The sequence below is a fragment of the Martes martes genome (assembly GCF_963455335.1).
Source record: "Martes martes genome assembly, chromosome: 14".
In the NCBI taxonomy this organism is placed as follows: domain Eukaryota; kingdom Metazoa; phylum Chordata; class Mammalia; order Carnivora; family Mustelidae; genus Martes; species Martes martes.
The window spans coordinates 19,055,487-19,124,924 of record NC_137902.1 but is presented as its reverse complement, the minus strand read 5'-3'; the positions used below and the strand labels follow the sequence as shown (position 1 = coordinate 19,124,924).

General features: G+C 44.4%; 1 protein-coding gene across 3 annotated transcripts; it reads right to left on the bottom strand.

The window, feature by feature from the left end:
- Positions 1-8,962: 8,962 nt before the first annotated feature.
- Positions 8,963-24,361, bottom strand: LOC308355107 (uncharacterized protein). Of its 3 annotated transcripts, none has more exons than XR_013967928.1 (6): positions 24,100-24,360; positions 22,085-22,129; positions 19,026-19,113; positions 18,697-18,835; positions 14,111-14,145; positions 8,963-9,550 (listed from the first exon to the last, which is right to left on the bottom strand). XR_013967928.1 is itself a non-coding variant. In XM_080823065.1 (6 exons), exons 1-5 carry the CDS (start codon positions 24,212-24,214, stop codon positions 9,694-9,696), a joined length of 318 nt encoding a protein of 105 aa, XP_080679191.1. In that variant the 5' UTR covers positions 24,215-24,361; the 3' UTR covers positions 8,969-9,550; positions 9,656-9,693. The 3 variants fall into 3 exon arrangements, 2 of the variants coding, with proteins under 2 accessions (XP_080679190.1, XP_080679191.1); XM_080823065.1 differs by lacking the exon at positions 18,697-18,835 and adding an exon at positions 9,656-9,728 and having other exon boundaries at positions 8,969-9,550; positions 24,100-24,361; XM_080823064.1 differs by lacking the exon at positions 18,697-18,835 and having other exon boundaries at positions 24,100-24,296.
- Positions 24,362-69,438: the final 45,077 nt, after the last annotated feature.

Genomic DNA, 69,438 nt, shown 5'->3' with positions numbered 1-69,438 from the left:
CACAGCCCTGGTGTTACAGTGTGTGCAGCTGGAGGACCTTATAGTCCCCTGCCATCCTCCTACCTCCCATGTACACCAGAGGTTCTGGGGGGGCGGGACCCAGGATGAGCGGGACCAGTGTAGTGGTGGTCCCTTGCTCAGCCAGTGTGAGTCTGGCCACCAAGAAAACCCCCCATGGCTCGTGTCCGGCAGCCAGAACCCAGCTCTGAGCCTGCCTGACCTCTGAATCCATGGGTAGGAGGCCCTCAGGACCTCATTCTGACAGCTTCCTGTCCAGAGGGCTGGCCATCTCCTGCTGCCCTCATTCAAGCACCCATCATCCATACTTGCCCCACCTCCTCCAAAAACCTCTTTTCTCACTAAGCCCTCCAGAAACTTCAGCCTCAGTTGCAGCACCTGAAACTTCCTTTTACCCGCTGATGATTTCCTCTGAGATGTCTCATCCTTGAAACCCTTTTGATGGAGACCACATCTTCTCACCTATTTCTTCCCTCAGGTTTAGAAAGAGGGACCACTGAACCCCTGTCCTCAGCACTGTTGAGCAGCAATCACACCTCCTACTCAGGACACAAGTGCACTCTGCCTTTCGCTCAGCCTTCCTCTCTGTTCTGTGGCCTGTCGCCATCCACAATGGCTTTGACCTTCTTCCCAGTGTCCATCCTCAGCGGTCCTCCCACCCCAACTCTGGCCTCATCCCAACACATGAGATCTGTGTTGAAGCATGAATTTTGAAAAGTTGGAAACACGATGCTCATACACAGTACAGAAGCATGTGTTAGAGATTTATTTGTCTCAGTGAGGGAAACAACAGGACGACCAGACTTCTATAGGTCAATCAAATCATAACCTTTGGCGTATCTTTCTAGCCCATGGAGTCATTCCCAACCTCCCAATCCTCTACTTCTTTGTAAGCTAACATCTAATTTTACGAAGTCTGGGCTCTAATCAGTAGAAAATAGCGGGTGGCCTTCCCTTAGAGATCAGATGACCCTCGGGGGAGACTGTGGGCCAGCGCTCTACTATGGCTTTGAAAGAGCATCCAGCGGGTTTGTTGCCTTATTTCCAAGTATCAGACACGTTTTCTAAACCCCCGAAGCTTCTCTGCATACCCACTCCTGTCCTCAGAAGCATGACCTCAAGGACGGTAGCTCACGGACTCTCGGGAACCAGGGGGAAGAGTAGCACGAAGGAGCTGTGGTCAAGCCTGGCTGCGTCTGTGTTGGGGAGGTGGGAAGGGAGAGGAGAGTGGGAGTCAGGACTCGCACAGAGGGAATGAATGAAAAGATTTGGGGGATAACGGGCTTTACTCAACAAGCATATGGTAAGGACCTGGTATACAATAACATAAGCTAGGTGCTATGAAGAGCTGTTTCAAACTGAAGCTTAGGTTAGAACAAGCCCCGAGTCTCCAGGTTAGTAACTGGTGAAGCCGAGTTAATCCATGCGGGGGTCTCCTGAACTGCAGATGTGTGGGAGGTAGAGGTGACTTCCTCCGGGCATGTGCGTGTGCTCATGTATGTGTCCTGGGTGGGCAGTAGAGGTGACTTCCTTTAGCAGCAGGTGCAGAGCCCAGGACTGGTGCGGACTTCCACGTCTAAACAAAGCCAACTGCAGGATTCCACACGGCCCTCTGCAGGGCCCTCACCCTCTTCAACACTAGCCGCCTAAGACCTCTGGGAATGATTTCAGAGGGTGGGGGCCACGGGGATGACTGCAGCTGGCACTGCCTTTGACAGATTTGTCCTCCGACTTCAGCGCTGTTCCCAGGCAGGATGGGTGTCTGCCATCGTGTGCACGCAGTGACAGGAGAAGGAGGAGGCAGCCGGGGGCTCTGGGGTCTGTAATTGGATCGGAGGCTGTGATGGTGACAGCTGTGGCGGCAGAGGCCTGAGGAGGGGGCTCAGGCAGATGGAGAAAGGCTGGGCCCGGGGTTTGCGCTCATTCATCATCCTGGAGGCAGCTCTCTTGGGGTGCTGGGACCCTCACTCCAGCATTGAGTCCCCAGCCCTTGGTGCTACCAACACTGCATGTCCAGGCACGTGGTCGCATATGGGGAGGGTCCCAGGGGAGCTCTGTCCATCCAGGGAGGCAGTACTGGTAGACTCTAGGAAAAAGGAGGGTTTGTGAATCCCAGTCCCGCCATTCGTTGGTTGTGTGGTCACGGGCAAGTTGGCTAACTTCTGTCTCTGCTTCCTCTCTGATAGAATGAAAATACCTCACGACACTCTTAGAAAGGGGAGTGTGTACTCACGTTAGAAAGGACTCAGTAGCCAGCTGCCCTACCCTCTGGTGTGTTCGAAACGGCATCTATTACCGTGTAACAAATGACACCCAAACTCAGTAAACTGAAATCACCACCATTTTATTCTGTCTCCTGATTTGTTGGGTCAGGAATCCAGGCAGCACTCGGCTAGGTGACTTTGCTCCACAGAGTAGCAATGGCAGCCACCTAAATGAGAAGACATGGGCTGACCTAGAGGGTACAAGGTGGCATCACTCCTGTGTCTGGAGTCATGTTAGGGGAAACCGGGCCATGAATGGACATCACTTCCACATTATTCAGTCAAGCAAGTCAGAAAAGCCCAGCCCAGTTCCAAGGTGAGGGGCAGTGGCCCGCACCTCTGTATGGGAGGAATGGTCACAGTTTTGCTGATCTTTAATCTACCACAGACACCCTCAAATAGGATCTTATGAAGTATTTCTTTGTTTAGAACTTTCCTAGTGACATTCTTGGGGGAATGGAATGGGTCCAGGGCTGGCCACCAAAAACCTGGGTTTGAGTCTAACCCACCACTGTCCTTTGAGCCCCTGTTACTCTCAAGGCCTTAGGTCTGACGTCAGGAACCCAGAGACAGAAGAGAGTTTTCCTAGGTTTTTAGACTTCGGCCTGACCTGTTCCTCATGCAGGTGACGTCAGGCTGGTCTCCTCCCTTCCCAGAATCCCACTTTCCTGGTCAGTGGAGTGAGAAGGAGGTTGCACTGGGTGCAACCTTGCCCAGGGATCAGCCTGCTGAGGGGCTAACTGACACTGCCAGGAAAACTGAGACCTGCCTGGCTTCATGCTGGTTTCCAGAGGTGTCTGTGTGCCTCTCACCTCTAGCAAAGCCACAGAAAAATAGTTACAGAGCTCAACAGGGAGGAGGTGGCGGGTGTGTTTAGAAATGGATTCATAAAAGTGGATTCCCAAAGTGTAAGAACCCACCTCTCTGTGAGCCTCCATGTGGGGTGGGGGGACTTGAGATTTGCTCCTGGCTGAGCCAGACTGTGCAGCTCACTGATTCTAGATCAGTCTCCTTACCTAGAGAGGTCCCCAGAGTGAGCAAGCAGCCCAGAGGGAGGCCAGCAGAAACCAGGAGCCCAGCCTCTGCCCCGGACCCTTCAGGACTCTCCTGGAGCCCTTGATGCTCTGTGGCTACCCAGGGCCTAGGCATCCATGGGCCGAGCCATCCTTGGGAAAGAGTCAGGCAGCAGGGCTCTGGCCATCAGTGGAGGCAGTCAGGGAGGGTGGGCAAGGAGGGTTCTGGCCCAGGGCCAGGGCTGTAGGATTTACAATCATCCTGGGGCCCTGGAGCAGCTTTTTTATTTTGAGGCCATGAGTAATTGAGCCAACTGTGCAGTATCTCACAGCTGGCCCTGCCTCTTCCCATTCACACACACATATATTTACACCTGTCACACACACATATACACACACACACCTGTACACACATCATCTGGAGAGACAGAAGGACCTTGTATGGAAGGCTTATGCTGAGCATGCACCAGGTGCTTTTTCTACACCATCTCATGGAATTCTGACAACTCTTTAATCCGGGCCTCGTTATCCCCAGTTCTCAGCTGAGGGAACTGACTGAGCCAGGCGAGGTAAGACAACTTGCCCAGAATCCAGAGCAGATAAGCAGCAAAGAAAGGGGTTGAACCCTTTCTCCTCGCCACCAGCTCAGGCCCTTCCCACGCTCAGTCCAACATAGCTAGACCTTGTCTGAAATCATCTTTTTCTGGCATCTAGTGGGAAATTGGCTTAAAAATGACTCTACGTCATAAAAGAAAAGATCGATAGGGACACCTGGGTGGCTCAGTCGTTAAGCGTCTATCTTCAGCTTGGGTCATGATCTTGGGGTCCTGGGATTGAGCCCCTCATCGGGCTCCCAGTTCTGTGGGGGAGCCTGCTTCTTCCTCTCCCACTCCCCCTGCTTGTGTTCCCTCTCTTGCTGTGTCTCTGTCTGTCAAATAAATAAATAAAATCTTAAAAAAAAAAAGATTGATAGATTCAATTGCATTAAAAATAATAAAAACCTGCATGGCCAAAAAATACACCAGAGACAAAGCCAAAGAAAATGACAAGCTAGGGGAAATGTTGCTATTGATATTAATATATCTAATATATTCATATCTAATATGTGATATTAGATATCCATAATGTCTAAAATTTCCTAGTCATTTATATGAAAAACACCAAAATTAATTTTGTTTTAGTTTTTATTGTTTTTTTAAAGATCTATTTATTTGAGAGAGAGGGCATGAGCAGGAGGGGCAGAGGGAGAGGGAGAGCAGACGCCCCACTGAGCATGGAGCCCGATGTGGGGCTTGATCTCACAATCCTGAGTGAGATCATGACCTGAGCGGAAATCAAGAGTTGGATGCTTAACCCACTGAGCCAGCCGGGTGCCCCATGTGGTTGTACTATTTTATATTCACACCAACAGTGTATGAGAGCTGACAACATTAGATATAATCAGTCTTTTAAGTTTCAGCCATTCTTGTGAGTGTGTAATGTTATCTCATTGTGGCTCTGCTATGTATGTCCCTTGTAACACATGATGTTGAATATATTTTCCTTACTTATTGGCTATCAGCATATCTTCTTTCACGTTCAGATCCTTTGTCCAGGGCACCTGGGTGGCTCAGTGGGTTAAGCCTCTGCCTTCGGCTTGGGTCATGATCTCAGGGTCTTGGGATCAAGCCCCGCATCGGGCTCTCTGCTCAGCAGGGAGTCTGCTTCCTCCTCTCTCTCTTCCTGTCTCTCTGCCTACTTTCGATCTCTCCTTCTCTGTCAAATAAATAAATAAAATCTTTTAAAAATAAAAACAAACAACCCAAATCTTTTGTCCATTAAAAAAATTGAGTAATTTTCTTTCTTATTGGTGAGTTGTCAGAGTTCTCAATACATTCTGGATGTGGGTCTTATGTTAGATTTCTATATTGTGAACATTTTCTTCCATTCTGTGTCTTGCTTTTTCATTTTCTTAATGGTGTATTTTATTTATGTATTTATGTATTTCTATTTTAAGTAGGCTCCACACTCAATATGGGGCTTGAATTCACACCTCCAAGATCAAGAGTCACATGCTTCGTTGACTGGGCCAGCTAGGTGCCCCTCATAATGGTTTCTTTTGAAGCAAAGCTAAAGTTTTAATGTTAATGAAGTCTTAATTTACCAATTTTTAAAATTTGTACAGATTTTTCCAGTGTTTTCCTTTTTTTTTTTAAATGGGGGAGGAGCAGAGAGAAAGGGAGAGAGAATCTTAAGCATGCTCCACACCCAGCATGGACCCCCTCAATCTCACAACCCTGAGGTCATGACCTGAGCTGAAATCAAGAGATGGACCCTTAGCTGCCTGAGGTACCCAGGGGCCCCTCTGTGTTTTCCATCTGAAGTTTTGCAGTCAGCAGTTACATTTAGGTATGTGACTCATTTTGAGTTAATTTTTGTGTAGGGTATGAAGTGAAAGTCAAGGTTTATTTTTTTCATACAGCTGTCCTATTGATCCAACACAATTCGTTAAAAATACTGTTTTTTTTTCCCTGCTTTGAATTATCCTGGCACCACTGAAATCAATCGACTGTAGACGTACAGGCCTATTTCTCACCATATTCTCATCCACCGATCTATGTATCTACCCTTATACTGATGCCCCATTCTCATGATTATCATCACTAAACAGTAGCTCTTGAAATCTATACTGTTGGTCTTCCAAATTTGTTCCTTTGTCAAAATTGTTTTTGTCTATTCTGAGTCTTTTTAATTTCCACATACAATCTACAATCAGAATATCAATTTCTACAAAAAAAGATCTGAATGTTTATCAAGATGAGTTTCTCCCGCTCTCTCATTCCTCATATCCAACCAAGTACCAGGACTTGGATACGGCTTTTCTTTCCTGAATTTTATGAAATACGCCCCCTCCTCTGCCATTGTGCCATTTTCCCAGTGGAAGCCGCCATTGACTCTCATTTGCACAAGTGCAGTAGGCACCACAATGGTTTCCCTAAAAAATTCTTTTTCGTTACCAGGGGAAGAGAGTGATAACACCATAGGGAAGACTGGCAGGTGGCATCTTCAAGTGATCAAAATGAAGATCACTGTGAAGGGGACAAATGGGACCCATGCACCCCACAATAAGACACAATGAGAAGAATGCCACCTGAGCATGTCATTTAGAAATCAATGTCAAACAATCCTACTATTTTAATTTACTCTGTACTAAATTTTCCTCCGTATGCATTGATTTCATTAACGCTCTCTTAGGGTTATTTTTTTTTTCACGTGCTTAAAAATATTGGTTTTCAGACTCATTTTGAGTAGTCCATAGAGATGTCCATTGTGCTTTTGTGCAAACATGAAATTTTAAACTATTTTATCTAATATTCTTAGGTGCTTGGAGGAGCAGTAGTGCCTTAGAAGTGTTGAATTTACAGAGCAGTCATTTAAAATCCAATATTCCGGGGGCAGCTGGCTGACTCAGTCAGTGGAGCATGTGACTCCAGGTCTCGGGGTTGTGAGTTCAAGCCCCAGGTTGGGGGTAGAGGTTACTTAAAAAAAAAAAAAAGGAAAGAGGGAAGGAGGGAAGGAAGGAAGGAAGGAAGGAAAGAATGGAAAAAGGAAGGAAGGAAGGAAGGAAGGAAGGAAGGAAGGAAGGAAGGAAACCCAACATTCTGTGTCTAAATTCTGGTGTAGTAGAAAGAGCCAGGCTCTTAGGAGGCCAGAGCCCCAGTTTTGAATCCTGGCTCTGCTGTATAATCTTGTTCAGTTTTCTGAATTTTTCTGAGACCCAGTTCTCTTGTTTAAAAAAAAACGAGCGTAATAACACCTTCCTTGCAGAGTTTTTGTGAGGATTAAATAAAATGCCCGTCAGGGCTTCCCAAATGTTGTTGGCTTTGTAACTGAACCTGTGATTGACTCTCCCATGCAGTGTGAATGAAGCGGAGAAAGCTGATACTCTGCCAACAGGTGTGAAGGAGGCTGCCGGACTTTTCAAACAAAAGGACTCCAGATACATGTGACTGTTCACATTAAGTAGGAGTGGTCCCTTAATCCACTTTCTGCCTGTGTGTTCATGGAGGGGGCGAGTGGAGTACCCAGAGGCCAGAGCATGTGTGTTGTTCTGGAGCCAGAACGTGACACAGCCGGGGGCAGGAATCAACTGCCCAGCTGACCCATTGCTGGGGCTCTGGTAACGTGCAGAAAGTGACCTCTGTCCTTCTCAGGCTGGGGCAATGGGGGCCGAGAGAGTCAAGGACTCCGTGGTTGGGATCCAAGCAGCCGGTAGTAGTAATGGAGGAGGGGGCATCAGAGGCTTAGGTCAGAGAGGTAGGAAGCTTGAGTTCCTTTTAAGCAAAGAATGCCCCTGGTTCGTCAATGCCACAGGTGGGTCCCAAGGGGGGTGGGATGCCATCCCCCTCCAGCATTTCTTTTGAACATTTCTGAGCCTTGATGGCATTTTCTGAAGCCCTTCCGAACCCAGGGCCCCGCACTGTGGTTTTCATCTCCATTTGGCAGTCATTCCAGGCCGCTGTCTGCAGGCCCCTTTGCCCTGGAGTTGCTCACCGGTTCCCCTCCAGCTCTGGCCACCGTGACCCCCAAGTCCTGGCCAGCCCCACGCGTATTTTCACTTGAATTACTGACTCTCCCTTTTTGTTCAGGGTCTCCCTCGTGGCCAGTCACTCTTCCCAAGGACACCAGAGGGGGATGTGAAGGGAAGAGAGAAAGAACTGGAAAAGGTAGGTGACTAGACTCAAGGCACTCGAACATTTGGAAATTCATTTAATTCCCTGAAACCTTATAAAGCAAATAGGGCATAATACTTTTTTTTTAAAGATTTTATTTATTTATTTTACAGACAGCACAAGTAGGCAGAGAGGCAGGCAGAGAGACAGGAGGAAGCAGGCTCCCCTCTGAGCAGAGAGCCCGACGCGGGGCTCAATCCCAGGACCCCGAGACCATGACCTGAGCCGAAGGCAGAGGCTTTAACCCACTGAGCCACCCAGGCGCCCCCATAATACTTATTTTTACTTCATTTTTAATTTATTTATGAGGCTGGGGGCTGCTGATAAACCCAGGTCACTGTTACTTTAATCACAAAATTTTTGAAATTATAGAAAAAATATTATTTAGTTACATTAAAAGAAATGGTTGAAATCTGTTAACCTATTAGTTATTTTTAATTTAATTTAATTTTTTAGGTGGGGGAGAGGGAGAAGGAGAAAGAGAATCCTAAGCAGGCTCCGCACCCAGCAGGAGCCCAACACGGGCCTCCATCTCACAACCCTGAACGGGCCCTGAGAAATCAAGAGTTGGATGCTTAACCCTCTGAGCCACCCAGGCTCCCCTGTTGCTTTATTAGTTAAAATCAGCCTAAATATTTTCATTCTGGGTTTTTTTTTCTTTCACTTACTATTATCGTAAATGATAACAAAAACACTACCGTTTATCAAATACATGCTTGTGGAGGGCACTGTGCTAAGCATTTTACCTATTCTGTCTCACTTGAGTGAGAACAGAACAAAACCAATACAAGAGATGTTAATTGCTCCATTTTCCAGGTGAGACCAAAAGGAATTTAACTTATCACTTAATGTTGTCACATAATTATTTTCCTAAGTTCCCACATACTGCTTACGCTTGTTGTTTCTAATTGCTACATGCAATAATAATAATAATAATAATAATAATAATAATAATAAAGGCATTACTCATTCATTTATTGAACAAATATTTAATGGGCAACCTCTTATGTTGTCAGGTGTTGTGCTAGATCCAGTGGTGAGTAAGACTGCCTCCACAGAGCAACTCACAGCCTTCTAAGGGTTGTCATCAGCAAAAGGCAACCACAAGGCAGGGTGGAGATGGGGGAGGTCCCGGATGTGGGAGCACAGAGCAGGGAGCCTCGCCCACCCCTCCCCCAATGCTGGCACTGTCAGAAGAACAGCTGCCAAGTAAGGCCGAGGACCACCACAGGAAGACTAGGATAAGCTGAATGGCCACCATTTTATCATCTGCAAAACCAGTGATGGTCACCAAACATGAACCACTCATGGCCCCTTGATGGAACTTGAGAATTCAGGGGCTCCAGGGGTTCAGATACTTTGGGATTTAGAACCCCAAACCATGTTCATCCCACGGTAACTTTTTCAAAAGCCTGTTTGCCACTCCCTAGGCCAAAGGGGCCTGAAACAGCAAATGCTCCATTCAGTGTTCATGTCTCTGTTGTCCTTGTGGTAATGATGTAGGTGGTGACGAGGATGATGGTGCTGATAAGACCAGATAAGCCTAATGTTAGAGCATAGAAAAAGAAAGAAAATTCCATAACTCTTTTTATGAAGTAAGTATAAGATTGATACCTAAATACAATAAATTAAAAAAACCCAGAGTTACCTGGCTGGCTCAGTCAGTAGAGTATATGATTCTTGATCTCAGAGTTCAAGCCCCATGTTGGGGGTAGAGATTACTTAAACAAAACAAAACAAAAAACAAAAAAAGAAAATGTATAGATCATTCTATTTTTCTTCCTTTTAGGGTTGGGGTTCTTTTTTTTTTTTTTTTTTTTTTTAGTTTATTTAAGTAATTTCTACACCAAATGTGGGGCTCAAACTCACGACCCTGAGATCAAGAGTTGCATACTCTGGGGCACCTGGGTGGCTCAGTGGGTTAAAGCCTCTGCCTTCGGCTCAGGTCTTGATCTCGGGGTCCTGGGATCGAGCCCCGCATCGGGATGCCTGCATAGCGGGGAGCCTGCTTCCTCCTCTCTCTCTGCCTGCCTCTCTGCCTACTTGTGATCTCTTTCTCTGTGTCTAATGAATAAATAAAATCTTTAAAAAAAAAAAAAAAGAGTTGCATACTCTGATTAAGCCAGCCAGGTGCCCCAGGTCATTCTTACTTACAAATATTTATGCAAAAAAATCCAAGTATTAGCAAATAAACTCTAGGAGGACATTAAAAGCAATATACCATAATCAAGTGGGATTTATTCCAGGAACACAGGAATGATCTGATATTATTTATTAATGTAATTCACCATAATAATAAATTTATTGGGGCGCCTGGGTTGCTCAGTCAGTTAAGCGGCTATTTTCCCTCAGGTCATGATCTCAGGGTCCTGGGAACAAGCCCCACATAGGGTTCCCTGCTCAGCAGGGAGCCTGCTTCTCCCTCTGCTGCTCCCCCTGCTTGTGCTCTCTTATTCTCTGTCAAATAAATGGAATATTAAAATAATAATAAATTTATGAAAAAATTATATATATATATATCTATAGATATTACAAACTTTTGGGCTAAAGAAATATCCATTCATGTTCAAAACGTTAAATTAAAACAGGAATTAATGAATTCAGTTTAATATAATAAATGTATATATTTAGAATATATACTTCACTCCTTATGTAAAGGATAAGCACATGAGGTCAGGAACAAGGCAAGGATGCCCAGCATGTCCACTGCTATTTAACATAATATTGGAGCTATTAACCAATGCAACCGGACAAGAGAAAACTATTAGAGGCATAAAATTTAAAATTAAGAGGCGTCTGGTTGTCTCAATGGGTTAAGCCTCTGCCTTCGGCTCAGGTCATGATCTCAGGGTCCTGGATCGGGTCCGCATCCCAATCTCTGCTCAGTGAAAAGCCTGCTTACCACCCCCGCCCCCGCCTGCCTCTCTGCCTAGTTGTGATCTCTCTCTGTCAGATAAATAAATAAAATCTTTTTAAAAAATATAAAATTAAGAAATAAAACTATACTGGGGCACCTGGGTGGCACAATCGGTTAAGCGTGCGACTCTTGATTCCAGCTCAGGTCATGATCTCAGGGTTGTGAGATCGAGCCTGCAATGGGCCCTGTGTTGGGTTTGGAGCCTGCTTGAGATTCTTCATCTCCTCTCCCTCCTTTGCCCCTCTGCAACCACCACCCCCAACAGGTGCTCTCTCTCCCTCCACAAAAAAAAACAAAAACAAAAAAAACTGTGCATTTTCCAACTATACTATTGTATCTACAAATAGAGATAGTTTGATGGATGGATTGATTGATTTAGAGGGGGAGGGGCAGAGGGAGAGCTAGAAAGAGAATCTTTTTTTTAATTAACATATAATGTATTATTAGCCCCAGGGGTACGGGTCTGTGAGTCATCAGGCTTACACACTTCCCAGCACTCACCATAGCACATACCCTCCCCAATGTCCATAACCCCACCACCCTCTCCCTACCCCCTACCCCGCACCCCTTAGTTTGTTTTGTGAGATTGAGTCTTTTATAGTTTGTCTCCCTCCCAATCCCATCTTAGAAAGAGAATCTTAAGTAGACTCCACACTCAGCACAGAGCCGGATGTGGGTCTCCATCTCATGACCCTGAGATCATGACCAGAGCCGAAATCAGGAATTGGATCCTTAACCCACTGAGCCAGCCAGGTGCCCCAAGAAAACACAGAAATTTTAATGATAAAGCTAACACAAACCAAATAATTCTGTAGGATACACATACACATGTACGTTTTTATAGAGATGAAGAAAATATGAATATGCAAATATGTTTATATTTCTATGAACAATAACCAGTTAGAGGAAATAATGAAAGCAACACCTCTGTTTAGTGAAGAAACAAAAAAGCAGAAAATATTTAGGAATAAACAAATAACTATATGAATGATGTGGATATTCTAGCATAATCTGTGAGGGAGTTATTTAGTTGATACTGTGGCGCTAGGCATCTAGAAGAGGAGTTATTTAGTCATAGAGAAGGAAACATAGTATATAATAGGCAGGCTTGGTCCTGGAAGTAGACACCTACGTAAGTCATTTGGAATCCCTCGGGCATCACAAGCCCAGGTACCAGGAGGGTGGTAACTGGTCCCAGGAGAGGAGCTCTGGGTGCCATCTTCTGCCCTGGCTGATTCTCCATCTGGCTCCGGGTCCCTCGTCCCTCTGGGCTGGGAAACTGGCAGCTGGTGTCAACGTGGTGATTTGCTTGGCTCTGTTCTCTCTTCTAGTATCAGTTTTTCCGTAATAAAACTTTTGCTTTGATCTACTAGAGTGTCAAGTGTTTTATTTGCTACTGCTAAAATCGTCAAAACCTCTCTGAGGAAAACTTTAAAACACTCCCAAAAGGCATAAAAGGAGACTGGAGTAAAGCAAAAGATATCCCTTGTTCTTTGCCGAGAAAACTCAACATCATAATGATGTAATTCGCATTGAGTTCATGTATAATTTTAACATGATCCTAATAAAAATACCACATTTTTCCCCAAGAGGAGTTGATTCCAGAACTTATATAGCAAAATAAACATAAATAGCTATAAAACCCCCCAAAAAGAAGAGCTGTGAGAAAATAAGTTTGTCAAGTAATAAGTGATATTAAAAAGAATCTATAATTAAAACTGGGAGATGAATAAAAAAACAGGTAAATGAATAGACTATTAGAATAAAAGAGAAAATTCAGAAATATACCTAAGTGCATATGGAAATTTAGCAGATGAAAAGATAATATCTCAAATCACAGAGGAAAAGCTGCTTTTAAAAAATGGTGTTGGGGGGACGCCTGGGTGGCTTAGTTGGTTAAGCAGCTGCCTTCGGCTCAGGTCATGATCCCAGCGTCCTGGGATCGAGTCCCACATCAGGCTCCTTGCTCGGCGAGGAGCCTGCTTCTCCCTCTGCCTCTGCCTACCACTCTGTCTGCCTGTGCTCACTCGCTCTCTCTCTCTAACAAATAAATAAATTTAAAAAAAAAATGGTGTTGGGGCAACTGGTGTTGGCCATGTGGAAAAAGATAAAATTGGATCCATGCTTCACCCTGTACACCAGAATAAACTCCAAATGAATTAGAGGCCTCAGTGTAAAAAAAGAAAGTCCTACTGGTAGTGGAAGAAAACAGGAGAATTTACAAAATAATCTCAGGGCAGGGGGACTTTTTAAACTCTGACTCAAAATCCAAATGGAACAAAAGAAAAGATTGATGAATTTCTCTGCATAAAAATAAAGCAACATGAGCATGGCAAAAAAAAATGTATTAAGCAAAATCAAAAGAGAAGGGGCGCCTGGGTGGCTCAGTTGGTTGGGAGACTGCCTTCCGCTCAGGTTATGATCCCAGAATCCCAGGATTGAGTCCCACATCAGGCTCCCAGCTCCATGGGGAGCCTGCTTCTCTCTCTGACCTTCTCCCTCTCATTCTCTCTCAAATAAATAAATAAAATGTTAAAAAAATTGAGAGAAATATGAACTAGGTGGAAACATTCACCGCCTATATCAGAGATAAAGATCTAACTTCCCTAGTACATGAAGAGGACTTGAGGGAGAAGAAAGCTCTCCAAGTATAAAAATACAAAAGAGGGCAATACAAAAATGGACAAAAGAGATAATTTTTTTAAAAAGGCATACAACAGGGGCGCCTGGGTGGCTCAGGTCATGGTCTCAGCGTCCTGGAATTGAGCGCCGCATGGGGCTCTCTGCTCAGCGGGGAGCCTGTTTCCACCTCTCTCTCTCTCTCTGCCTGCCTCTCAACCTACTTGTGATCTCTGTCTGTCAAATAAATAAATAAAATCTTAAAAAAAAAAAAGGCATACAACAGCCCTGAAATACCTTTTGTGAAAGGGAAAATAAGCTATGTAGGTATTTACACACAGAGGTGAGAAAAGGAGGGGGGTGGGGAGGGACAGAGGGAAAGACAGAAGAAAGACAAGACAGAGGGGAGCACAGAGTATGCTCTTTTCTTTACAAAAGGAATCATCTAGTAAACGTAGAAGGGTTGATTCAATGAGAAAACCCTCATTTCTGGCTGGTTGTAGCAAGGCCCATCAGTGGATGCTGAAACCGCCAGGTGAATGAGCCACTAGGGAATGCGACACTTACCTAGTCTCAAAGTCCGTGCCAAAGATGCCGTGTAGCTACAAAGGGAAAGGGAGAGATCTGCTTTAATCAAGAGAGGCAACTTTGGGGAGTCTGGGTGGCTCAGTGGGTTAAAACCTCTGCCTTCGGCTCCCCATCAGGCTCTCTGCTCAGCAGGGAGCCTGCTTCCTCCCCCCCTCCCCCCACCCCCTCCTGCCTCTCTGTCTGCTTGTGATCTCTGTGAAATAAAAAAATAAAATCTTAAAAAAAAAAAAAAGAGAAGCAACTTTGCTTCACCAAGTAATGGAATAAACCGTCACAACAGGCCACCTCGAGTGAGAAATGGAAAATACACACTACCATCTATGTGGTCTTCTTGATAAACTATTTTTAACCTGAACCTAGCAATGAGAAAATGATACAGATACAAACACAGAATATAGAATTCTGCAAAGCCTTGAGTCTTCAAAAATATCAATGTCACAAATGACCAAAAAAAAAAAAAAAGGAAAGAAAAGATGTGGAAACTTTCCTAGGATAAAGCAGACTAAGAAGAATAACAAATGCAATGCATATAATGTGTATCTTAGATTTAAACAAAAAAAGCAAATATAAAAGACATTATTTAGACAACTGGGAAAATTTACATATGAAGGGAAAATAATACTATATTATGATATCAGTGGTAAATTTCTTGTATGTCAATAATATTGTGGTTGGGGGCTCCTGGGTAGCTCAGTCGTTAAGCATCTGTCTTTGGCTCAGGTCATGATCCCACATTGGGCTCCCTTCTCAGTGGGGAGCCTGCTTCTCCCTCTCCAGCTCCCCCTGCTTGCGTTCCCTCTTCGCTTTGTCTCTCTCTGTCAACTAAATGGATAAAATCTTAAAGAAAGAAAGAAAGAAAGAAAGAAAGAAAGAAAGAAAGAAAGAAAGAAAAGAAAGAAAGAAAAGAAAGAAAGAAAAGAAAAAAAAGAAAAGAAGAAAAGGAAGGAAGGAAGAATATCGTGGTTATAGAGAAAAACATTCTTGTTATTTGGGAATACTTGGTATTTAGGGATGAGCTGTTATGGTGCCTCCCACTTATTTTCAACTAGTTCACCAAAAACAAATGAACAGAAAAATATTTATCTGAATCTTGGAAGCTTAACTTGAGACACACATTTAAAAAAACTGGTGCTTCATGGCACACCCTTAAAAACCAAAATCTGAATGGTTGAGAGTAAGGAGGGTGTAGGGAACACGATTGTTATGAAAATAATCCTTGATGAGGTGGTTCTTTTTTTTTTTTTTTTTAAGACTTTATTTGAGAGGGAGTGAGAAAGAGAGAGAGAGATCATGAGCAGGGGAGAAGGGTAGAGGGAGAAACAGACTTCCAGCTGAGCAGGGAGCCCGATGCGGGCAGGCTCCATCTCATAACCCTGAGATCATGACTTGAGCAGAAATCAAGCACTGGCCGCTGAACTGACTGACCCACCCAGGTGCCCCAATTTATTTTACTTTTTTAAGAATGTGGTCTTATCATCTGTGCCGTAGACTCGGGGAGATTTCTTTTCTCTCTTTCTTTTTTTTTTAAAGATGTATTTATTATTTTAGAGAAACAGAGAGTAAGCCAGGGGAGAGGCAGAGGGAGAGGGAGAGGGAGAGAGAATCCTCAAGCTGACTCGCTGTTGAGAGAGGAGCCCACTATGGGGCCTTGAGACCATGACCTGAGCTGAAGCCAAGAGCCCTTTGCTTAACCAACTGAGCCACCCAGCTGCCCTACCACTTATTTTATTTTATTTAAAAAAATTTTTTAAAAAAGATTTTATTTATTTATTTGACAGACAGAGATCACAAGTAGGCAGAGAGGCAGACAGAGAGAGGGAAGCAGGCTCACTGCTGAGCAGAGAGCCTGCCCCAGGCTCTATCCCAGGACCTTGGGATCATGACCTGAGCTGAAGGCAGAGGCTTTAACCCACTGAGCCACCCAGGGCCCCCCTCCTCTTTTTTTTTTTTTTTACTTTTTAAAGAAACTTTTAAAGGTATAAGAGATGCAGAAAGAGACACAAATCACAAATGCATAGCTTGAATGTCTACCATTACATCCATGAAACCACCATCTAGATGAGAAACAAAACAATCCAACAGCTCAGAAACCTCTCTAGAGCTAAGATTTAAAACAGCTTGAGCATCACCCAGTGGGTGTTTTTCCTCCCTGTTGAGTGGGCGTGTTTTTTTTTTCTTTTTTTCCAGCAAACGTGTTTTTTTTTAAAGATTTTATTTATTTATTTGACAGATAGAGATCACAAGTAGGCAGAGAGGCAGGCAGAGAGAGAGAGAGAGAGAAGCAGGCTCCCCGCTGAGCAGAGAGCCAGATGCGGGGCTCGATCCCAGAACCCTGGGATCATGACCTGAGCTGAAGGCAGAGGCTTTAACCCACTGAGCCACCCAGACGTCCCTCAGCAAACGTGTTTTGAATACTGTCCTCTGTGTCAAACACCCTGAAACGCAGGTTGCATACCATACCATGGTGTTCATTCTTGGTAGGCACTTGCCCGAACTGAAGCTGTTTGCACATTAACATCCTTTTCAATTAAAGAATCGATGTTCGTCAGGTTTTTGCTGTCCAGCTTTCACTCATTCTTGGCACCCTTAGATTTTCCACCAAGGGAATCACAGACTCTGGCCAACCTTCCTTCCTTCCTTTCTTCCCTGTCTCTCTTCCTTCCTTTCACTTCTACACCCAATGTGTGGCTTGAACTCACCACCCTGAGATCAAGAGTGGCGTGTTCTTCTGACAGAGCCAACCAGGCACCCCCAGACTCCCTAATTTCCAACATACCTGCTTCAGGTGGTGTCGATGTTACGTCTGATACCAGAAGTGAGACTGTGCCTCGGGCTTAGCCAACGAGCCTATCACATATCTGGCCATATGGGTTCACGAATAGGAACGTGACTCAGTCAGAGCCAAAGAGATGTAAGAAGGATTTCATTAGGATTATTGGGTGAGGCACACCCACTTTTCTATTAGGCTTGGATGGGTTGGGAGGGGGAGGCATGGGGATGCCGATGTGGAAATGCCGAGAACTGTTTTGTCACTTCTGAAGGGTCACCCCAGCTTCAGAATTTCCACAGGGTTGCCTGAGGTCTCTACCAAGACTTGATCACAGCCCGTTTCTCTTTCTGCCCAACCGTGCCTCCTCTTCACTTCCACAAGTATCAATCCCCAGAGCAGCACAACCTGCCGTGCCCCACCTTTGTCTCAGCGTCTGTTTCCCTGGACACCTCACTTTGGCAGACATGGTGCTAAACACTTACATAAATTATCCATTCTACAGGTGAGTCCTGAAGGCGTACTACGTGTCATACAGCGTTGTGACTCTCATGACAGCCTATGACCCTATGAACCTCACTGTGGGGAAACTGAAGCACACGGTAGCTGGGTAACACATCCAAGGCCACACGGCTAGCAACACACAGAGTCAGGATTTGAACTTGGGTCTGTGTGATTCTAAAGCCAATGTCCCTAACACTACCACCACAGACAAACCAATAGTGGAACTAAAAATCACCCCAGAATTCTAGGTCTTCAGAGGCAACATCTTTATGCAGAATCCTCCCCTGCCTCCTATCACTTGGTCCAATGTCTTGCCTTCCTTGGTGGCCCTGGAATTGGAATTGAACTCAGCTCTCAGAGGCTCCTCCAGCTGTGCATTCCTGCTTCTGGTTTTCTGGGCTCTCAGATCAAGGGAACAAGATCCCTCAGCTCTCCCCTTTCCCCCAGATCCTGTCCTCCCTGTATGACTTTTCTCCGGTTGCTCTAAGAAAGCACCACCAACTAGCATGCTTAAAACAACAGAAATGGATTCCCACAGTTCTGGAGGCCAGAAGTTAGAAATCCAGGTGTGGGCAGGGCTGTCTGAGACGCGGGGTGGAACCCTTGTTAGCTTCTGGGGCTGACTGCCAATGCTCACTGCTCCTAGACTTGCAGCTGCTGTCACGTCGTCATGTGGGCTCCTCCCTGTGTCATCTATGTCTAAATGGCCCTCTTCTCGTAAGACTCCAGTCACATAGGATTAGGCCCACCTAATGACCGTGTCATTTCTTTTTTTTAGATTTTACATGTTTATTTGACAGAGAGAGATCACAAGTAGGCAGAGAGGCAGGCAGAGGGGGAGGGGGAAGCAGGTTCCCTGCTGAGCAGAGAGCCTGATGCAGGGCTCGATCCCAGGACCCTGAGATCATGACCTGAGCTGAAGGCAGAGGCTTAACCCACTGAGCCACCCAGGCAACCTAATGACCGTATCTTTGTTCTTTTTTTTTTTTATGATTTTATTTATTTATTTGACAGAGAGAGATCACAAGTAGGCAGAGAGGCAGGCGGGGGGGGGGGGGGTGGAAGCAGGCTCCCTGCTGAGCAGAGAGCCCGATGTGGGGCTCGATCCCAGGACCCTGGGATCATGACCTGAGCCCAAGGCAGAGGCTTTAACCCACTGAGCCACCCAGGTGCCCCAGAAGTCATTCTTTAAATCATGAGATGATCCTTTAAATCATCTCACTCAGTGAGATGTTCCAAGGAGAAGGCAATGCCCCAGGACTCCCCCACCTCCAAAGACCAAACCCAACCATACCTCTCACCCTTTGCACACTCAGGTGCCCTCTTCTTACTGCGTTCGAATTTTCTGAGCTGCCTGGAGTAGTGTGACCAAGCAAGTCATCATCACAGACGCTTGTACTGAGAGGTGACTCTGGGCCAGCCTTGTGCTCAGCCTCACAGTGAAAAGAAGGAAACATTTGTTATCCCCATGTCATGGCTGAGGACAAATGAGGATGGAGAACTTTCGAAGCAAGCCCAGGGTCCTGAAACTGGCAAAGGGGCAGAACCAGGACCCAAGCTGAGGCCTGGGAGTCTCTTACCCACAGTGTGTCCTTCTGACAATGCTCCCTTTCCCCTGCTTACCTTCCAGATGGTTCCTGCGGGTCTCTCCTTTCACCCTGGGGTTTTACATGCAGACGGTGACTGACATCCTGGCTCAGATCATCTCCCCCTTTCAAGAGAAGGCTGTGTGTTATGATCACTGATTCCCCAATGTAATCATTACATTAAAAACTGCCAACCACAGCGGCACCTGGGTGGTTCAGTGTGTTAAGCGTCTGACTCTTGGTTTCGGCTTAGGTTGTGATCTCAGGATCAGGAGATCTAGCTCTACCCCCACAGTCCACGTCCACCATGTTTTACATTAGATTCCGAGACCTGTTCATCTTTTTTTTTTTTTTTTTTTTTTTTTTTTATTGTAAACTCTATGCCCATTTTGGGGCTGGAACTCACGACCATAATATCAAGAGTTGCATTCTGTACCCACTGAGCCTGCCAGGCACCCCAAGGCCTAGTCACCTTATAGCTGAAAGTGTAAACTCTTTTGTCAACCTCCTAAGTCTTTTTTTTTTTTTTTAAGATGGCTTACCTTTGCGGGGGGGAAGGGGGACGGGAGAGGGTGGTGGGGAAATGGACATTGGGGAGGGTATGGGCTATGATGAGTGCTGTGAAATGTGTAAACCAGATGATTCACAGACCTGTACCCCTGGGGATAAAAATACATTATATGTTTATTAAAATTAAAAAAAAAAAAAAAAAAAAAAAAAAAAAAAAAAAAAGATGGCTTACCTTTGGGCACCTGGGCGGCTCGGTCAGTTAAGCGCCTGCCTTCGGCTCCAGCCATGATTCTAGAATCCTGGGATCGAGCTCTGCCCTGAGCTCCTTGCTTGGTGGGGCGCCTGCCTCTCTTTCCCCTCTGCCTACAGTTCCCCCTGTTTGTGCTCTCTCTCTGTCAAATAAATAAATACAATCTTAAAGTAAACCTTTTTTTTTTCTTTAAAGATTTTATTCATTTGAGGGGCACCTGGGTGGCTCAGTGGGTTAAAGCCTCTGCTTTCAGCTCAGGTCATGATCCCAGGGTCCTGGGATCGAGCCCCGCATCAGGCTCTTCGCTCAGAGGGGAACCTGCTTCCCTCTCTCTCTGTCTGCCTCTCTGCCTACTTGTGATCTCTGCCTGTCAAATAAATAAATAAAATCTTTTATTTTTTTTTTTTTTTTTTTTTAAAGATTTTATTTATTTGACAGACAGAGATCACAAGTAGGCAGAGAAGCAGGCAGAGAGAGAGGAGGAAGCAGGCTCCCCGCTGAGCAGAGAGCCCGATGCGGGGCTCGATCCCAGGACCCTGAGATCATGACCTGAGCCGAAGGCAGAGGCTTTAACCCACTGAGCCACCCAGGCGCCCCAAATAAAATCTTTTAAAAAAAGATTTTATTCATTTGAGAGAGTGAGTGAGAGAGCGAGCGAGCATGAGAGGAGGGAAGGTCAGAGGGAGAAGCAGACCCTGATGCGGGGCTCAATCCTGGGACTGTGGGGTCATGACCCGAGCTGAAAGGAGACGCTTAACTGACTGTGCCACCCAGGAACCCCCTAAGTGCTTTATATGTAATCCACACAATAAGTTTACCCTGTGGGCACTATTATTCCCATTTTTCAGATGGAAACACCGAGGTTCTGAGAGGTAAAGCAACTTGCCTAAAGCCATGCAGCAAACAGATCCTAGGTCCGGGTTTCTAATCCAGCTCTTCCGGCTCTGGAGTCTCTGCAGAGAGGGGCTAGGCAAGGTCTACTGCCTGGGGTAGCCCTGGGATGACCAAAGGTGCCACATCAGGGAGTGGCACCAGTCCACCAGCTCCAGGCCAGCTGCATGGGTGCCCGCTCAGTGAGGTCAGCACATCACAGGCTCTCACTGTTCCTGGCGTCACACTGGCATGCAAGGGCCTCCAGTATTGCCTTCCATAATGGTCACCTGATCCCTGAGCTGGTGGGCAAACAGCCTGAGATGTTTATTCCCTGACAACCGACTGTCTCACAGACAGACAGCCCGGGTGATAAGAGAAGACAGAGGAGATGGTTGGGGGGAGGGACTCGATAAAGGAATCCCCTGACTCTGAGAAGTGCTGTTTTACTTGGCTGGGGCCCGGAGTCACACTACCAGCCTCTGAATGACAGTGACATTCCCCAGGGATTAAGCATGCCGTGTAGAAGCTGGGTCTCCACGGGGGGTGCCGAGCCCCATGGAACTTAAATCATGCAATTAGCCACCAGCTAACATTTCTCCCACATTCATTTCATACCGCCATCATTTCCCATCCCTCCTCCAAAAAAATTCAGCTGCAACTTGTTTTATAACACCCCTTATCCTACGCTGCCGCTTGGCTTTCTCTGGGAAATAGCAAAGGAGATCAAGCCATTTTCCGGATCCCTCAAAGCGTAGCTCAAAATTGTCTCCCAGGAAGCCATGCCCAGGTAACCCTGCCTCCCCTGCTCTGGGCCCCCTGGGATTCTGAACTCCCTCTACAGTGTTGGTTCGAGGCCAGGTACCGAACCAGTGGTGGGAGGACAGAGCTGAAGGCACCTGGGCTTGGGGCAGTGATGCTTTTAGGGGAGGCAAAGATGCTGCTGACAATCCTGGTTTGGGATAACTGCGTTTCTGCTTAGGGATGATCGATAGACCTCCTGGTACAGAAGCTGGATTTCCCGACCCCCAGTCACCTGCTACACGGATTATACTACAACACCTGTGCAGCTCATTAGAGGAGGAGGGGCGGAGATGACAAATCCGCCACCAGCGAGATGGAAGCTAAGCCTTTCCTCACAGCCAATGAGGGACATTCTCTGTGAGTTGTTAGGCAGAAAAGAACCTCCTGGGTCATGTCCTCACTTTTCCTCAGCTGAAGTTCCCTGACTGTCTCCTTCAAATTCAGATGTGAATCCAGTTCCATGAGTAACCATATTATTTTTAAACAGCATCCTTCAGCCACTGCCTCTCCTGGGTTCTCGGAGAGGTAATCCTTCGTGAAGCCAGCACACACAGGATTTTATTTTATGATTGTTTGAAAATATTTACAGGGATTCGAAGGAATTCAAGTAAAAGATTATGCTATAGCTCTGAGAGGGGTGCCAGCATATAGATAAAGCTCACCTGGGTGGGGGTGGGGGACTGTTGATGGAAAAGAGAAGTCAGGTTCTGTGGAGAGACAAGAGACCAAAAAGAGAGATATTAGAGACAGGTATTGGAGATATCCAGCCAGGATTTAACAGAGGAGCATCTGGTCTCAAAGGCCCGTTATAACAAGAAGCACCCATGTCATCGCATGGAGTAGTTAAAAGCTCGATCCCAGGAGGAATGAAGACCAGGGTTCGATCTGCAGCCCCTCCACTTAATAGCTGGCCAGGTGGCTGAACTTCTTTGAGCCTTAGTTTTCTTATCTGTAAAATGGGCATAAAAGCAACCACCTGGTAAGGAAGGTGATTGTAAGGATTAAATGAGAAATAGGGTGTGCTTAGGACTGCCTGGCATAGAGTAATACTCAAAAACAAAACCAAAAACAACCAAAAAGCTGGTAACTGTGATCATTAACCCCTGGATAACAGTTAATATGTTGTGACTAAGTTCGATAGGTTGATTAATACTTACCCATAATTGTCAAACTGGTAAATTCTAACTAGCAACACGACTGCTGGCAACTTAATAAGTTAATTATTCAACTAGCTCTACTGGGTTGTTAGGATATCAAAAAACAACTCTGGATGATACACTGTCCAGAGTGTTTCTTCTTTATTCTTCCAGATGAATTTTTGCTTTAAAAATAAATATCTTATTAATGTGCTAATTGTTGTTAAGAATTACTAGTTGAAGAAATAAGTAATCAGATTTTGTTGTTAGTTGGTAAAAAATAGCATGTGTTCCTGATTTAAAAAAAATTCAAACCATACATATACTACAATAAAATTTAATTTCAAATAGTCAAACAATATAAAAAAAATCACAAAAGGATAAAGTTCCTGCCCCATCCCAATTCCCAGAGGTTGTTTCTGTTAATAATAAATTTCCTATGTCACATTTAATGATCTTTGATTTTTCATACATTGAATCATACTGTTGCGGAACTTAAATTTTCTCCATAGTAACACATCTTGGAAATTTCCCCCTAGAAGCCCACATAGATTTGCCCCTTGTTTTTTAAGGCCTACATTGTATTCCCTTGTGTATAAGGACCACCCTTGATGCAGCCAGTCCCCCACTGCTTGGCACTATGGTTGTTTCCAGCCTTGTATGTGAGGCTTTGGTTGTTGCTACACATAAGCGCACAGGACCCTGAGCCGAAATCCAGAGTCGGATGCTTAGTTGACTGAGCCACCCAGTCCCCCTATGCAATTTTCATGGATGGTACCAGCTCACTTCCAAAGGGGTTGTAGCAACCGACATTTTCGCCCATAGCGTATGAGAGAATGTCTGTGTTCTGCAGATTCACCAGCTTTGGGTGAAAATTATCACACTTTACAAACTAGTAAGTACAACTGTTATTTAAAAAGCACAAAATGATAGCCAAATGGAAGAGCAGTACACGTTCAGTGATCTTATCTGCAGAGACGAATGTTTACAATCCCCATGGAGAAGTAGGCTAGTTCCTCTTTTAACAGAAGACAGGGAGGTTGCAGGGAGTTGGACCAGGGTCTGAAGATGGACGCTATCGTTTATTATCCCAGTGACCTTGGCCACAGGTTCAAGCTTCTCTGTCTATAAAATGGTGATATTGAATGGGATAAAGCATGAAAAACCTCCCAGAACTAGCGTCTGGAGCCCAGTAAACACTGATTAATATTAGGAAGCAAGCCAGGGAGCTAGAGTCCCTGGCAAGTTAGAGAATGACCGAGTCATAACAGAGACCAGGGTTCTATTTCCCTTACCCTCCTACCACCTTGCCAAGATGCTTAATTTCTTCACGTTTTCTTGCTTGTAAGATGTCAGTTTGGATCCCCCCACATTCATTTGCTGATCTGGAGAAACGTGCCGAGTTGAGTCACCAGGCTGGTGGCAATTTACATTGACCGGAAGACACAGGCAGCATCACTGCAGAGGCAAGCAGGTGGGATGTGGGCTCCATGGCTGTCACTGAGGCCTCAGAGAGAGGCTTGGGCGTCAGATCCACCTACCTGCTGTCCTGCTTCTGCCCCTTCGAAGCCAGGGCACCTGCGCAAGTTCTTGCAGCTGCCGGAGCCTCCGTTTTCTCGATTCTAAAACATGGATAACAGGAACTACCTCATGCATTATTGTGGGTATGAAGTAAGAATCTAAGAAAGCACTTAGCAGCTGACCCCTGTTACATGTTCAATATATTCATAGACAGCAGAAAGTCTCACTGTCTGATCCTAGCTTACTGGTGGATCAGGAGGGACAGGATGCTTCCACAGAGTGGAACAAAGAGAAATGTTAGCAGCCCTCACCTCCCAGTCACGCTCCCCATTTGTCAAGGTGACTCACACAGCCCTTTTCTCGCTCTGGTAACTGTGAACGCCCTGGCATGGTGGTGGTGGGGGCGGGGGGTGGAGGGGTGAGGGCACAGGGCAGACAAAAGCAAGACTGCTCTGGTTTCTTAAATGACTGTAACTCCAGCTGGGGATCTCTTTCATTCTTCCTGGAAAGAAGTGAGAAAACATAAATTAAAAAGCATTTTTCACTGGAACTGTTTAATACAATGAATGTTTGATTTGCAAAGTGGAAATGCTTATTTGAGGTGATCTCGGACAACATGGTGTGGGGATTAGAGGTAGAACATGAACGAGCTTTGGGTTTTTGCTACAGTGTTTCCCTCTCGGTTTGCATCTGCTTCAATTTAAATTTTAGGTATGACATAACATGTAAATTGCAAATAGGCAGCTCTAGATGGGATTGCTGAAAAAAACCTTGTGAATTATTAATTAAATTTTTTTTATTTTGAAAATTTCAAATTTACAGAGAGGATGCAAAGAAATGCCCAAGGAATACTCAGATGTACCCACCATTATTATTTCATCACATACGCTAACACATTATTTTTGAGCTGTAGAAAGCTGCGTTCATATAATGTGGCCTCTCTCTCTCCCTCTCTCTCTCTTTTTTGCCAGTAAAAGAGTTATAGGAATGGATATAGTTATATCAATAGTGTGGCTCCTAGACACTCAGCTTCCTAAAGTTTGAGATCTGTTGTTCTATTTGGCTATAAGATTGGAATGTAAGGGATCATGTTTATAATAACTTCTGGATTGATACTTCCCGCACCAAACATGCAAGATATATGGCCCCCAAGCCTGTTAGCGACTGTGCAAGTCAGGTCTCATCGCTCCCAATTTACATGTTTGGTAACTGACACTCAGATGTTGAATCACTCCATTAATAAATGCAGGTTTGTCTTTTTGACTATACATCCCTTTTGGGGGCTTCTCAGAGGGGCAGTTTAATGGCAGCATACGGAAAGTTTTAACTTTGGTTTCTGGTAGAGCTGCAATGTTAATTTCAGGTAATTCCTTCCACCAAGGTGGGAGTGGGGAGAGAGGCAATGGAATGTGGAGTTTTATGGAAACCATAGTCAGGACTTTAGTGATAGAAACCAGTGATGATGGGGGTGCCTGGGTGGCTCAGTTGGTTAACCAAGGTTGAGGTCCTGATCCCAAGGTCCTGGGATGGAGCCTGATGGCTGGCTCAGTGGGGAGTCTGCCTCTCCCTCTCCATCTGCCTCTCCTCCACCCCTCATGTTCTCTCTTTTTCTATCTCTCAAATAAATAAAATCCTAGAGAGGAAGGAAGGAAAGGGAAGGAAGAAAGAAGGAAAGAGAGAGAAAGGAAGGAAGGAAGGAAGGAAGGAAGGAAGGAAGGAAGGAAGGAAAAGACACCAGAGATAATGAACTAACAGCTCAGCCTCAGAAGACTCTTCTGGATGGCCTCTTACTAACCATGTACGGTGGGACAAATCGCCCTGACATCTCCTCGTTTGTGGAATGGAGACAAGAATCAATACCTTGTTACCTGGGTTTTTTTGTGAGACTCGAGTTTATGAATTGTGATGATCTTAATTAATACAAGCAATTGGCGTATCATTTTATTTGCAGGAGAAGGAGAGAGAGAAAGGAAGGAAGGAAAAGAAAGTGGATAGGACATTTTTATCTGTAGGAGAGAGAGGGAGGGAGGGGTAAAGATCTAGGTAGCATGGCAGAAATCAAGGGAGGCTTAGTTCCCTGAGCCTGGAGGGGAAGTTGACAGAAACTCACAGTCTGGGAGGGAAGAAAGCATCTTTCAGGGAATCCCATCAGTTGCCATGTTCCAGAGAACCCATCCCCAGAATGTTCCTTCACGTGGCTGCGGGAGGAAGAGGCGTGGGTTTTTGAGACCCCCGGCAAACTTCTTTCCAGACCATGGGGCACCCTGGCCTGCGCTCTGGCTTCCAAGGTACCCAAAGGATGCTTTTTCCTTGCTTCCCCGGGACGGCCAATGTCAGGATTTAGAAAGCTAGTGCGCCAATTCACGGCAAGGATCTTCGGAATAAACCGCTCTCCGTGAGCTCTGCCCAGCTCCTAGATGTTTCTGCGGCCCCAGGTGCCTCCCCAGACCTCCGCCCTCGGCCAGAACATCAAGCAGTTCCTTGAGGGGTAGCTCCTCCACGCAAGATGCCGTCCACAGCTGTGAGCTGGTGTGTGCGGGTGAACCGGCGCACATCCGCGCCCCGACCGCGAACCCAACTGCAGACGCTGCGGTGGCGGCACGATGTAGGCGAACTCTCTCCTTTTCATCCTTTACGTGTCCACTGAGATCTCGCCAATAAATAACAAGAATAAAGCGTCTGCTTGGTTTTGTCTTTGCGCTCCCGGGATCGTAGCGGGTCTTTTAGAGAGGAGAGAGAAACGAAGAGAAACCACGGCGTCCCCACCGGCTGTTTCTGGAGACCCCTGAAATCGGCAGCTGCAGCTGCCCATTTGGAGAGCCCTCGGGCCTGGTCATCTAAGACCCGGGGTTACAGGTCCGCCCGAGCTGGGGGAGGGTCCGGGCTTTCCCCCCGCCGGGTCGGGCCCTTCAGCCGAGGGGCGCTGGCCAGGCTCCAGACGCCGGAAGGTGCCAAGCTCACGTCGCAGGGGCGATGCGCGCGGACGCCCCGGGCGCGCTCCGTCCGCCCCTCTCGGGCGCGCGCGGTTCTCCGGGACAACCCCGAGGCTGTCCGGCCCGGCGGAGGAGCGAGAGCCCCGCGGGCGGCCGCCGGCCGGTGTGCGTCTCCCCGCCTCACGCAGTTGCGCTGCGCTGCGGAGAGCCGGACCGGGCATTCTGAGGGCGCACGGCGGCGGGTGGCGTGCGCCGCGCCGCTCTCCGCTGGCCACGCTCCGGGTCGGCGGACAGAGCTCCCCGGACCACCCCGGCGCGCAGCAGCCCCGGGGGCCGAGAGGCTCCCGCCGGACGGGAGACGCCCCCTGGCCCCCGCCCCCGCGTGGCCCTGCGGGGCTAGCGGGAGCGGAGGGAGGAGGAGGAGGAGGCGGCGCCGCCGGGACTGCCTCCTCCCCGCCCCTCGCGTCTCCTCCCCGCGCCACCGGGAAGGACAAGGGGACTGGGCACGGGGACCCCGGCCAGTGACCGCCCGTGCCCCGGGGCCGCCCTTTGCGCGCGCTCTCTCGCCTCGAGCCCGGGGCCGGTGTCGCCTCACATGGTGCTGGCCGCAACCATGAGCCAGGACGCGGATCCCAGCGGCCCCGAGCAACCGGACAGAGATGCCCGCAGCGTGCCGGGGGCTCCGGCGCCCCCTGCGCCCCCCGCGCCCACTGCGCCCCCAGGCCCGAGAGGAATGCAGCCGCCACCGCCACCGCCGCCGCCGCCGCCCGCAGCCGGCCTACCGCAGATCATCCAAAAGTAAGAGGCGGGAAAGCGGAGGGGAGACCCCGGGTGTGCTTGGGGGACACGCCCCGGGCGCCTCGGTGTGGGGCTTCATCTCTCCCGTCGCTGCTGAACTCCGCGCGGCCGCCTTGCGTTTGAAGTTTTTCTGTCCTCTCTCGGCGGAGTCGGTGTCATTCCGGCTATTCGTGAGGTCGGGGACAGGGAAGCCAAGTTATTTGGGGAAAATAATTTTGTTTTTCCATAATTATCCTCTTTCCCTTCAGGGACGTTACTGGGTATTTTGAATCAAAATAGCTCAAATTGGGGGAAAATAGCCCAGACACTCTAGTTCATCTTTCTGGTCCCGGAGGCCGCTGCAATGTATGGAGAGCCGTGCGTGAGTGTGTGTGCGCCCGTGAGGGTGTGTAAGAAAAATGCCGCCCGAAGCAGCCGCCTTTCATGGTGCCCCTGGGGTAGTCGGCCCCTGGCATCGGGGGCGGAGGGGGCAAGAATGGTGAGGGTCTGTAAACAGCACAATTTGCTTCGCCCTGAAAGAAGTGTTTAAGCTTTTCAAGGAGGCCCTTGCGAAGAAGAGTTCTTAGCCGCGCCGCGGTTTCGCATGCACGTTACCATCTTGCGGTTTGGGTGCTGTGCTAATCTTAGGAGGTGGCCTTCCCGACGCGTGAGTAGGTTGGGGCTGGTCCACAGACTCTGAGAAGGTCTTTCAGCCCATTTTCTGGGGCGTAACAGTAAAACGGGGATGTTTTGTTGGTTCTTTCGAGATTTTGTTTGATAGTTTAAGGCCTAGATGTTGGTTTGTTTGAAGGACCTTTATTTTCCTGAAGGCTTCCCTCAGCTTGTACTGAAGTCAAAACTGGTTTGAGAAGTGGAGAAAAGTGTGAATGATGAATGCTTGGGTGAAATTGACGATGCTGGAGAAATGCACATACGTACAGCAAAATCAGCCCAGTGGAAAGGGGGAGGGGGTCCAGCGCTGCGATAATGATGCTTTGAGTTACATAAACGTTTGAAAATGCAGTAAGAGAAATAACCAGTAATGGGTTGTACGTGGAAGTAAATGGCACTTAAATCCTGCTTTAAAGACTGACTTTAGAAAGAGAGAATAGTGAAAATTCAAGTTTGACATAAAAAAAAACGCGGGTGTCATATTTCTGAACAAAATGGTTCCCCTTTTTTGACTGGTGGAATACTAAAGTTTCCATTTGTGATAACTTTGTGCTTTAATTCGATTTTACGTGACTCTCAATAACGAACAAATTGCTGACTCCTTGAACTTGAAAATATTATTTTGTTCCTATTGTTCTGCAAATTATTTAAGCTAAGATTTAACTACATATGATTGACAGTTTAAGCACATCATTAATTAAAATGTATCTTTTAGTTCTTAACATAAATATAAACAGAGAAAAATATGTTTAAAATCTAAAGTTTCTTGACTAAAAAAAAAAACCTAATTGACCAATTGTTAATTGGAAAACATCTAATGTGCTATCGAGCCAGTGTTCTGTGGCTTGAGATTAGGCTACCCATTAAATTTATTGAGTTTGCTTTGATACTGTAATCACCGTGCGTTTTCCTAGCATTTGCTTTTAATTTGGAAAAAGCTAGGAATTTTATGTTCACAGAAATATCTTTGTAGATAGGTGTCTGATTTACCCTGTTAACCCATTTTGTTCAAATTCGATCTCTGGAATACCTTACTTGAGTAGCTAAGAACCTTTCAAAGATGCCCCCTTCTGCTAAGAGCCCAGGATGGAGACTTCAAGAAGTGCGTGATGGATCTGCTTGTTTTGCATTGGTGACAGATCAGTGTTCAGAGGACAGGTTGAAGGCCGGTCGGTGCTCGTGCCCATGGAATTAGATGTTTGTGCACTTACGTTTCAAAAACGTTCTTTATGAGGATGATTTGGGGTTTGCTCCCCTCAGAACCCGCTGAAATTCCACTGGAACCAGGCGTCATGGCAGATGCTTGGCGGGTTCATCTTAAATGCGCTGAAACTTGAGCAGGTTATTTTGCAACTACGTTTGCATAATTTAATCTGAGCGACCATTTTTAATGTAGTTCTGAGGTGCTGGTTGCATCAGCCATCTTTGAGAAAACCTGGTGGGGGGATTGCCCTCAGCCGCAAAATCAAGTGCCCGCATCTTGATTGAAAATTTTGTGAGCTAGAGCTTTGGATAACATTCTTCTCTAGTGGATCGCATATTAAAGACATTTTATTGGGGAACCTTTGTTTCTTCTAGCTATTTTAGTGAGGTCATTATGTAATTCGTAAGAGGAGAAGTTTTGAACTCTTTCAAAAATGATGGAGATATCAGTCTTTCTCATGCGCATAACGTTTGAGGATTACAAGAATTGTTTTCACTTCTTAACATCCGTGTTAATGGTTTTCGTTTATATCGGCTTGCATTTTAGAGAAAGTCAAGGACTATGATAAAGTAATAGTCGTGATCGTAATAAAAGCCTCTTCCTACTTATGTGTCATATTTGGTCTTGGGAGAACTGCCGTATACTACATTTAAGTAGCTAAACACATGACCTGGGACGACAGATAATGAGACTGATTTTGATATTTGTTTTATGGAAGCCAGTCTCGGTACTCAGGAAGAGTGCCTCCACAGTTCATTTTGGTATAGTACTTTTGTTCTACTCTGGTGTGCTTAGTTTTTTTATTACTGTGTTCTTAGTTTCAGTCAAGAATCGCCCATGACCTTTCTGCTCATATTAACCCCGACTCCTGGCCAATATTGGCATCACCTCTAAAGATTATCAGCCATGTTTAGACATATAATTTGTATCTTGCAAGATCTTTGTTTTAAGTTTGTATTCTCCGAGTTGGCCAGTGTGAAGATATTATTGGGTAAGATGTAAAGCATTGTGTAATCCATGCGGGCAATTAAAAACTACAAATAATACCTTCAGAGGTGATTTAGGATGAGCTTAGGAAATCAGAATAATTTGATGACTTAAAATATATATATTTGCCATATTACCAGAAGTAAGACAACACTGACTGATGTGTTTTGGTGAATGTTTTATAAGGACTTACCTCCTTAAACATTCAAAATATTTTATTTCCAAAAGTATTTTACGTTTTAATTTTGTGCTTTCAAATCAAACGTAATTCTTGACTCATGAGAAGTTATTTATTAACCCGGATGGACAGCAGACATGAAAATTTAGGTTGTAAATTTTAAAACTTTCTTCCAAATGGAAATAGAGTCAGTCAATTCTGTGTGAAATATTGAAATCAGTTGTCAGATGTTAACTATAAAGTGTCTCTAGTTATGCTAAAAATTAACCAAAGCAGCACACACTCATCTTTTGTAAGGTGAACGCATAGGTGATTTGCCTAAATTATTTGACTTGCAGCAAAATATTAGTACCTAATGCATGATATCAGATTGTACATTTGAGGATAGGTAAGTTATTTTGTTTCCTTTCAGATTATTTGGATAAGCAATGAATAAAAATCAATTACAAAAATAGAAAAGTTTTGGTTTGGAATTCGATAGAGAGTGTCACCTGCACGTGTTCGTGACTTAGGAGGATCTAAACCCAGCTTTGATTTCTTAAGGTTATAGTCTTCTGCATTGCTTTAGGATCCTGGTTTACTGTTTTCAGAGCAAGGATTCCCCTGATTCAGTATAGAAAATGTTACAAGTATTTTATTCTGCTTGCAGATAATTTTACAGACATTCTGCATTTGGAAGACGTTCCATGTAAGTCTCAGGGAACAATATGGAGGCAAGTTGTGTATGATGTCCATGCACTTTGATGGGCATGCTGACAATTACATCCAGAATCGGGGAGGAAATAAGAATCTGCCAAAAACGGACATTGCCTCACACTCATACTTGGTCCTTTTCTGGAAAGAGGATGGAATTTCTAACATTTGTGCCAGTTTCTAACATCAGTTTGAGTCCATTTTTAGGGAAAACAAGGATACACTTGTAGAAGGAATTTTGAAAATTTTGAACACAATCTTAAACTGCACGCAGGACAAGTATTCATCAGGAGAAAACATCTGAGAGGATTAAGTGTTTACCCAAAACAGGGAAGAAGAGAGAGTGGATTCTTTTCTTAGCATTCTGAAAAGTTTCTTTGCTTCTCTAGAAAGGTATTCTTTTGTCTTAAAAAATTTTCCTTTAGGGTTGCCTGTGGTTAAGCATTTTTAGATCACAAGTATAGCCATCCAGTTATGAGGTTTTTTTCAAATTGCCAAAGAGATCAGTATTATGAAATGTAGTACATTATTCCCATTAGTCACGGTAAGTGGCTATACATATGGAGAACACAGAGCTTAATAATGCCAGTGCTGTGGGGGTGGGGGAGAGAGAAAAATTGTCACCCATTTTATTCTTCTATCCACTTATTCTTTTGTTACCTTCTTAGCAGTTTGTCAAGTTAATAATTTTAAAAGCCCAGATCTGTCTGTTGGAATGTAGATTCTGATCTGTTAAAATCTCTTTGCCCGTCCTTATAATCACTAGGGAAAAAAACCCCACCATGATTGACTCACAGTGAAATGACCCTTCATTTTCTAGTTTCTCTCTCTTTCTCTGATTTATTTTTCTTGTGGCTGCAGGTTTCTTGATTCCAGTTAAACTAATATTTCTTCCCTGCCCATAACAGCTAATCCTTAAGTAAACAAACCAAGATAGCTCAATTCACAGCACTGATAAACAAGAATCTAAAAAATGTTAGGAACTGGGGTCTAACCCGGGGATAGAATTAACACCGACTACACTACACACGGAAAGCAAGAATGGAAGAAGCTTGAGAAAGTGGACTTAAAACTCCAGAGAGATATTGGGGGACAGGGCACCCCTCACCCTTCCTCTACCCTGATCCCCCTGCCAGACAAGCTTAAAGGGGTCTCCTGTGTCACAAAATTCCACTTAATCTGATTTTTATTTCCTGCCACACAGTACTTTTCTTGTTTAGGATGGTCGGACTGATAGGATCTTGTATATTTTGATAGGGAAAGTTGCTGTGGATCCACAGCTGGTGTGAGTGACTGGTAGCTGTGTTTAGAATAGTACATTGAAAATTTTGCAGAAAGTGAAGTGATCCGTATTCCAGAATCAGGGCAAAGATGATAATGAGTGGTTTATAGAAGGGAGCACATGGCAGTTCCCTTTCTGGTTAATGAATCTGGATGGATCTTGCCTGAAATGTGTGATATACTGGAAGCCTACTATTGCTTATTCCCACCAGTGGGAAGACTGGGAAATCCTGACTTTAATTAAAAAGGCACATTTTTGAATCAGGAATGTGAATTTGGCTTCCAACACCACCTACGGGGTATTGGTGGTGGGCTGATAGTTTGCGTGGCTCAGTGGGTGGTCACTTCAAATTCCACCCAACTAAGGTTTCAGTCTTCAACATTTACAGACAGCAAATTTGGGTGCAAGTCAGCATGGCCAGCTGTTTGAGGAGGAGGTGAGGGCCCCCCCGCCCCCAGTATTTTGGATATGACACACATATCCATCTAATATGATAAAGTCTTTACAGTGGCAGAAGTTACAGCCAAGTTAATTGATCTTCCTCTTTTCTGCCGTTCCTGCTGGATTTTATAAATGAGTCCCCTGATGGTTTACAAGGCAACTTTTCCAACTCCATGACAGCACATCTGTCAGGGGTGGGGGGTGGTGGTACGTATTTATGTGAATGTACTTTAAGAGCAAAAGGAGCCGTTAAACAACTTGCATGGGGTTGTGTTAATAACTTGCAGTTCAGTTTGGCCAATAAATCTTTCCATGTGTTCAGAAACAAGAGGCTGCGGGTCATGCATGTGTTTAAGAGTGGCTGTCATGAAGACCCATGAAGGTAGTCTTCATGCCGTGTTTCCCTTCTTTAATGGGGGTACTGGCTTTAAGGATGAATCAGGGCCCTTTGCTCCTGCCCTTTCTATGCAACTGCTTTCTCCTGATCGCAGTAATGACCCATCAGTTCTCAGTTACCACTTCCCTTTCCAGCCCGAACCTGGAAACCTCCACTCACAGCAGGCCGGACATCTTAAATACTTCCCCGGTTTCGCAGCTTGTTTCTAGGTTGTTTCCCAAATATGTTTTTGGCTCTTATTAGATCTGCCTCTAAACTCCAACATCATGAAGCTAGAGGAGTAGACAGGGTAATCTATACTGTATTTTAAAGGTGATTTAATTTCACTAAGTTACTTCTTCTAGTTTACTTTAAGTTTGTTAACGAATAAAATGATCTAGGATCTGCCTGGTGTTGCAGAGTGTAAAATGCACGTCTTTGCTCTACATTAATTATGGGGTTTCTGGCAGAAAAGGTCAGAGCAGAAAAGAAAACCCTGGACTGGGAGTGAGTGACCTGGACAAGCCAATTAACCTTCTTAATCCAGCCTCTCCAGGGATTGGAAATGATCAATGGCAGGCTCTTCCGAGAATAAAATTATGTGAATCTCCAGGAATATTGCTGAATTTTCATCAATGTAGAATGCCTCCCCTCTCCTATACATCTGATACAGAATATATCCCATATCAGTTACATTTTAGGTATGGGTATAGGTATATGTTTGTGAGACTGTGCACACATGAAAACAACAATAATTATACAACAACAATAATTATAAAAACAACAATAATTATAAAATGGAGTCCGATCCTTCCTGTAACATTTGCAAAGCATATTTGGATCAGTGTCACAATTTTAAGTCAGAAAAATAGATAGAGGCGTCAGTGAAAAGACAAACATTTTATACTGTTTGCTGATCACTAGAAATTTTTAAAAAGAAAATCAAATTATTTGAGAATGTTAATTACTTGGGAAGGTTGAAGTGACTGTTAGAGTTTGCAAAGAAGAGTTTTCAATGCAGGAGGCTGATGCAGTAATTTTCATCTGTCTAATAAGTTGGATTGTGTTCAGCACAGTTTGGTGGGACTGTGTTTGGTGATGGTATTGTTTTCAGAAGCACAAACCGTAAACAGGACCTGCCAGTGTCCTTGGGGGCGGGGCTGCCCGGATTCCCGTCCGCTACCCTGTGGTGCCGTCAGTCCCTCCCACCTCGCGGCCTAAAAAAACATTTCGCGAAGAGATCATGGGTGTCCAAAAGCTGAGCCTCAGGCTTCTGTGTGGCCTCCTTGAAGAGACCAACTGTTGTATCCAGACCCTCCCACGGACTGGGTCTCCTCCGCGCCCTGCGTCTTCGGGACTGGCGGCGTCACCCATAGACTGGTATTAGGAGAGCCTTTATCTGAAACTTGAAAAGATATGTTTTTAACCTTGTGCACAGAAAGGGAATGAGTTGTGTCTTGATTTGTAGACTAAATCTTGCTTTGTAGACTTTAAGGTAAAGACATAATGAAGACGAACGTAAGGATAGTTACTGCAGCATTGTCTGCGAGAGCAAGAAATTAGAAACCATGTGAAAGTTTTCCAGTTGGGAAAACAAATTGTGCGCATGTAATTCTGTTACCTTATATTTATTAATATGGAATATAAAATAATATGGACTACAGTATTGTTAACTAAAAATGACAAACAGCGTGTATACAAGGAATCTCACATTAAAAAAAAAAAAAGAATGTGGGTGTATGTGTGTTGGGGGGGGGTGCCCGCAATCCTGGAAAAGCATCTAAAGAAGAAGTAGTTGCTAACAGTAGTTCTGACTCCAGGTGATTCAATTATAGGGTTTTTAAAAAAATAATTTCCACTTTTTTTCAGTGTGTAAATATTAATTAATTAATTAATTATTTTTATTAACATATAATATTTGTTTCAGGGGTACAGGTCTGTGATTCATCAGTCTTACAAAACTAACAGCTCTTACTATAGCACATACCCTCCCTCATGTCCATCACTCAGCCACACCATCCCTCCCAACCCCTTCCACTCCAGCAACCCTCAGATTTTTTCCTGAGATTAAGAGTCTCTTATGGAAATTTTATTGTCAGAGAAAAGAAAGCTTTCTATTTTTACTTATTTATTTATTTAAGAAAGATTTTTATTTATTTACTTGTCAGAGAGAGGAGAGAGAGAGAGAGAGAGCGCACAAGCAGGCAGAGTGGCAGGCAGAGGCAGAGAGAGAAGCAGACTCCCCGCTGAGCAAGGAGACCCATGTGGGACTCAATCCCAGGACCCTGAGATCATGACCTGAGCTGAAGGCAGCGGCTTAACCAACTCAGCCACCCAGGCATCCCGAAAACTTTCTATTTTTAAAAGACAAAACTAGGAATAGACATTTCATATTGGCAGTACAGCATCTTTAAGGCAGAACTGCCCATTTGCATCTTAGACTTTGGGTCTAGAAGGCATCTGAGGGCTGCTTTAGCTCAGCCTTCCTGATTTTCTAAGGCAAGTGAGCATCAGAGAAGTCAAGTGAATTATTCAAGGTCACACAGCAAGAGTAGTAGTAGGTTGGAAAAGGAATCCTGACCTCTCTGTTTATTGAGTTTTCTGCTAGGTTTCCCTTTTGTGTGCCTGAAGGTGGGGAAGAGAGAAATGGAGAACATTCATACATTCTCCATTTATCAACTGATTCTAGTCTGCTCAGATCCCCCAAAGGGACTTGAATAACATCCTTAGGTATGTCATCACCTCTCCATTACCCCCTTCCCCCAGCCCGTCGGTTTTTCTGCACGTGACCGTAGACTGGGCTCTCCAGAGCATCTCATGCCCTGTTCCATCCTCCCAAACAAGCCGGGCAGCACTTTTTTTTTTTTCCTTTATGGTTCCTGAACTATTTGAAAATAAGTTCCATAACTGTAGTTCTATTATTCACAGAAAATTGATCTTAAAAAGTTTTATCTAATGAGCACTAGATTTTTAACTTTTTCCATTTGTCAGAAAAATATCTTCCAATAGCTCTTTTTAAAAACCCCTGGCTCACACTCACAAGTGCATTTGTTTAAAAATGCCTTTTTAGGGGGCACCTGGGTGGCTCAGAGGGTTGAGCCTCTGCCTTCGGCTCAGGTCATGATCCCAGGGTCCTGGGATTGAGCCCCACATTGGGCTGTCTGCTCAGCAGGGAGCCTGCTTCCTCCTCTCTCTGCCTGCCTGCTTGTGATCTCTCTCTCTCTGTCAAATAAATAAATAAAATCTTTTTAAAAAATGCCTTTTTAGGGGTCCCTGGGTGGCTCAGTCATTAATCATCTGCCTTTGGCTCAGGCCATGATCCTAGGGTCCTGGGATCCAGGTGTTGGGCTCCCTGCTGGGCGGGAAGCCTGCTTCTCCCTCTCCCATACCCCCTCCCACTCCCCCTGCTTGTGTTCCCTCTCTCATGGTCTCTCTCTCTGTCAAATAAATAAATAAAATCTTTTGAAAAATAAATAAATAAAATAAATAAATATCTTTTAAAAATAAATAAATAAATAAAAAGTAAATAAAGTTAACAACTGTACCCACCTTTTTTCTGTTCTTCATGACGGAAGATGCCAGGCTAGCTGTCTTGTAGAATGAGCCTTGATCTGGATATGTGTATTCTTTCCTCATGACCAGTTTTTGGTTGAGCATTTTGGGCAGGATCTGCAGTGGGTGCTGTGTGTTCCCTTAAGTTTGATCTTGGTTAAGGAGGTCACCTCCAGACCTCTCCATTGTAACGGGACATTTTTCTCTTTGTGATTAGTAAACTGTCTGTGAGAGTGATACTGTGAAACCCTCTGAATATACTGTTTCCCAACAAACTTTCACCTTGTGGATTTATCTTTTTTAAAAAAATATAAAAAATATATTTTATTTATCTTTTTAAGCTCTACGTCCAATATGGGCTTGAACTCATGACCCCAAGATTGAGACTCGTGTGCTCTACAGACTGAGCTAGCCAGGCGCCCCTCATGGTTTTATCTTTTAATTTGACCATATTTTTAAAAGTCCCCTTCCATAAAAGGTGGAACTGAAATGATAAATAAATATCACTTTGGAATGGATTAGTTTGGGTGTATAGTCTAAAACAGTTGGCTTTGCAAATATGTGTGCATTGGACGTTCCCTCAGGTATTACCTGGAGACTCTGGGTTTTTCTAATCCTGACTTGCTAGGAACCTGACTTGTAGGAACCTCACTTCCCACTTAACCTCCGAGGCACGCATTTTGTCACAGGCTGCAGTACTTTTTAATGTCCATACAGAGTGAGTATAAATCCCTTTTCATGCTAACGGCACGAACGGATGCTAATGTAATTTTTGCTAACTCCCACGGTGTTTCAGACATCCTCTTGAAACTAAGTCAGCTCTTCGCAGAAACCTTTTATCTTCCTTTTCAAGATCACTATATGAAGCTGACTTTAAAAATGACTGATGACTTGCCCGGGAGCCTAAACTGGGTGAGTCCTGGAGTGGGTCTGTGACTAGCAGTGTGTTCATGCTTTTTAGATTTAAATTACAGAGCTATTTTTGCCTCTTCCAGATTGGTACTCTTATTTTCATGCACAAAATATGTATGGGTGGGGAGAGTGGTGTGGAGTAGTGAAAAGAATCAAAAGCAAGCCTGCTGTATGTTCTAGAGTCAGCTTTGCTACCACTAACTAACACTGAGCCTCAGTGTTCTCATCTGTGAAAGGGAACGATAATAAAGTGAGTAACTACTCATACTCGTTGGGTGCTTCCTGGGTGCTACCTACTATTCTAAGCACCTTGTGTATGCTAAGTCCATTTAATCATTTAATTCATCTATAATCCTATGAGGTAGGTGCTGTTATTCTCCTCATTTTACAAGTAAGGAAATCAAGTCAGAAACGTACCAGGACTCAACAGAACTAAGAAAAATAATATTTATGAAACAACCGGTGGTATGAGGCTGGGATGAGAGAATGCTCTGTAAATTACAGTGATCATATCCTCTCTGTAAATGGCTGTGTCCTCAAAATAATTTATGGAAAACCCATCACTTACAAAGAGAATATTATAGAAAAACTGCTGAAATTAATCTGAAGGGTGTCCAATTGAATTTGAGATAAACTAAACATTCCAATTAAAAACATACTTTCCAGTTTCTTTTTCCCTTGTTTTTTTTTTTTTTTCCTTGTAGCTTCAAGTGTGCCTTTAAAGTGAAATCCATATCCCAATTTACATTCCATTAGCAAGTCGGACTCTGGCATTTGATTTGCTTTCTTACTCTGCTTGTTACGCGTGTTAGGCAAGACCTGAATTTGATGCTCACAGGGAGTATATAAACACTTATAATCCTCTCAGCATGTGCTAAAGTCATAACAGATAGGACAGCTTGATTTGCGAAGAGAGCGTCTGCCAAGTTCTACCACACCATTTTTAAACCAGTTCAAAAAAATGGGATTCACCAATGATTTAAGTATGCTAGGTTCCTATAAATAGCAAGAATTCCTGACTAGAAACGTTGGCAACATCAAGTTCGCTTTGTGTCCAGTAGACATATGGTGAATGGTCTTAGTTGACTTGGTCACAGGTGTCCTTTTGCTTTAAGACACCATCGTATGTAGAAACAGGACTTATTGAGTCAGTAAGTTAGAGAAGGATTGTTTGCCTGTGAAAGGGTTTACAGTAAAGATCCTTTAAACAGTGAGTTTCTCAGTGTATTTCAGATACAAATTTAATAAGTCTACGAAGTCAGAGGTCCAATGATAATTTTTAAAACATTTTTTGGGTCTTTTTTCAGTTTTACTGAGGTATAATTGAAATACACTAAGCTGTACATGTTTAAAGCATCCTTCAAATAATCAAGATGGTAAACATTTTTATTACCCCTGAAAATTTCTTTATGCCTTTTATTTTTTTTTAAAGATTTTATTTATTTATTTGACAGACAGAGATCACAAGTGGGCAGAGAGGCAAGCAGAGAGAGACGGAAGCAGGCTCTCCGCTGAGCAGAGAGCCTGATGTGGGCCTCAATCCCAGGACCCTGAGATCATGACCTGAGCTGAAGGCAGAGGCTTCACTCACTGAGCCACCCAGGCATCCCTATGCCTTTTATGATTTATCCTTTGCTCTTTCCCTTAACCCTCTTTCTTCCCAGGTAGCTACTGATCTGCTTTCCAACACTGTAACTTGAGTTTTTGCATTTTCTAGAATTTTATACAAATGGAATCATAGTTGTTGGTGTGGTGGTTTTTTGTTTGTTTTTTATTTTTTTTGTGGGGTTTTTTTGGCCTGGTTTCTTTCATTCAACATAATGATTTTTTTTGGGAAATATATATATTTTTAAATTATGACAAAATACACATAACATAACATTGACCATTTTAGCTGTTTAATTTTTCAAATTTATTTTTATTTTTTAAAAGTAATCTTCATGACCAACGTGGGGTTTGAACTCACGACCCTGAGATCAAGAGTCATACGTCTAACTGACTGAGCCAGCCAGGCACCCCCATTTTAGCTGTTTTCAAGTAGTTCAGTTGTACTTAGTACATTCGCAAGGTTGTGGAACCATTACCACTATCTAGCTCCAGAGCATTTGCATCACCCCAAAAGGAAACCCTGTCCCCATTAAGCAGATTCACCACTCCCTCCTCCCCCCAGGCCCCTGGCAATGACTAATCTGTTTTCTATCTCCATGGATTTGCCTTTCCTGGACATGTCATATAAATGGAACCATACTGTATGTGGACTTTTGTATCAGGCTTTCTTTCTCTTAGCATTTTTAAAAAATAGATTTGTTTACTTATTTGTATGAGAGAGAGGAAGGCAAAGGGAGAGAGAATCTTGAAGCAGTCTCTCCTCTGAGCCCGGAGCCCAACTTGGGGTTTGATCCCAGGACCCAGAGATCATGACCTGAGCCGAAATCAAGAGTTGGTTACTTAACCAGCTGAGCCACGCAGGCACCCCCCCAGCATAACATTAAGGTTAGCCCATGTTGTAGCCTGTATTAGTACTTTATTTCTTTTTATTGCTGAATAATATTCCACTGTCTGGACAGACAACTTTTATCCATTCATTAGTTGGTGGATTTGGGTTTTTTCTACTTTTCAACTACTGTGAATAGTGCTGCTCTGAACATTTATGTATACGTTTTTGTTTGGACATCTGTTTTTAATTCTTTGGGGTATATATCTGGGAGTGGAATTGCGGAGTCATATGGTAATTCTGTGTTTAATTTATTGAGGAACCTTCAAACTCTTTCCCAAAGTAGCTGCACCATTTTCTATTCCCATCACCAACTAATGAAGTGTTCTTATTTCTCCACAACCTTGCCAACACTTGTTATTTTCTTTTTTTTTTTAAATTGTGGCCATCCTAGTGGGTATAAAGTGGCATGTCATTGTGATTTTGATTTGTATTTCCATAATGACTGATGATGTGGAGTGTCCTTTCATGTGTAATGAAACAATTTGTATATCTCCTCCAGAGGAATATGTCTTCAAGTCCTTTGTCCATTTTTAAATTTAGTTGTTTATCTTTTTTTGTGAAATTGTAAGGGTCCTTTATAAAGTCTGGATACTAGATCCTTTTTTTAAAAAAAGATTTTGTTTATTTATTTGACAGAGATCATAAGTAGGCAGAGAGGCAGGCAGAGAGAAGGGGGAAGCAGGCTCCCCACCGAGCAGATTAGCCTGATGCGGGGCTCAATCCCAGGATCCTGTGATCATGACCTGAGCTGAAGGCAGAGGCCTAACCCACTGAGCCATCCAGGCACCCCAGGATACTAGATCCTTAGCAGATACATGATTTGCAAATATTTTCTCCTTCTGTGGGGTTTCCTGCTACATATGATTTTTTTTTTGAAGATCTTATTTATTTATTTGACAGACAGAGATCACAAGTAGGCAGAGAAGCAGGCAAAGAGAGAGGAGGAAGCAGGCTCCCCGCTGAGCAGAGAGCCTGATGTGGGGCTCGATCCCAGGACCCTGGGATCATGACCTGAGCCGAAGGCAGAGGCTTTAACCCGCTGAGCCACCCAGGTGCCCCGATACATATGATTTTAAGGTTCATCCTTTTTGGGGCATATATCAAAAGTTTGGTCCTTTTTATTGTTGAGTGGTATTCCGTCTTATGGATTTATCATAAATGGTTTACCCACTCACCTGCTGATGTTTATCTAGGTGGTTTCCAGGTTTGGGCTATTACAAGTAAAGGTGGAATGAATATTCCCTTACAAGTATTTATATACTTGGGTAGTTTTGTTGGGTAAATATCTAGGCCAATGATAATTTAGTCTTTTAGGAGCATAGATGTTATATAGAAGAGTAATTTTTGGGTGAAAACACCTTTGAATTTTTATTGTTGGGTCTTTGAACAGAGTATGTTAAATATGACCCTTCAAGGCATCTAAAGAACACACAATTTTTCATCTTAGTTTTCAGGGTCAGTCACTCATCACCTTTGCTTCCTTTTTTCTCCTACTGATGAATCCCAATAATTTTTCACTTGACACATAATTTTTACTGTGGAACTTGGGACAAAAATGAGTAAGATGACAAAACTGCAGAACTTCAAGCTGGAAGGGACCAATGTTCTTGTTGTATAGAAAAGAAAGCTGGGTCCAGAAGGAAAGCCAGATTTACTGAAGGCCATTCAGCCATTAGAGAAACTAAGTGAGCAGAGGAATCTTATGTGCCCATGAGAGTAATTTTAAGTCTTTTGAGTGAGGAGGTGTCTGCAGATGTAATAGTGCTCGGGTTGAGTGAATGGCACCATATTCCTGTTGTGCTGTAGGGTTCACCTTTCCCTCCTAGTTTGTCCCACTTAATCCTCCAACAACTCCATGAGGCAGGTAGGGATTAGGTAATTACCAAGGGTTCAGAGTTTCCTAATCAATGATTGGAGAGGCCAGGCTCAGAGCCAGGCCTTTGCCCCTTTCCAACTTGTATGCTCTCCTTCCTTTCTGGTGAACCTTCTCCTACCTCTGTGCCGGCTGCTACTGCCTTAATTCAGGCCTCCCAGGTTCTCCCCCTGCCTCCAGCTGGGCTTGGCCTCCCATCTCTCTCTTCTTCACACTGGTTTAGCTTTAATCTTGTTGTTGATTTGCTCAAAGCCCTGCCTTAGTGTCTTGTCTGTAGGTTGAGATTCAGACTGCCTACAAGTCCTTTCTGGATCTCCCACCACTTAGCTGTCGGCGCCTGACCTTGATGTCTGTCCAGCTGCCTCCTGCTCTCTCTCCCTATACCACCTTTTCTCCTCAACTCAAGCATTCCTTTCATCTTTATGGATTCTGCTTAGACCTCATGTCTTCCAGGGAGCTGTCCCTGACCCCACACAAGCAGGTAGGCTGGGTGTCCCTTTCCTGTGAGGCCTTGTGGCCCCCAACTGCAGCATTTAATCCAAGCTTACCTCCTGTAGGTCTCCCCAAAGACTCCATAAAGTCCTTGAGTTTGGGGCCAGTGTCTTTCATCTTGGAGTCTCTAGCATCTGGCAGGGTCCCTGGCACATAGTTTGCCAAATACATGAGAGAATGAGCAAGTTGACTGCAAGCTACCTATAGATCAAATTGACTTTGTGATGAGAAAAGCTCCTCAGGGTGGTCTCATGGGTGAGAACTGAAGTGAGAGCAAAGCTTGGTTTTCCCCACTTACGTGTTATTCTGCCTGACTGTCCGGAAGGGCTAGAGGAACTCGAACACTGGGCCTTTATGTTTGGAGAGGTGGTACAAGGGAGACACGGACCCAAGAAGTAAGAAACCCAAGCTCTGTTCTAGCTCTGCCTTCAAGCCATCAGGGGCCCTTAGCCTCTTAGGTCCCACGTTTGTTAAAGGAGGACCAGGATGTGGGCTTGTTACAGGACACGGGTTTGTTATAACCCTTAGTGAGATGACATGGGATATGGGAATCACTCTTTGATAAGACTAATGTGCTGCATAACGTAACCATCCCTCTCGGCCATCTCCAACCAGGGACCTGATTATGCCTTTCAAGGGACAGGCAATTTCCAGGCTGAATTTCTTCATCTGATCCAAATAGGAGAAATGGTGGAAATGGCCACTTAGAATACCCCTTAAGCCCTGTTGCTTCAAAGCTTTTAACCACAGAAGATTCTGGATTTCAAAAATGGTTTTTAAGCCCTAAGCAGATACAATGCTTATTTGAAGCCATTGCTAAAACAGCACAACTCAAGACAACGGTGACACCAAGACACTTTATTATTACCTTCCCGTTTGCTATAATGGCAGTTTAATCATAGCAACGATAAGGACAGTTGGCCAGTCGCAGCTGCACAAAGGAGTTGCCCATTTGGCCTTTGAACTCACAGGCACTTCTTTTTCCTCTTCCTGAGATGGCGTCAAGAGGCTTTCAGAGTGGTCCAGTGTTTGACACACGTACCAGGCTGCCCTACAATACTGCTTCTGACCAAACTTTGAGGCTGTCCCTAAGCCCCGGTAATAGAATTGTTTATCTTTTCAAGAAGGTTGGGAAAGCACCCAAAACCACACGGGGCCCGTGCCCAGGCCAACTTCAAGGAGTTCGTGCTGTGAGACCTAAGGTTCTTGGGAGGCTGTTTTAAACGAAAAAGCACGTCAGCAGGGCCCGTGTGGGGGTTCCGTGTGAGCTAAGTGCGTGCGTGACGGGATCAAGCGTGCCTTCCTTCTTGAGGCGCAGAAAATCGTTGCGAAAGTGTGGAAGGCACAATCACAGAGTCAGAACGCTAAGTCAACAAATGAAGCTCTTTTGAGTAATTAAAAAAAAAAAAAAAAGTGCCCGGGAAATAAGCCATTGCCTGTGATGTCTCGATGAGACCACTCCAGCCACCCTGGCCCCCCGCCCCCGCCACGGCCCCTGTTAAAATCTCATCTTCCGTCTTCCTGTCCCGTCTCCCTTACTTCGCTGTTTTGACCATAGCACTTTCTCTCTTCCCAGATGGGGTAACGTACTTATTTCATTACTGTGTTTTACTGAATGTGTGTCTTCTCCCTTCCTTCCTGCATCCTGTCCGGTCTCCAGGAGTGTGGGGCGTTTTATTCGGTAACTTACCCCCACCACTCTCCCACCCTTTTATCCGCCTTTTATCCGCCTGCCCCCCCCCAAACCCCCTGACACCTAGAAGCCGCTCCCTCACTGTTTGAGGGACTGGATGAGCTGTTGCTAAAGATGTCAAGGTTAGACATTGTTACACAGTGACCTTGGCTTCTTCTCCGAGCCCATCCAGCCTATGAACTCTCTGTGGCTCCGGGATCTGAGTTTGGTGCTGCAGGAAACTGAACTGGAAGTGCAACGTGTGGGAGGGTCGTAGCCTCTGCTTCTGTGTGGTTCTTGGGAGTCAAGGAGGGTGTGGAACTGGGCTGCTCCTCCCGGCCCAGGGACTTCAGTCACTCAGGACTCCGATCCCAGCCCGGCTCGGAAAGTGACCAGTCTCGTTGGACTCCCTTTGGCAGAGACCCTAGTTGTGCATTTTGGGGGGATCTTGATGTTGGACAAAGAGCGGGAAGGACTTGGTCTCACTCAGTCCCTTGCAATAGGGGCCCCAAAAGAGTCGCACTACCACATGTCCAGCAATAGGGGATTAGGGGATCAATTCCGCTGCATCCTCCCATGCAATGAGAACTATCTCTGTGTGCTGTTAGAAAGAAATCTCACGGGTGCCTGGGTGGCTCAGTGGGTTAAGCCTCTGCCTTAGGCTTAGGTCATGATCTCAGGGTCGGGGGACTGAGTCCCCACAACAGGCTCTCTGCTCAGCAGGGAGCCTGCTTCCTCCTCTCTCTCTGCCTGCCTCTCTGCCTACTTGTGATCTCTCTCTGTCAAATAAATAAATAAAATCTTTAAAAAAATGTGTTAAAAAAAAAAAGAAAGAAAGAAATCTTACGGATGTATTAAGGGGAAAAAGCAGGGTGCAGAAAATGTATATAGTTGCTACCTTTTATGTAAGAAAAGGGAGAATAGGAAAATTATTTCATATAACTTTATTTTTTTATTTTTAAAAATATTTTATTTATTTATTTATTTATTTGAGAGAGAGAGAGAGAGGAAGTGAGTGAGCGAGAGAGAGTGAGAGAGCACAAGCATGGGGACTGGCAGAGGGAAAGGGAGGAGCAGGCTTCCTGCTGAGCAGGGAGCCCAATGTGGGGCTCTATCCCAGGACCCTAGGATCATCACCTGAGCCTAAGGCAGATGGTTAACTGACTGAGCTACTCAGGTACCCCATAACTTTATTTTATTTTATTTAAAGATTTCATTTATTTATTTGAGAGAGAGAGACCACAAGTAGGCAGAGAGCCAGAGAGAGAGAGCGGGGGAAGCAGGTTCCCCGCCAAGCAGAGAGCCCAATGTGGGACTTGATCCCAGGACCCTGAGATCACGACCAAAGCCGAAGGCAGGGGCTTAACCCACTAAGCCCAGAGGCGCCCCATAACTTTATTTTTTTTAAAGACATTTATTTATTTATTTGAGAGAGAGAGAGAGAGGAAGCAGGGAGAGGGGCAGAGGGAGAGGGAGGCAAGCCATACTCCCTGCTGAGCAGAGAGTCTGATGACTTGGGGCTTTATCCCAGGACCCTGAGATCATGACCTGAGCTGAAATCAAGAATTGGATGCTTAACCGACTGAGCCACCCAGGCATCCCTATTTCATATAACTTTAAAACGTAATAATTTGGGGTGCCTGGGTGGCTCAGTGGGTTAAGCCTCTGCCTTCAGCTCAGGTCATGATCCCAGTGGTCCTGCGATCGAGCCCCATATCCGGCTCTCTGCTCAGCAGGGAGCCTGCTTCGCCCTCTCTCTCTGCCTATCTCTCTGCCTACTTGTGATTTCTCTCTCTCTCTCTCTCTCTCTCTGTTAAATAAATAAATAAATAAAATAAAAAAAATAAAAAATAAAAAATAAACAAAAAAACCCGTAATAATTTGATTGTATATCTCTAGTGGAATGTATCTTAAGGTCCAAACAAATACCAAATAATTCTTAAACTGTTTTCAGTAATATTTGTGGTAATAATATTGGTATTACTCTTCTGAAACAACTATATATATATATATATATATATGTATTACTCTTCTGAAACAACTCTCTCTCTCTATATATATATGTAATAATATTGGTATTACTATTCTGAAACAACTATATATATGTATATATATGTAATAATATTGGTATTACTCTTCTGAAACAACTATATATATATGTGTATATATTCATGACCTGAGCCGAAGGCAGAGGCTTTAACCCACTGAGCCACCCAGGTGCCCCGAGTGTGAGACTCTTGATCTCGGGGTTGTGGGTTCAAGCCCCATGTTGGGTTTAGAGATTACTTAATTAAAATAAAAACTTCAAAGAAATAAGTAAATTACATTAAATTCATCAGAAACCAATATTTTTAGTATGTAAAAAAAGAACAGTTTCATAATTAAAGATGTTAAGTAAAAATTCTATAACCCTGAATTTGAATTGGAAATGTCAGTATTAATTCCTGATAAACTGTGCAACTGTGGCTCAGTCAGTTAAATGTCTGCCTTCAACTCAGGTCATGATCCCAGTGTCCTGAGATCGAGTCCCACATCGCGTTGGGCTCCCTGCTCAGTGGCGAGCCTGCTTCTCCCTCTCCACTCCCCCTGCTTGTGCTCTCTCTCTCTCTCTCTCTGTCAAATAAATAAATAAAATCTTTTTTAAAAGTTCTGATATACTTTCTGTTTAGCAAATGAGAAAGTATTTCCTAACTTTGTCCACTGAAAAGCCTAGAAATAATGACCAAATCAGTAGCAGTAAGCACCTGTGACATTTAGCTTGTAGCCTCTAAATACCACCTCCCACTAAAGGGCCCAATATTCCTCAGAAAAGTGGCTGATTCCAGGTCTGGGACGGGAAATGGACAAGAAGTATTGTACTATTTTGTATCCGAAAACAAAGAAGCTATCAAAGACCGCTTGTATCCCAAGTTGAAGGGCCTCCCACAGTGCCTACATATGGAACTGTGGGAGCATTAAAGAGAGTACACGTAGTGGATGAACATACATTAAATACACGACAGTGTGAAAAATCCTTGAGTTAAAAATTCAGTGGTCCCCACTGGAAGAGGTTGGGGAACCAACTTGTTCTGAAAACTGGTCAAAGGAGGGAAAAGAATCAGACATTTATTCTGTCCTTTTTAATTGGTTACCTTAGGGTATCCAAATTGTTGATGAAGAAAAGTTCTTTTTTTTTTTTGAGGGTTTGACTTTTTTTAAAGATTTTATTCATTTATTTGTCAGAGAGAGAGAGAGAGAATGAGCACAAGCAGGGGGAGCGGCAGGCAGAGGGAGAAGTAGGCTTCCTGCCAAGCAAGGAACCCCATGTGGGACTTGATCCCAGGACTCTGGGATCAGGACCTGAAACAAAGGCAGACGCTCAACCAACTGAGCCACCCAGGAGTCCCAAGAAAAGTTCTTCTTTATAGAAGAACACTATCTAATAAATACAGGAGGAATTAGAGAATTGGAACATCATCATTTTGTATCTTCCAGTGAATAATGCATTTAGACAACATGATTGGTAAATTCTTGTTAAAACATCAGGCGAAACTGATGGGAAAATTTATAATGGATGGCTCAGGCTGATTCATTCAGACCCACCGATCAATCTTACTGTCACAAAAAAGAAAGACTTCAGGTATCATGTACCCACTGAGGGAATGCAGTAGGAATTAAACAGCACTGTCAAAAGTAGAACCTGAATTTCTCTGTGCCAGGCTCAAGGTCTAAATACCAGTTTATAGAAAATACAGGGGACAGAGGGACATGTCAAAATGATATCATGGAGGTAAGAATCGGCCAATTGGAATGTGGGACATCCTTTAGGCCCAAAGACCTGATTTTTTCAACAAGTAAATTATAAGGATAAGAAAAATAAGAGGGGTTCTCTAGAAATTAAAAGAGATTAAAAATACTTACCCAGTATATAATCCCATCTGTAATCTTTAATACATAATTTTTATTTGTATCCTAGCTCAAAAAATTAAGAAAAATGATGAGATTACTTAGGGTACTTGAATATACTGGATATTGAGACTGAAGAATGATTTATTCACAAATCATTTATTTACTTATAGTTGTGGTAATGATATAGTGATTATGTTAAACCTAAAAAGTTATTATATTTTAAAACTATATACTAAAGTATTTATAGATGAAATGATGTCTCTGGGACTGGCCTCCAAATAATGGTACCGGGGGTGAGAATGGGTAGGGTACAGAGTCAACAAGATTGACCAACAGTTAATATTGTTGAAGTTGGGTAATAGGCAAATGAGATTTCATTATACTATTCCCTCTACCTTTGTGTAGTTAGAACATGCCCATAGCAAAAATAAAAAAAATAAAAAATGAATAAAGCCCACCAGCTCCGTCAGTTGGCCAGTTTTGATTTCAGCTGTCCCTGAATTTAATTTTGGATTGTGGGCTATGCTCTTGAAATCACACAGCTAGCGACTGGAAGGGCTAGGATGCTAATTCACATATGCCTGGCCCCAGACCTCAAGGTCTTAACATCTGACTCTATAGAATTTATGTCCCTGTGTGGCTGAGACTATTTTGGGATTGTTTAGATTGAGGGTTTATAGGGTTTTACAAGCAGTCATAAGATAAACCGGGGCAAAAGCAAAAGATCAAAACATCAGCGTTGGTCTCCTTTGAGGGAGGGAAAGGCAAGAAGATGGAAAGACGGCATACCTCCTACCCAGACCTTGTTGGGCCTTTCTTGTTGCACCAGCCTGGGTTTTGGATTGAGAGAGACACAGTACTAGCTATGAGTTTACCATTTTGTGCCTCTGTTTCTTCAACCAAACTCATCTGGTTGTTGAGAGGATCACATAAACTGTAAACATTTATTTAGAAAGCAGAGCATATAATTCACGGAAATTCTAAGAATCCTGAGGCTCGGTTGGGGATAGATTGTGTGTTTGGAAGTTCCTTATGGTCTAGACACCCCTGTCTCATCCCAGCCCTAACACATTCTCCAGCACTTTCTCCAGGACCCGGGGGGCAGGCTTGCCTAAGTTTGGAATTACCACGTAGCCTCCCTGAGGAGGACCAGCGCTCTAAGGGCAATAAGTTTCCAATCTGGCCATGTTTGAGTTTGTTACGTGGCTTGATAGCCAAGGGTAGCTTGAGGAGATCCTCCCGAAGGGGGTCCACAGAAAAGTCCATCCAGATAGCTGGAGGCTAACTTCCACTTTCCCATCTTTGAGATTGAAGCGAAAAGGTGAAATCGCTTATCCTTTCTGAGGGGAGCACCACATTTTCTTTTCCTTCTACCCTGTTTACCTCTTAACCCTAACCCTACCCCCCTTTCCTCACTAAATCTCCAGACACACAGGGCTCCATCCTGGCAAATGGGGTTCTTGTCATGAGACTTTTGAGTCCCTGGCACATGCATTGGTTGAGTCACTTGGTCACCTGGGAAGTATGTAGGAGCCACACTTAGGTCTTTGATCCCTGGGTGTCCAGCTCACTTTCCCCCACTGCATGTGACCCGTTCCACTTGCTGGGGGCTTGGGTGTGAGCTGCTGGCCCAGAGAAGCTCAGCCAGAGGGAGCCCTGATTTACGAACTGTCCGGATTTAACTGAGGCTACAGCACTTTTATTAATAGAACATGCTGCATTTCCTTTTTATAAAAATATGAAGATCATTGCACTCAGGAAAATGCCTGGTGACTTTCTGTCTTTAGGGCATGTTCATCACCAGGCTAAAATTAAAAGTGAAGTCAGGCCCTTCTTGAGTCTATTTTTAACTGAGTTTAGCATATGAATGTGAACGTGAAGTCTTTCTTTAGATCTCCCTTAACTCAATTACTTACTTATGCCAAGCATCCCGCCTGGAATTCCTGAGCCCTCGCTGGGTCTACCTAGAGTGGGAGGCCCAAAGGGGAGTTGGGGACAGCTAGCCATCCTCTGCTGTCTGAGTTTCTGTGTCTTCACCCATCCCAGCTTTACTTATTCTGGAAGGTTAAGGAAGCGTTAGTCATTATACTAATATAATGATAATAGTGATAATAATAATGACATGAGAGAAAAAACAATCAATCAACCAACCAACCTATGGCAGCCCCTCATCGGTACATATTTTTCTAGGGGCTCCAACTTAGATGCAGTCACTTGGGTGGAAGGGGAGACCCTTGCTGTCATTCAGGCAGAAAGTGCGAATGGCCCCGGCTTACCAGGGAGACTTGGGACAACAGGTGGAGGGAGGGAGAGGGAAAAAAGTTAGCAAGTGTCATTCCTGTGCAGAGAGTTCCTGATGAGTGATGAGAGTGCTGGGGAGAACTTTCAGAAACCCTCTTAAATTCCCTCTTTGAAATCTTTTTAATGTCTGCTCTTTGAGGACTGTGAAGGGGGGCGGAGGCAGAGGGCAGAGCTGATCCTAACTCTTAAGATTCTTTCGCCTAAAGTTTCACTTGAAGGCAGGGACTGACAAAGGCTCTTTTTTGAACTTCTTCTTAGGGCAGTTCCCTGTGGACATTTTTTTGAATAAGACGCTTTAGAAAAGTAAAAAAAAAAAAAAAAAAAAAAAAAAAAAAAGCCAGTTTATCACAATAACGCCTGGCCCTTGTTTCACATTTTTGAAAAGTGTTTTTTAAAATGGTCATTTTCGGTGAGTATGTGTCAGTTGTGTCATTTTTCTGTGCATTTTCCCATGAATGAATATTCAGCTTGTGGTATCCTGAATCCCTTTAAGGTGTCATTTTTTTTTTTTAAAGATTTTATTTATTTATTTGCAGACAGAGATCACAAGCAGGCAGAGAGGCAGGCAGAGAGAGAGGGGGGAAAGCAGGCTCCCCGCCGAGCAGAGAGCCCGACGCGGGGCTCGATCCCAGGACCCTGGGATCACGACCCGAGCCGAAGGCAGAGGCTTCAACCCACCGAGCCACCCAGATGCCCCTAAGGTGTCATTTTTAAGCAGAGGAAAAACTTCCTTCTATTTTTTGGGGTATGACAGCAAAGCTGTTGTTGAGGATAAGCAGAAGATTAATTTAAAATGCCAATTACCTTTGCTAATCCGATGATGGTGAGGTTGTTTATGGCCAGAGAACTATGAAAATATTTCCAGATAGAGTCTGAGAGGGGAGAACAGGAAAGAGGTGTGTGTGGGAGTGTGGGGTCACAGTGGTCCTTTTGGGGACTAGGAATGATATTTACACAACAAGCACCTTCCATAAACCACATCTTCTGTTAAAAGCAGTCAAAATGAAGTATGATGTGTTTATAGGCCACTATCCTTTGTCTGAAAAATCTCTTATGGGTTTTTGCCTACAGTTCAATGAACCATTTACTTGCTTTAATGATCTTTTCAATAAAACTTTGAATTAAATTATAATACTTTCAGGCTTAGAAGGTTTTCATTTCTGAAAACTCTGTACTTTTACTTGGTTGCAGTAAATTTTAAGGGAAGGGCTCTCTTAGCCCAAAAATAACTGATATTTTTGGGCATGGCCAGTTAGTAAAGCAAGGAAGGGGTAGGGGTGGGGAAAGGTATGTGTTGCTGTCTGGCTTCTGGGTAAGGCAGTTGCTTGGGACTTGGAGAATAGACAAATCCCTGATAGACAGAATTGCTGAATTCAAAATAATAGGCTATTACTTTAAAACCATTCAATTTCACCCTAATTGGTTGTTCAAATATTTTTGTCTTGGTTTTTGCCTGGTTTTTTCCTTAGTGAGTCTAATGGTTCATCTCTTTGAAACCTTCTAATTTCACCTTGGTTGGTTGTTCCTGTTAAGGAGAACCTTTTTATCTTGTTTTTTTCTTGCTTCAACCTGACCCCTGAGGGAGTCTAAGCATTTCACATCTTGGAGGTTCGGGGTAGATCCAAGAAATCGTCAAGATCACTGTTGTCCCTTTCTCAGGCACCATTGGGGGTTCCTTGGACCAGGTAGATGAGGAAGTGAAGAATGTGGCCCTTCTTTAAATTGTCCACCAAGGGGAGATCTGAGCCTCAATTTCTCATGACTAGACTGTGTTTCTTTAGACTGCGTGCTGGTATGTGGAAAGCCTCTGGCTTTGCTTCTTTCACTGTTACCATGATTTGTGGTATTGAGGTTAGGCTGGGATCCCCCACAGAGTTCTTCTCAGCTGGAGTTTCACTGTCATGAGAACCCTGCTAATTCCAGCTGCCGGCAGGGGCCTGCTCCTTCCTTGGCAAGAGGGAGCCCCCTCGGAGAACATTTAGACATAATAGAACCACCCCAGTTGCACATTTGCTTTTGAATGCTCATGGTTTGTGAAAATGTGGCTTATTCTCCTAAAGACCTTGACATGTTTCCCTTTCTCCAGGTGTCATTTATAACAGCACTCCTGTAACAACCTAAAGGGTAATTTTGTTTTATTTTATTTTTTATTTATTTCTAGTTATTTATTTATTTAAAGATTTTTTTAAAACATTTATTTGACAGAGATCACAAGTAGGCAGAGAGGCAGGCTTTGGGGGGGGGGGTGAACAGGCTCCCCGCTGAGCAGAAAGCCCGATATGGGGCTCGAACCCAGGACCCTGGGATCATGAACCGAGCTGAAGGCGGAGGCTTTAACCCACTGAACCACCCAGGCACCCCATATTTTTTTCCCCATATTTTATTTTTTATTTTAAATTGAAGTAGAGTTGACTAAAGGGAAATTTTGAAAGAAAGAATAATCACCAGTACTCTCTTGGTTAGACTCCATAATTTGCCCATTCTGTCTCCATTCTTTTTATGTTGGGTCATGTGCAGATATTTTGAAACATTACATGCAATGCATTATATTCTGTCTTTTTTCTCCTTAACAATGTATTGTAAAAATATTTTTTTTGCAGCTGCATCAACTTCATAATTTAATTTTCCATGACCATGCTTGATATCCACTAAACTGATACCAGAATATGTCTAATTATTCACCAACTGATGGACAATTAGGATTCCCAATACTATAATAATGGATATCTTCATGCACATAGCTTTGGAGTACTTCCCAGGAATGGGATTAGTAGGTCAAAGGGTATGAATAATTTTATTACTCTTGATATATTTGCCATATTGTTTTATAACAAAGTTGTACCAGTTCACAAAGTTAGCAGTAAATTATGAGGGTATGTGTCTCATTGTGAAGTTCATGATGGTTTCATGAGAGGATATGAGAAAGGCTTTGCTGGGCTTTGAATCCCAGCTTTGCTACTTGCCACCAGTTGTGTAAACTTGGGCAAGTTCTTTCAACTTGCTGTGTCTCAGTGAACTTCTCTGTAAAATGGGGATAACTATTATCAGGAATAATTTAGTTAATATTTGTATAGTGCCTAGAACAGTGCCTGGGCAAGTCTTACCCTGTGTGTTTGTTAAACAAACATCTCTCTCTAGTTCAGGATTTAAAAAATAATAATTGAATAGCAGTGACTTCTTTTGTTAAAAAACTATTTTTTACGTATATTAACAGCCTGTCTAAGAAACTCCTTTTTAATGTCTTTTTTTTTTTTTGAAAAGGTAAATTTTAAATGCTAATTTATCGAACAGATCAAATCTGGTGAGTTTATTCATATTATGTAGGAAGTTGTTAAGTTTTTAAAAGAGAGCCCTGTATCCCTTTAGGATGGGGTCTGAAGGTCAGTAAGGGTTAGTGGGCCTGGGGTTGCTGAGCAAGCAGCCTGGCATCTCTGAGAAATTGTGCTGGCTTAAATTAAGCTGGCTTAAATTAAATTAAGCTTTGGGGGCAAATGTGGGTATTTTAGGACCTGTATTTGAGGCTCTTCTTCCTCCCTGTTCAGTGACTGTTAATGTAGAATCCCGGTTTTGAAGCTGAGATGGTTTTTACCTGGGGAACAGCAGGGGTGCGGTGCTCATCCCTGTCCCTCCCCTGCCCCCCCCCCCCCCCAATGCCCTGGGACCCTGGGGCTAGGGTGAGGCTTCACCTGGACCCTTGAAGGCTGGCCGGAAGGTGGCAGAAGTGGCAGAACTTGTCCCGTTATGGCCCGGTCAGCTTACCTTTCCTTAATCCTGGTTGTTTCTGCGGAGCTACCCGAAGAGTTTAACCCTTGTGGGTGTCTCAAATTAGAAGCCGGAGAGGGGCGCCTGGCTGGCTCAGTCCCTAGGGTATGCGACTCTTGATCTCAAGGTGGCAGTTTGAGTCCCACGTTGGACATGGATCCTACTTTAACACGCGCACCCCCACCCCAAACAACTAGAAGCCTGAGGAATTTCAGCGAGCCGGAGAAGGGGGAGGCTCCCCGTGGCTCTGTGTCACCTGCACCAGCAGCCTGCGTCCCCGCTCCGCTGAGACCGCCTCTCCCAGCTGCCTCTCGCCCTCTCTCTCTGACTGGCGAGCTTTGGGGTGGGGGTGGGGGGTCGTGGTCGCCGGCCCGAAAGCCCCAAGGACAGTGCGGGGCGCCCTTGCAATCTCCCGATCTTCTCGCGAGCGCGCCGGGAGGTGTGCGCGCCGCCCGCTGGCTTCTGCCGCGTCCCTGAGTCTGTTCCGTGGACAGCTTCTGTCCCCTGCATGGAAACTGTTCCGGGCCGGTGGGGTCCCAGCGACCCCTAGACAGATGGTCATCTCTCCTGGAGTGGAAAAGTGCCAATGCTCCCAACATACTGGGAGGTGCCCTGAACCTGGACCCTTTCACTTTGCCAAACAAGCCTAAGTAAGACCTGCTTGTCCTACCCAGCCCTGCAGAACCCAGTAGGAGAAATCCCTAAGGGTTCCACTCTCCAAAATCAGCTTCTTTTTCTAGACATAAGTTAGTTTTCTCTTTCTTCCTAGTTTTAATTGTACTAAAACGTTCAATAGTGAAGTCTGCTTTTTTCACTTAACATGATTTTACAAACATACATTCTGGTTGCATAGGATAGCCATTCCCCTGCTGGATATTTAGGTGGTTGGGTTTTTATTTTTCTTCTTTTTTTAAAAAACAGTTCTGCGGTAAACATCTTTTTGCCCAAAGTGTTTTCCATATTAGGTTATAGTCTCATTATTGTAATTATTTGGGGCAAAGTGTGGGGATATTTTTAAGTCTATCATTTATCTTTCAAACGACTTTCTAAAAGGTTAATACCAATTTTCACTCCTGCAAGCTGTGCTTGAGTATACAGTGCACGCCAGCCTCCCCAGCACTGCTGAGAATGAGAGTCCTCAGGAGAGGGGCACCTGGGTGGCTCAGTGGGTTAAGCCTCTGCCTTCAGCTCAGGTCATGATCTCAGGGTCCTGGGATCGAGCCTAGCATCCGACTCTCTGCTCAACGGGGAGGCTGCTTCTCTCTCTCTCTCTCTCTCTCTCTCTGCATGCCTCTCTGCCTACTTGTGATCTTTCCCTCTGTCAAATAAATGAATCTTAAAAAAAATAAAGCCATTGGTCTACAAATGTACTCAAGGGCTGGGTTTTATTAGTAAATGAACTGTTTGGATGGTATTCACATTGTGTTGTTCATGGTCAGGTCTTACATTCTATAGAATCCATTAGAAAACCTGTAACTATATCACTGTTCATTCTGTGCCTGACCGTTGTGTTGCTCGGGCTTTGCTTACAAAGTGAGTTCTTGGATCCAAGGCTGCTGTGTTTGCCCTCCTACTTTTGGGTTAGAGCAGGATTCCAGTGTTCTTCAGTTTGAACAAGTTCCGAGTGTCTCCTTGAAATTATTCCCAATTTCCAGCCCATTTCCAGATGATGGGAAGACTTGAATTACACAACCTGTAACTAGACATTTGTGTCCTGACTACATAAGCTCAATGATGTCTCCTAAATCTTTGTGGATTAATAGAAGTCCACTGGATTAATAGTGTGGAAGGTTTTTAATCCAAATAATTTTAATTGCATTCAGAAGCCTGCATATTGACAAGCTGGTAGTAAGGCAGCTTGTCATTCAGAGTGATACCGCTTTAATCTTTGAGATAAAAATACATGGTTTGTTATTTTTGAGGAAGTTGATGGACTGTATTTTTCAGGTTTTTTTTAGTTCATTTTCACTGTTGAAGATAATTTAATTATCTCAAATAATTGCTTTTAAATGCCTTAAAATGATATAAACCAATAACTTCTCCCCCCAGAGGATATGCCTGTTTTATATGGCAGGGTGTGTGTGTGTGTGTGTGTGTGTGTACACTAGCTCTGTGTCCGTGCCTGTAGAGAATATAGGAGGATCTCACGTATTATCTTTAAGGAGCTTGCAAGCAAGTTGTGGTGATAAGGCAAAGAAGGCTGAACTACCTAATGAATGTTTCAAGACAGGATATAATTCTAGAGTCGCAGTGTGTTGCTGACTGATGATGAGGTTCGAAGGGTCAGCGCTGTGCGGTGCCGATGGTCTGAAAGGAGGTCTGTGGGGCCCTAGTGTTTGGGGAAGATCCTGGAGGGATGCGGTCGGAGGGGCCTTGAAGGAACAAGAGGTTTTGGGTGGGAGGAAGTGGAATTACTGAAGATATAGCCCAAGAAGCCTCCGGTGGGATAAAGGAGATGAGGCTGGTTAAGAAAATAAGACTTTTATTGGCTTGTGAAGGTTAGACAGGATGGTGGGTCTAGGTTTGGGAGGAGCCTGTAGTCAAGAAAAGAGGCTGATCCTTGAAATCAACACCACGTTGTCATCATCACCGACAGCATATTATTAGCAGCTAACCTTTGTTGTGTGCTGACAACATGGTTCTAAGGGCCTTACATATAACTTATTTAGTTCTCAAACAACCTTATGAAACGGATAACTGTTTTTACGTCCACTTTATAACAGAGGGACTGAGACATAAAGAAGTTAAGTAACTTCCAGCTGGCAGGAGGCAGCGTTGGGGTCAGATAGACTGAATCAGGCAGCCCGGTGTCTTTCAGAGCCAGTGACCTTCACCATGAGAGCTTCTAATGAGGCTGACATGGTCTCCCTCGGGTTGGGGAGGAGCCCGGCCTTTCGAGTCCGAGAGGCCCAGACTCACATTCTGGCTCTACCACTTATTAGCTCTGACCTTGGAGGTTACTTCTGTAAACCTCGATTTCATTACTTAGGAAGGAGGGATAATGATGCTTCAGGGCTGTTGGGAGGATTAAATGAGATAACATACATAAGTCACCCCGTGGAATGCCCTCCAGGAAGTGAGTGGGCAGGAAATGATAGCTACTGGGGGCTTATTTTTCTCAAATATATCTTAGGCTCTGAAGAGGTCCCTGAGAAGAAGAAGGAGAGGGAGGGGGCGGGGCAGGGGAGGGGGAATAGGGGTAAGAGATGATTCAGAGAGAATCTACTTGATGTCGCTTGCAATAATAATTAGCCAACCCAGATACCGGATGTGGAATTCCTTCTTCTGGAGCATTCCAGGAACGGACTGTAAATTCCAGATGTTGTTCTGCACTGCTCCAAGAACTGACTGCATCTTTCTTTGTCCTCCAAAACTTGGAGGGTAAAACCAGGACATTGCCCTTGTACTGAAATGAAGCACAGGATCTGGCTCTAGTTGTACATTCCAGGGGCTGAAATCAGGATCTGCTGAAATGGGTGTCCTCGCTCTGCCGCCTCCGTCTTCTGGGTGCCCGACCACAGACAATGCCCTGCATCTCAGAGAGAAAGGGATCTTTGAAAGTAGCGTACTTAGTAACTGTCTATCAGGTAAAACAGGGCATGGGATAATTATAACCGAGACAGAGACATTTAAACAACACATTTAAGAGAAGAAGAAAAAAACAGCAGAAGAAAAACTGTTCTAAGATGAAATGCTAATTAGAAATATCACTCCGAGGGGTGCCTGGGTGGCTCGGTGGGTTAAGCCTCTGCCTTCGGCTCAGGTCATGATCCCAGGGTCCTGGGATCGATGAGCCCCACATCGGGCTCTCTGCTCAGCGGGGAGCCTGCTTCCTCCTCTCTCTCTGCCTGCCTCTCCGCCTACTTGTAATCTCTATCAAATAAATAAATAAAATCTTAAAAAAAAAAAAAAGGAAATATCGCTCCAAGAGTTCATGGAGAAACAGTATTTAGTGCTTCTTATGTTGGAGGGCTTGCAAATTCCAGGTGGTTCACATGGCAGTTTTTTGTTTTGTTTTATTTTGTTTTTATAAATTTTATTTGTTTATTTGACATAGAGAGAGCGAGCACAAGCAGGCAGAGTAGCAAGGAGAGGGAGAAGGAGAGGGAGAAGCAGGCTCCCCACCGAGCAAGGAGTCAGATATGGGGCTCGATCCCAGGATCCTGGGATCATGACCTGAGCCAAAGGCAGCTGCCCAACCAACTGAGCCACCCAGGTGCCCCCACATGGTATTTTTTTCTCTCTCTGTGGCATCCTGGGCTTGTAGAGTTTCTCTTAGCATTACGTCCTCTAAGAATTTCAGAACCATGGTGCAAATGTCTCCAAAAAAGAACAATTTCCTTTTCTGATTTTCAGTTTTTTTGGTTGTGATGAACCTGTTTTGTTCTTATCTCTGTGTCCTTGGTATCATCCAACTTGGCTTCCTTGGAACCACTGAATGTTCTTTGTTGCTCTTAATCCAATATTGGTTTTGAAATTTGGAGATGCAAGAACCTATCGGGGAAAATAAAAGTTAAAAAAAAGGTAATGTGTCAGGGCGCTTGAGTGGCTGTTCAGTTTAAAGTCTGACTCTTGATTTTGGCTCAGTTTGTGATCTCAGGGTTGTGAGATTGAGTCCCATGTTGGGCTCTGTGCTGGGTACGAAGGCCTCTCTCTCTCCCTCTTCCTATGCCCCTCCTTGCCTCCCTCTCTTAAAAAAATGTGGTATGTCTGAATATATGAAAATTTTTTATCAAAATTGATAAATTGCTGTAGAATTTTTAAGTTTTCAAATAAGGCAAGAATCAGATTACTACTTGCGTACCTATTTGGTGCTAAGTGGTATTTTGGAAAACCTGGAGTGTTGCCTATTGTTAAATTTTATAAATTTTCTTCCTTTCTTCCCCTTCTTCTTCTTTTTAGGAATCTATTTGTTTATTTATTTTAAAATAATTTCTGTACCCAACGTGGAGCTGAAACTCATGACCCAAGATCAAGAGTCGTATGCGTTTATGGTGCCCCTTATAAATTTTCTAAAAGGAATTTTTAGAACGGGGCTCTTAAATAGTTGGGCCTCTGTTTTATGTCGCTGGCCTTCATGTCATGGATGTCTGTCCAAAGGTAATGAGGTCGATCTGGCTGGTATAGTAATGTCTTTCCAAATTGTTTTGCCTGAAGTAAAGGGAGCTCACTGTTTCCAGCCTAACCTACAGAACACTTCATCCGTAGTTCGTTAAACTAAGAGATGTATATATTGAACACCTACCACGTGCTAGAAGCTGTGATAGGTCCTGAGTGATAAACAGAGCAGGTGTGGTCCTTATGGGTAGAGCCTATAGTCTAGTGAAGAAAACCAAAAAAACAAACAAACAAAACAAAACAAAACAAAACAAAAACCATAAACCAAAAACAAAAACAAAAAACAAACCATACAGATAACTATGAAAGCATAAATTGAGATAAATAATATGAAGGAAAGAAATGATTTCTTCAATCAGATTCCTATGGAAATCTAAACAAAGAGCAAAGATTAAAAATGATTATGCAAAAAATGTGTAAGCATCAAGGCCTTTAAATACATCATGTTGCCATTAATTGGCCTTGAGGGTGTCACTAAATGGAATTCTGTTTCAAGACATGTTTGAGCCCATGGCCATTCCAAGACCATGAACAGTGAGTCTTCTCATAATCTGGTTTGTTTTAGTTAAAACAGGCTCGTACCCATGGCAGTGTCACTGGGGTACAGACCCCCAGATTCAGAGCCATCATGGAAAACATCTGATTGACGTTGACTGGTTGACTGTGAATTCTCCATTATTGTTCATTTCTGACAAGATGCGGTTTGATTCTGGAAAGCATCCTTGGGTGTCCAAGGCCAGAGCGATCTGGATTCTGCTGCTAAATCCTTCCATCAGTGAGTTTGGCTTCCCTGAGACTAGGAGAGGCAGCATATGAAGGATTGAGCTTGATAACCTTAAGGAGATTGTTTTTTAGGATCAAGTTTTATTTTTCAAGACATGCCCAGTAGAAAATGTTCCAGTAGAATCAGTTTATAGTTAATCAAGACATGACATTTTTATGGTGTGATGCAGTAGGAGCACTAGACTGGGAGTCTGAAAGTTCCAGGCTCTGCAAGACCAGGTACCTGGAATGGATTCTTGGAATGACGTGGTTTATCCTCATTGAGACCCAGAGTGCAGGGGAGTTCCTACTCCACGGCAATCCTTGCTCAGAGACAAGGAGGCTCCATGGTGGGTCAGCGTGCAGGTTCTGGGTTTAAAACAAGAACCTTGCACAGGTAGCCATGTGCCCCCGGGCAGGAAACTTGTCTTTCTTGAGCCTCAGTTTTTGCATCTATGAAATGGAAATTCCGTTTCTCTCCTATACTCTTCCAGAGTTGGAACGAGGAGGAAGGGCCTTGGAAAGGTTTGGCACCGTGCCTGGCACATAGTAAGTGCCCGGTAAATGTTCGAGGTCACTTCGTTTTCCTTATCAATCATTATCATGGCTTCTGTTCTTGTGATCTTTCAGTTGGGCATGTCATGTGAGCCCCTCCGTCTTGGAATCCTGCCTGCGGTGCCTGCTTCAGCGGGTCACTTAGAAAGTCAGGTATCACTATGGTGAGGGTGCCACTAGGACTGGCAAGTGGAAGCAGAAGGCTGGAGGTCTCCCTGTCTGCGGCTTGGTTGTTTTTTGCGAGCGGGTTTGGCTGAGGCTGGAAGGCAGGTCCGTCTTCCTCCAGCCCTGATGGACTGAGGCACATGCAGACACATCGTCCATCCAGGCAGACAAGCCCAGCCCGCAGATGGTTCATTTGGTGACTGTCATTCACAGTTCATGCCATTTCACGCCAGAGGCGGTCGGAGGGCACCTCATCTCGATTTCATCTCGATACTGACCCTGCCCCCCCTTCAGCTGCCTTGTTTGAAATTGCCGGACAAGGGCACAGTAGGACAGCGCCGTTCTTAAAAACAGTGATACAGAGTGATTACAAACAATAAAATCCAGAAACTGTGAGTGGTGTGTTGGAGCTGGGCACCTGTTGTCACGCAGGCTGCCCTGGGGAGAGCAATTAGTTTGTTTGGCAAAACCACTGGAATGTTCTTGGTGGGGGCGGAAGCTGGGGAGTGGGTGGTGGGTTTGCTCCTGGGGTGTGTTGCCTCCTTCCCAGCAGATGGCCTGAAAGAATTTCTCGAGGGAGGAGGGGTGGCAGCAGCCGGGGAAGGCCCGGAGGTCTATTTTCCTGTCCAAATGGCCCATTCATAAAATGCCTCCTCTTCCTTCTCCAGATGGCATCGGCCACTGCCCAGTTTTTCCCCACCTCAGGGGTTCATTTCTCTCGAAGGGGGGAGGAGGAGTGCTGTCCGCTGAAAGGGGGGTAGGAGCCTCCGTTCTCTAAGCGCCGTCCCTTTTACTACCCCACTGGCAGGCTGTGATAGATGGTCTTGGCCTCACTGGGTCGTGTGTTCAGCTGTGAGCCAGCATCTGCCAAGAGCGTCTGGCCAGCGGCAGGACTGACACACAGTCAGTAACCGGCCTGGGCTCTGATGCTCTGTCCCAAGGTGGCTGTCACAGCAACAACTCACCTAGGTCCAGGAGCCGTGGGCACTTGGGGAAGGCCTGATGCCCCCCCACCATGGCTCAGCTTGGGGGGGCCCATTTCCCTTTGTCCCAGCGTGGCCCACCTAGACTGGGGCCCATCAGTAAGGCTGGGGGGGGGCGGAGATGCGGGTTCTGGAGCAACAGTTTGCCCAGCAGCTACACACAAGGGAGAGCTGCACCCCAACCTTTTTGCTCTGTTCCTCCCCTGTACGTCCCACTGCCGGTCCCCTTTGCTTTTTTCTTTCCATGTCTTTCTTGCAAGCTGTGTCTCTGATTCTCCCTCTAAATCCTGGCATAATTGTAGATGTGATTTGTTAAAAGTCATGATCAATCTTGACTCCGTGTGCCCTGTTTCTGTCTGAGGGCCATTGCTTGGTGGGAGGGAAGCAGGGGACCTCGCAGTTCCTCACTGACCATGTGGAATGCAGAGGGATGCCTCTGCTGAAGGCATTTCACTCCCTTGTCAGGGCTGCTCGAAGAGCTGGTGACAGACCTGGCCCCGCACCCCGGAACACAGGGAACACCGGGAACTCACGATCTCCCGTCCCTCTCTGCCCCGAACCCCCGCCCTCCCCCGCTGATGCTGGCAAGGAACTCTCCGTCCACCTCCCTCTTACTGTTGGATTCGGCTTCCAGAGGCCACAGGGAGAGACTCAGATGTCTGCATTCATCATTTTATTGAGTGTTTTGTATTTAAGGTTGGGGATCCCCAAGCTTCACCGTATTTTTAAAGACAGTGCTCGTTAAAACAAGGAATGCTCTCTGCTAATCCTGTCTGCCTTCGGGTCACCTGTGTGAAGTATCAATGCGGTTGAAATTATTTCCACAGTGACCCTGGAGGAGGATAAAGACAAACTTTGGAAGCAGATGTTGGCTCCGTTAGCCGCAGGATCAGACTCGGGAGCTCATCACGATGCTGTAATAACTTTTTATTTTGAAATAAATTGGCTGATGAAAATTCCCAAAAAGAGCAGAGCTCCTGTATACTTTCCACCCATGTGTGAACATCTTACATAACCATCATACTTTTATCAAAAACAAGAAAGGAGGGGCGCCTGGGTGGCTCAGTGGGTTAAAGCCTCTGCCTTCAGCTCAGGTCATGGTCTCAGGGCCCTGGGATTAAGCCCCACATCAGGTTCTCTGCTCGGTGGGGAGCCTGCTTCCCTCTCTCCCTCTGCCTGTCTCTCTGCCTGCTTGTGATTTCTCTCTCTCTGTCAAATAAATAAATAAAATCTTAAAAAACAACAACAACAAACCAAGAAAGGAATATGGGTACAATACTAGTAACCAAATTATAGATGCTCTGCACCCCTCCCCCCGAATTTAGCAATTTCCCACTAATGCTGTTTTCTATTCCAGGTTGTAGTCCAGGATCCCACCTGGCATCTAATTGTCGTGTCTCCAGTGCATGACAATGTCTTCCCTTGTCTTTCATGACCTCGACGCTTTTTGGAAGAGCCCTGGCCATTCACTTTTGTAAATAAGGATCAGCTCGCTTTTTCAGTCAAGGGCCGAGTAGTACATATTTTCATCTTCGCAGGCCACACGGTCTCTGAGGGAGCTCCTCAGCTTTGCTGTCTAGCACAAAAGCCGCCAGAGATATGATACGTAAATGAATGAGTGTGGCGGTGCCCTAGCATAACTTCATTTTTGAAAATAAGCAAAGGTCCGGATTTGGCTGCATTTTGCCAGCCCTTGTTGGAAAAAGACCCTAGATTTGAATTTGTCTCATGTGTTCTCATGATTAGGTTGAGGTTTTGCATTTTTAAGTAAGAATCCCACAGAGAGGATGTGCATCACTTAGTCACTTGGTTGAGGTGGTGTTAACTGTAAAGTTAAAAGGCAATTTTTCCTTCCTGTGTAATCAAGTATATGTCAGGGGAGATCCTGTAAGATTATGCAAATGCCCTGTTTTTCCTCAGACTCTCAGTTGCTAATTTCAGCAACCCTCGCTGGAGCTTACGTGCAACAGTTATGACTGGAGTGTTCCAATGGGGAATTTCTGTTCTACTCAGTTCTTCTATATTTATTAATTGCAATTCTTCTGTAAGGAAGAGCTGTTCCTTTCCCCCCATGAATGCATTCATCGATTATTTATATCAGTATGGACTCATGGATTTTTTTTTTTTTTATTATGACGATCACAATTTTTGAACCGGTTGCCAAATCTCATCTCTTTTGGACTTTTTTTTTTTTTTAAAGATTTTATTTGTATGATAGAGAGACACAGCGAGAGCGGGAACACAAGCAGTGGGAGAGGGAGAAACAGGCTTCCCGCTGAGCAGGGAGCCCAATGTGGGGCTTGAACCCAGGACGCTGGGATCATGACCCATGCCAAAGGCAGATGCTTAACAACTGAGCCACCCAGGCGCCCCTCTTTTGGACTTCTTGGCCACCCTCTTGATTTCATAGTTGGCTTTATTTTACGTACAACTCTGTGGGTGTCTGGTAGCCTCAGACCCAATAGGTCTGCATTTCATTAACTTGTTAATGGCAGAAGGGCATTTTATTTTTCAGCCAAAGCCCTGGCCGACTTTACACTCCCAGTCTACCACACAGCTGGTGAGTTGGAGTGGGAGGTCAGCCTTAGGGCAACAGGGGCCAGTTGGGAGCCAGTAATTAGTTTTTGTTAATCTTTTGGATGGAAGAGGAGTTTGTAATATTTTCTGGTTCATTCTAGGTCAGGTTTAAATTGTGAGTGTGGTCGAGGTTATGAGTTCTCCCTTCCCTCTTGTTCTTTAAGATCTTTCTTTTTATTCTACTTGTTGGGAAACTTTATTTAAAGGTGAAAACCCTAGATTAGGTGCAGAGTTTAAAGTAAATAGAGTTTCATTGCTTTTGTAGGCACATTCCTAGATTAAAGTAAAATGTTAGTTTAAATGGCTCAATTAGAAAACCAAACAGATTTCCAAAAGAGAAGCCATCTGATTTATCCTTAAGCGTACAATGAATATGCTGAGTCAGCTTTCTAAAGTAGGAGAAATTTCTGTTATTCCCTATAATTAAAATTATTCCTTTAGGGACCATATGGGAGTTTAGGCGAACAGCCAGTGAGTATGGGTCTTCCATTTTTGTTAGCCTTGTAGATGCTTTAGAAAATGTTCTTAGGGCTCTTTGCTCAATGATGATAAAAGGAAGAAAGAAAAATCAAGGCACGTTCTGAGACTGTGAACAGGTTTGTGTTCCTTACTTCAAAAGATTTTTTATCTACCTAGTGTTTGGAGAAAGGGTGAGTAAACTCACTTGGCTTAAAAAAAAATCCGTAGAAAGATTTCTCCTACAGTGTCAGTTAAGGAAAAAACAGAAGGAAAAGAATTGTCATTTGCCCAAGACATGGTTACAGTCAAAAGGAAAAAAAAAAAAAGAAAATGAAAAAGAAAGAAAGGAAGAAAGGAAGGGAGGGAGAGAGGGAGGGAGGAAGGAAGGAAGGAAGAAACTGGGAACTTCTGATCTTATCATGGCACAGAATTCACTAAAACAGAACCTCATCACCCACAACGTAATTTCTCCCTTCGTAAGGGTAGAAGTGTGTGTGCTATGGAGTCCTGTGGAAGTCAGGCAGGTTCCAACTAGTAATGGAGAAGAGGCATCCAAAACTTTGGTATGCTATTTCTTCCTTCCTTCCTTCTTTCCTTCCTTCCTTCCTTCCTTCCTTTCTTTCTTTTTTTAAAGATTTTATTTATTTATTTGACAGAGATCACAAGTAGGCAGAGAGGCAGGCAGAGAGAGAGAGGAGGAAGCAGGCTCCCTGCTGAGCAGAGAGCCCGATGTGGGGCTTGATCCCAGGACCCCGAGATCATGACCCGAGCCAAAGGCAGAGGCCTAACCCACTGAGCCACCCAGGAGCCCCTGGTATGCTACTTCTACATAATTTGTTCATCTTACCTAACCATAGAATTGGGTGAAAAAGCTGAAGTATTAATACTTTTTGTGTAATTTTCAAAAAGGAATCATGGACTTTTTCACTGTGTGTTTATTTCACTATCTGTGAAGTAGTCTAACAAGCTGTTTGAGTCAGATGTAGATCTCTTGGAGCGCAGGACCACCGAAACAATCACTCACAAAAAGTAACGTGAAGGAGACAAGAGAGCTGTTGGTGGGATATCTGATGATTGTGGTAGATCCCGGCACCTTGAGAAGTGAGTAGATTGACAGAAGCTCTAGCATGGGTTCCCAGATTTGCTTCTTGGACGGAGCATGAAATGAAGTGGCGACTTCATTTGTGAAATGTTTGGTTATTTGTCAGGGTGCCTGGGTGGCTGAGTCGGTTGAGTGTCTGGCTCTTGGTTTTGGCTCAGGTCATGATCTCGGGGTTGTGGGGTCAGGCCCCGCCCAGCTTTCTGCTCAGCGGGAGGTCTACTTGAGATTCTCTTTCCCTCTCCCTCGGGGGCTCCCCCGCATCCTGCACAAGTGTGCTCCTTCTTTCTCTCTCTCTAAAATAAATAGATAGATGATAGACAGATAGATAGATAGATAGATAGATAAAATCTTTTTTTTAAAAAAAAGGATGGTCATTGGTAGAAGGGGTGACTGGATCAGCAGTTGGCCTGGGAGAGACATTGTGTGGGTCTTTCCTGGAAGCTCAGCCCTTTCACACGTGACCTTATGGATTCGTTGCCGTCCTGTCCTTGGTGGGCCTGTCAAAAAGAAGTTATTTCGAAAGCCTGTTGCTGATTGTACATTTCATTCCATCAACTGCTGCACGCGTTTCATGTAGCTGCTGGAGGCCTCTGTGATAAGAGTGGAAACTCATGCGCTGCCCTTCAGAGAGGTGGGTGATCTATTTTCGACTTGGAGACTGGTGACAAACCTGTCTTCTGTCAGGTCAAACTCGCAGGGACTTTCTTGTTTTCTGTCCTCTGTTGACAGCTGTGTCTGTGTTCAGAACAGTCATCGGGTAGCTGAAAGATAGCTGTGGCATTTAAACACCTAGATAGGAGGGGGCGATGGAATGTATTTTTCTTTGCTATTTTGGTTAGCAAGTCCCTAGTAGTCCATGGCGAGAGGTGAAGAGGAGGGACCTCTGGGAGGGCAGGCAGGAAGAGACGCCAGCTTCAGGTTTGGCATGGATAGAGGGAGAGACATTTCTACCATTGGTGAGTTTAGTGCCTGGAAGGGAATGGCTGGAAGGGAAATGGAAAATCCACATAGAATTTGCAATGGCCTTGGGTCGGGGAAGACGTGGAGGTAGGGTGGAGGTAATGAGAAAGGCAGAGCTATTTATTTTTTTTGCACGCTGCATGAAGCCTAAATTACAACTCTTGCACCGAAACTTGCACTTATATGTACAATACATAATGTGAGAGTTTGTTAAAACACAGTGTGCTATTGTGGTGACAGTGGTCCTCAGTGCTCTGCTGTCCTTAACAGGAACACACACGTTGTTTCGCTGGGAACCGTTTTAAATGCAGACTGAATTCCCAGCGTCATGTGTCCACATTTATTAGCCTGGAGGCTTGACAAGTTCTTTACTTTCTTCATCTGCAAAATGGAGTCAGGTTGGCCCTCCTGTCTCACAGGACTGCTATGAGGGTCCAAGTTACAGTGTTATATAATGTGGCCAGGACTCTTTAGATATTTTGTAAAACCTGTGATAGGAACTGGGGGGAGGGGGTCTCACATCCGGACCTTGCTTCCCTCTATTTATTTATAATAGCTAATGGTTCTTTCTCTCACCTCTCCTTTATTACCAGTCACGGTTTCCTTTGAGATTCTGATAGAAGTATGGGTCTCCTACACACACACACACACACACACCCCACAAATTTAGCATAGAATATCAGGGATTCACAGTCTGAAGCCTAGCTATGAATTGCTGATTTGAAGATGGTTTTCTTTTATGGAAATTCCAGTTGGATTTGAGAGAACTAGGTTTTTACAGATGCCTGACATTTGGAATTTTCTGCTTGTACGGATTTTTCTAGATCATTTATTTTTCCAGTGTAAGAAAGCATTATGTGTATCCCAATTTAAGCTCATTGTTTTTCTAGTACGGCCCCAGTTCAGCTGCGGATAGTGAGATTGTGAACTTGTGTAAAGCAAGACCGTGAATTTAACAAAAGGAAAAGCTGAGTGAGTCATAGGGTACTGAAAGTAGTAGGGTATTAAAAATACATAAATTAAAGGCACTCAAATCATGTTTCCTTTACCAACCTCAAAAATGTCGTAGCTATCCAGGAGGCTCACACTTTTTTAGTGATAAGCCTGATCAGTGCGATTTAAATCATCCATGATATATTTATAGCTGAATGATTAAGTTGGATGATATGACAAAACACTTAAATCGTATTTATGGTCATTGATGGTTTTACGCGTTATTAGAGAGGAGCATAGTTACACCAAATTAAAGGGAGACATCTGATCCAGACATCAGTTCAGTAATTTCATGGGAAAAAATAAACCTAAATGAGCAAAAAATGTTGTGGTATTAACTCCAATATGATGGTATTACAAGTTTCCCCAGTTAATTAGTAACACATATTGTAGAACAAATGTTTGAAACAGAAATCTCATGTTTTTGTATAACAGAAAGAGCCTTGTACTGAGAGTTGAGCTGGGAGTCAGCCCTGTCCCCCACATTGCTGTGTGACGTTGGGCACCACGTTGGGCACCACTCTGGAGCTGAGCCTTGCAAGGAATGAGACTGCATCTCTCTCAAGGGAGAGATTTCTTGCAGTGCTAACATTTTGTGACTTAAATCTAATTGTGTGATGGCTGCTTTTGGAAAAAAAAAAAGTTCCATCAACATTAACGTACATACAGAAAAGTGGCCAAATTGTACGGGCAAATCTCGGTGAATTTTTACCCTTCTGAAGAGTCCTGTTCTAAGAAATAAAATGTTATCAGTATTCTAAAAAGCCCTGCTTGCTGTTGGGAGTGAGAGAGAAAGAGAGAGAATGAGAGAGAGGGGAGAGAAAGCCAGAGAGAGAGAGGGAGGGGGAGATGGAGGGGAGAAGGCAAGGGAGAGACTGGGGAGAGACCAAGGTGCTAGTTTAAGTCTAACAGTAAAAATCAAAAGCTTTATTCACTGCGAATCCTCTTACTCCAGTCCACCTAGCCACTATTTTAAAATCCAAATAGGTCAGGAAATTGGAGGTTTTTAGCAAAAATTTGGCAATAAAATCTTACCTGGAGGGAGGGGCAGCTGTTTGTAGTCTTTACTTATCCTACATCACGTGACCGCCAGGCCTCTGCTGTGCTATGAGAAGGTACAGCCTGGTCCCTCAGGGGTGTAATGTACCACACAGGTGTCATGCTTCTTCTTGAACTCGAATAGATGCTAAATT

Coding starts and splice junctions, on each gene's coding strand:
- LOC308355107 (XM_080823064.1), bottom strand. CDS start 24,214: ATGCATGAGGTAGTTCCTGTTATCCATGTTTTAGAATCGAGAAAACGG. Junction 14,146..19,025: donor CCGCAGGAACCATCTGGAAG/GTAAGCAGGGGA, acceptor TTCCCTTTGTAG/CTACACGGCATCTTTGGCAC. Junction 9,551..14,110: donor GGCACGGACTTTGAGACTAG/GTAAGTGTCGCA, acceptor CTCTAACATTAG/GCTTATCTGGTCTTATCAGC.